At 40.8% G+C, this 71,665-nt stretch overlaps 3 protein-coding genes across 5 annotated transcripts in view; all 3 read left to right on the forward strand.

The window, feature by feature from the left end:
* Positions 1-212: 212 nt before the first annotated feature.
* SLC25A31 (solute carrier family 25 member 31) lies at positions 213-9,717 on the forward strand (the record flags this gene model as incomplete). The annotated part of the gene is given in 9 exon segments (XM_082315287.1): positions 213-758; positions 1,904-2,019; positions 2,021-2,032; positions 4,626-4,712; positions 4,716-4,743; positions 6,033-6,187; positions 6,448-6,490; positions 6,493-6,572; positions 9,538-9,717. Coding segments are annotated over 9 exon segments (912 nt in total). The 5' UTR covers positions 213-547.
* A 2,507-nt stretch (positions 9,718-12,224) lies between these two features.
* On the forward strand, positions 12,225-39,252 carry HSPA4L (heat shock protein family A (Hsp70) member 4 like). Of its 3 annotated transcripts, XM_082316495.1 has the most exons (20): positions 12,225-12,641; positions 16,972-17,029; positions 18,504-18,644; positions 20,208-20,330; positions 21,832-21,931; positions 23,753-23,886; positions 24,813-25,057; positions 25,144-25,220; positions 26,433-26,584; positions 27,119-27,225; positions 27,643-27,776; positions 28,991-29,193; positions 30,618-30,665; positions 31,827-31,928; positions 32,457-32,594; positions 33,453-33,578; positions 34,749-34,856; positions 35,950-36,069; positions 36,645-36,806; positions 37,245-39,252. In XM_082316495.1, the coding sequence occupies exons 1-20, from the start codon at positions 12,535-12,537 to the stop codon at positions 37,437-37,439; spliced, it is 2,580 nt and encodes an 859-aa protein (XP_082172621.1). In that variant the 5' UTR covers positions 12,225-12,534; the 3' UTR covers positions 37,440-39,252. The 3 variants fall into 3 exon arrangements, with proteins under 3 accessions (XP_082172621.1, XP_082172619.1, XP_082172620.1); XM_082316493.1 differs by lacking the exon at positions 30,618-30,665 and having other exon boundaries at positions 12,228-12,641; positions 37,245-39,250; XM_082316494.1 differs by lacking the exons at positions 12,225-12,641; positions 30,618-30,665 and adding an exon at positions 12,926-13,234 and having other exon boundaries at positions 37,245-39,251.
* Positions 39,253-68,259: 29,007 nt separating this feature from the next.
* The window catches only part of PLK4 (polo like kinase 4), a gene marked incomplete at both ends in the record, with an annotated part of 15,834 nt that continues 12,428 nt past the window's right edge, over positions 68,260-71,665 (forward strand). Inside the window, 5 exons of the mRNA XM_082315762.1 lie at positions 68,260-68,325; positions 68,473-68,568; positions 69,335-69,430; positions 69,525-69,639; positions 70,135-71,167. Of these exons, the coding sequence (XP_082171888.1) occupies positions 68,260-68,325; positions 68,473-68,568; positions 69,335-69,430; positions 69,525-69,639; positions 70,135-71,167 (1,406 nt within the window). The remainder of the gene's footprint in view (positions 68,326-68,472; positions 68,569-69,334; positions 69,431-69,524; positions 69,640-70,134; positions 71,168-71,665) is intronic.

Below are 71,665 nucleotides of genomic sequence, written 5' to 3' on the forward strand. Positions count from 1 at the left end.
TGCCTTCAGTAGACATAAAGTCAGGAGATGTACAGGAGGTAAAGCAATTTATAAAAACAAAAATGCTATCAGCAATCTAGAAGGAACTGGTACTTCTGACCTGCAGTGGAATGGGCGTAAGTAACATGACTAAAATTAATTTCCTTGTCATGTATGTTTATTAACTCGTAATTCAAAATGATCAACACCTAGCCTTTGTTACCTGTTTTTTTTATTCCCTAGTTCCTGGTGGGGGAAGAGGGGCCAGTTCCCACAGCTGACAGGAGCTTCTGGAAAGTTCCTGAGGCCTCTGGAAAGCTTGCTGCCTGCGGCTCGGGGAGGGTGGCACTCCCCGGAGGGCATCCATGTAGTAGAAGAAAATGGCGGGGGTTCTGGGCCCGGCCACAAGTAAAGGTGGAGGACAGAGGTAGCTCCGCTCCTGGGTTACCCTGACACCATCTACTTTTAACTTTTGAGGTAAAAGAAGCCAGTTAGGTGCCCGCCGGCCGCGTGCTTTTTGGGAAGAAGAGGAAATGGCAGGGGGGCGGCTGGGGCGGTGCCGTGTGCCATGGTGGCCCCGCAGGGCAAGGACCTCTACAAGCCCATCTCCTTTGGGAAGGACCTGCTGGCCGGCGGTGTGGTGGCCGCCATCTCCAAGATGGCGGTGGCGCCTGTGGAGCAGGTGTTGCTGCAGGTGCAGGCCTCGTCCCAGCAGATCCAGGCGGACCAGCAGTACAAGGGCACGGTGGACCGCTTCGTGCGCATCCCCAGGGAGCAAGGTAGGGACCCTGCGCTGCTCCCCCCTCCCCACGCCTTGCCCGCTTCCTCCCAAACCTTGTCAAAACAAAAGCTTTTAGAGACGCCTTTGAAGCGATGGTGATGGAGCACCCATCATGGGCCGCGGGCATTCAAAGGAGTACAGACACTGGCGGAGGAGGTGGTGAGGGGTTACATCCCTGCAGGATTTTTTGCTTTATTTGGTAGCAGCAAAGTCACACTTGTTGGTATTTGTGGACAGCATAAAATACCCTTAATGATTTCCTTGTGATAGTTTTAAAAAAGCAGCGCTTATTTGGCATCCTCACGTTAATGTATAGGAAAGCATGATCAAAATAAGAAATGAAAACCCAGTTTTGAGTTTTCTTTGTCTTTAAGGAGTCTTTGCCTTCATCCACGGTACCACAAGAAAGTTAAGAAGGCTGAATGAAGAGCATGGCTACACGTAGAGATCACTTTGTTGTCACTGCTTAGCAAAGTCGAACATGGCCAGCCAGTCCCATGGCTGTGAACATCCTCACATATGTTTCTTTTCTCATAATCCACTAAGATTTGCTCCTGCACTACCTCCTCAGCTCCGTTTAGCTTCTTGTGCATTTATCTCAGTGTCCAAAGGGATCCTTTCTTTAATTTAGAAGAAGAATGTAATTACAAAAGCGCTACCATGTTTCTGATGCCTGTATAAACCGTTTGTCATTGCTTTAATACAGAGTGTGAGCACCCCCTATGGAAGCAAAAATGCACAGGCAGGCTACTTCAGGAAAGCAATTTCTACACAGTTCTGTGAAATATTCTTCTATTCTGCAGTTTCCGGACTGCAGTTTCCATAGGTATCCCTAGTCTTAGAAATGTATGAAGTAAGGAAGTGGAAAACCTTACCTATTTCTCAGCATTATTGGTGTTCCACTTGCAGTTTTAGATTTTTCTTATGCTAACACCGAATGCCTACATCTGTTGGCAAGTGTCAGAATAAATCCAGATTTACAATCCCAAATGCCTGAAAAATAAAGGACCTGAAAAGGAACGTTTTTGGCCTTTGTTACAGCTCATACCAAAGTGGAAACAATAGAAGGAATATCGCATAACACACTTGGTGTAGTATAAACTTTGGAAATGTTATTTTAAAGATACATTTCTTTTTCCGTAGGATTTTTCAGCTTTTGTTGTGGCAATCTGGCAAATATTATATGGTATTTCCCAACACAGGCCCTAAACTTTGCTTTTAAGGACAAACACAAACATATTCTCTTGCCCAAAGTGGATTAAAGAAAAACAGGTAAATAATCTCTTGCATATTAGTTCGTTTAATAAACAAACTAGATCTGGTCAAGACCTGTGCAATTAACGGTTAACGGTTGGACTCGATGATCTTAAGGATCTTTTCCAACCTTGCCGATTCTATGATTCTATGAATTCTTTCTCTCAGCATGGTTGGTAATTAGTGGTGGTATAGTGATAAGATTTTTTTAATGAGCTTATTTTATAACAAGAGGAAGAGCGAGCACAGCTTACTGTGTAGCTTATTGTTGAAGGTAATGAAATCTGGTTTTTAATCTTTAATGATTAATGACTTTGTGAGGTGCATGTAAATAACCGCTTATAGCTGCAGTCAGAATTTTCAAAGTTTTGTTCTGGATGTAATTATTTTGGAGTTGATTCAAGTATTAAGATGGATATTAAAAATCTTGGCCTCAGACACCTATGTTTCTGGGCTTTGTCAAAAACCCCAGTAACATTCTCACAGTTAAGACTGCACTAACATGTACTCTAGTCTCAAAAACCTCACTCACGGGGAAATTACAGCTGCTTTTCTTCTAATGTGTGAAGTTCCTGGGTTGTGTCCCTCCAGCAGGAGTCTCTCATTTTAAATTTTTTCCACATTATTTTCTTGATAATCATTAGTATGTAAGTGTCAGAAAAACTTACAGACAGTAAAGTGTGTATTACTGCTGTAGATGAGTAAGGCTTCACACTGGAAACTGATTTCTTGCTATGTGTAAAGCTAGAAACATACTTATCAATAGTTAAAGCATTTTAAGAACTTAGTTTTGTACAGTACCCCAGAAAAGGCACAGCTTTAGGTTACAGCTCAAAAAGGCAATTAAACTTTCAGGCTATGCTGCTTTACCTTGCAATTCTGTGTACTTGCAAAAAGTCCCTTAACTTGGATGCACTCTTGATCGACACAGAGGTCTACACCCATGGAATTCATTACAAGAAATCTTGGTCTTGGAACGTGAAATGTTGATATTGGCATTTGACAAATTACATAAAATTCATTCATATCAGCAGAACGGAAAATAAGTGCTTCATATCTAATTTGTTTAATGTGAAAATAGCTGGAAAATCTGTTTTGTTTGTGTCTGTCTTAGGTTATCTGTTTTAGGATTTCTTTGGTTAGGTTTTGATAATTTAAACAAAAATCCAATGTTCTGTGCTTTCTTTTGTTGACAGCTTTTTACTGCAGTGCCAGAAACTTTTCTTGCCACAGGCTTTTCTGGTGGTGCTGACCAGGAGGAATGCTGTCAGTCAGTAAAGTATGATTAATCTCCTTGTATTGCATGCAAATTCTTAAGCAGTCCTTTTTCAATTACAGTCATTTTGTATGTAAAGAGTTTAAGGTTGCCGTTTTCTTTCTTTTCTTACAGTGGAAAAAATAAAACATGCAGGATGTAAATAACACAGTGTTTATAGTTCTTCAAATCTCCTTTCCGTCTCCTAGAAGTGTTTCCAGATGGCTTACATGTGTATGAGCTTGTGAGTCAAATTTTAGAAACATTCCATGAATAGCACTCAAGATTAATTTCTTTAGAAGTATAGTATTTAGCAAAGTAGCATATCCATTCTTGAAGCTCAGCGTCTTTGGATGCTTTCTTACATGTTTCGTGCAGGATAGGAAATGGGGAAGACAATATGGTTACATGCATTAGTTTTTGCTTCGCTGGAGTATCTTTAAAAAAAATAATACTTAGTAAAACCTTTAGAACGCGAAGCGCAAAGGAACTTAAAGAAGACAGGCCGTATCTAGGTGCCAGACACTTGGTATTGAAGCTAATATTGGCACAGTCAAGCATCTTCAGGTTGCAGCTGCCCCCTCTCACGCTTGCCACTACCACTAGCAACAGTTCATGCAGCAACATGAGCTGGGGCAGGCTGCAAAGCCTTCTGTACAACTAATAAAATATTAGGGCAGTTAAGCTATGCTGGACTCTGTACTACTACAGCTACAGTGTTGCTGTTACTGAACCAGCAAATAAAAAAAGTGATTTTTGCAGACTACATGGTCTGCATTTACCACACAAGATGTACCTGTGATGGCGTTTAAGTCAACAGAGCTATGTCAGATATCGCCAGCTAAACATGTTATGCAAAATGTTTCTTCCACTGCGATGAGCTTTTCCTTATTTGGTAAACAATATGGGCCACAGTGAAAGTAAGTACATAATTGATTTTTATGTTTCCCCGTTCCCCCATCACGGAGAGCTGATGCACAATTGTTGTATCAGGGAGATCCACAGGCCGATTGTTAGGGAGGACTGGATGGTTACAGAGGAGAAAGATGTTATCTGCTATCTGGGTCACAAGAGCACCATAGAATTCAGAAGTTGAAAAAGAAAATAGCTTTTAAACGTTTTTTAATAAATGTAAGAATAGCCGGGGAATCTTTGCAAGTGGAGATTTTGAAATACCCCAGGATAGGTCTTACTCTGAGACTGGCATGTTTCTTTATTATTTTGTAAATAAGACGTTTTAGATAGATCTTACTCTTCATGCTTTAAAGTTTCATTTAATATCTACAACCAAGGTCAGTATTATAGTATAGTAATGCTATATTTTCATAACTGCATACAGCAATTTTTGTGTTTCAGTTCTGGAAATGGTTTTCGGCAAACCTGGCTTCTGGCGGAGCAGGAGGAGCAACAGCCACGTGTGCAGTGTGCCCGGTAGACTTCGCATGAACTCATTTAGCGGCTGATATTGGGAAAGGTAGTGCGATCTCTTAAAAGGCAGTTCCAGTTTTATCTGATGTGCTTCAAGTTATTTATATTTACTTCATTTTAGAGGTAGACCAATATTCAACAGTATTAGAATTATTTCTGTTACTTAAAAATTTACCATTGCACAATTATAAACTTAAAAGTATTAAGAAATGCAAGATCTTTATTGAAAAGGACAGGATGAAGGAGAGTGAAAGAGCATTCTTTGGAAATAGTGCTAAAGCATAGCTCTCAAAGTTTCGCATTATTTTTGCATTCTGTATGGAAAAGCTTAACTGAATTTTGCCAACTTTGGATGTCAGAAACTAAAGGAATTTAATTTTTGCACACCTATGGTTTTATGGGGTGTCATTTAAAGAGCTAATGACCATCCTTCTTCTAGATCAAGAATATCAGCTGAAGATTTTCAACAAAGATGCTGGGTAGTGTATGTCTCTAGATGTATGTTTCATCCATTCAAACAGATAAAATTCATTTCCCAAAAGCAGCATCTGGAAGGCTTTGCAGCAGAGAGAAAGAAATCTCTGCTTTCTGTATCGTTGTTGGCTTCCCTGATTTGCCTGCAATGGGACAAGTTCACTGGAGTTACTGCCTGTGCTGTGCAGGGTTGTCCCAGGAATTGGCTGCTTGACTCTACCTATTGCTTTCTGTCTACTTGGCCCGAATTAATATTTTCGTGATACCTTCAGTATAAGAAGGTGCACAGCTTGAAGTTCTTCCTTCAGAGATTGGTTTATTGCTCGCTGTGTTTTCATCTGTGGAGAATCCTGAGAGCTGAGGTGTGGTTACCTGTGGGATGTGGAAACAGATGAAGAATCTACAGATATAAAAGGTGGGGTTTTTAACTTTGTCACAGCTTGTGGCTGGCGTTCCGCTATAGGGAAAAGCTGAAACAAGTAACGCTTCTGACAAATTTGAATGTGTGTGGAGGGAGTGAAAGCATGGTATTACGGAGAAAAAATTATTTTCAGAGAGAGGGTAAGAGAATTCATACATAAGCATTCTGCCAAATAGAGGACAAAGTTGGAATGGTAGTTATTTGACCCGAAAGTGTTTCGGCAACTGGATACCACTGTCTGTTTGAATGAACTGTCTTCATCCATCCATGTGTCCCAATTTCTTCTTTATGCTTCGTTCATAACGGGAGGAAACAATGATCTACTATGTTTTTCATATAACTTTGGTAATGTTAAATGTTTCAGTCATGCAGAGTAGTTTGTATTAAAGAGAAGGGCTTCTGTAGAGCATAATGACGTGCATAAATTTCTTTTATATCAGGTGCTGCTGAGCAACAGTTCCAGGGACTTGGTGACTGTATTATTAAAATTGCAAAGACAGATGGACTTCCTGGCCTGTACCGGGGTTTTGGTGTTTCAGATCAGGGAATCATCGGATACCCAGCCTCCTCTTTTGGATGTGGTGACACCATTAAGGTAGCTTTTACAAATAAGAATGCACACGTTTTAAACCTCTATCATGGTATTTTAAATATTTATTATGAACTAATGAGGCTGTTAGTTACAGCTTTTGTCTTTACAGTTATTTGTGCTCAATAGAGTATATTACTGAAAAGCCAAGTCATTTTACAGTAGGATTAACAACAGAAATGATCAAAATTATACTTGATATCTGCTGGATTTGACATACATTTTACAGAATTTGTACAAGCTTCCATTTTTGTTTTATTTTGCAGGGATTTTCGCCAAATCCAAAACAAACTCCATTCATTGTTTCCTTTTCATTGTTCAAGTTGTGACTACTTGCTCAGGAATGCTGTCTTATCCTTTTAACACTGTCAGGAGACGCATGATGATGCAGGTACGGTCTAGCTTGCAATCCTTTTCTGAAAATTGCTTACTAGATTTTTGAAGTTTGATGTGCTAATTGAAGCACTGTATAGCCGTACAGCAGGCGAGACTCTCTTCAGAAAAAAAGTGAAAACATCTCCAGAGAGACAGGAAGAAAAATTAAATAATAGTATTGTGGGAGTCTGGTAAAAGTATGTTCAGTTCACGGCTTGGTGAGAGCTTTTAGTAGAAAGACAGGATCTGTTTTCTTTTTCCTACTCGGAAGCCAGATATTTGGACTAAGGCAGGTTTGTGCGTAGAATAATATCCTTTATTAGCCCAGCTAATGCAGTTAGAAAAATAATCTTTGTGGCACACAGCTGTTCTTCAGGTGTGAGGCAGAATCAGTTCCAAAGGTCGGAACAAGCTGAGAATTATTTCCCAGTATGTGATGGGTATGATAGTGTTTTATTAGCAATTAATGTTGGATCTTGTTGCTAGCTATTAGGTAATTTTACTAGGTACTACAGTAGCATTTGAAGTACATTTAATAATACAAATTCTTACTATGAAGATCATCCTCAAACACGAAATAAAAAAACCGCAAAAATGCTCTCGAAAAACCAAGACCTTGTTGCCTGCATCCCTGAGGAAATTTTGCCATCTGATAATAGAAAGGAGTTGTTAGTTCCAAAGAAGTGTCTCTACGTTTCATTTCAGGAGTATCTTCTTTACTCTCAGTATTCCAGAAATGTTGGCATAGAACTTGGTTAGGTGCATTCAAAAAAACCCTAGGAGATACTTAGATTCTAACGTAATGCCTGCATACCTCTGGCAGTCTGTCCTAAATAACGGAAATCCTTGAAGCTTACAGCAGGCAAACGCCATTAGCACTACCGACTTCTTCCTTTCAGACTAAATATGATTTCACTGTCTTCAGATTCTGCTTTATCTGCTTAATCAGCAGTAGGCCTACAGTTAATGCTGTCTTTGTTTGTAAGTGCTGCGCTTCTTGAGGCTTTACCAAAAATTGCCTGTATTTCTGGTAATTAACTTACCACCAGGATAGAGAATAGTATCAAGATTATAAAAACCATAAATTATAATCGTATGAAATAAGGTAATGTGTTTACTAGCACAAAAAGAGGATGAGAATGAGAGGATATATATATGTTGTGGATGTACAAATATATTTCATGTGGTGTCCTTGTTTCATTCATGTAGTTTTGAAGCTTCAGGGACAAATAAAGCTGATTAGTATGATTTTTATCAATTTCTTATCATGATGCTTATTTTGATCCAAGAGGAAGCCCTGAATTAAATATAGCACCTTTTAATTCTTCAGTTAAATTATATTTGCCAGATGGAATTACTTTCTGAAATAATGAGCACAGTACAGTTACTGCTTTCAGCAAAGTTTATTACTGCTTAGCTGACAGAAATCACCATTACCAAATACCCTTTAATTTGCATATATGCACGTAGAGTGAAACCAAAATATTTTAAATGCTTTATAGCTATGTTACTATGCTTATTTATATTGATTTATGTGAATATTTATCATAGATGTATTTCCTGCATTTATTATGTTCAGAAAAGCTATAGTGATCTCATACCTTGATTCCTAACAGCAGATGTAACAAAATCTAACACTGTCTTCATTAAAATGTTCAAATTTTAATGAATTCAAAAATCAAATTCAAACGTCACTTCGCTAGCTGCAGAGTACATCACAAAGGCCTAAAGTAGGCAAGATTATCTTTCTGCCATGATGGAGTCTAGAACCTTACCTTGATATTGCAGGTGGATTTGACTTAAGATGTAGCTAATTTAAGTCAAATCTTCAACATTAAGTAAAAAAACCTAGTGTCTTCTTTCCAGTAGAATTTCATATAAAGATAGGGATTTTGGATTAATCTCTCCAAAGAAAGCGTACTTATTTTTTGCTAGTGAAGACAAAAACCAGTGTCAGTTCTTCATATAGTCCTCAAATCCTGAAGAGACTGCAGTTCCAAAACAGGAATTGTCTGACAGTTCACCAAGCATATCTACAAAAAACAGCTTTGTCAGAGCTGTGGCGTTACTCACGAGTATCTGAGAGATTTGCTGTCGTCATTATGCTGAGTTCCACAGTGGGCAAGAGTATTTCCCCAAGGGCTCTGCTGCGCAGAGAACGGCTACGCAACGTTCCTCTGGGCTGTCTCCGCTCCGCTGGTGAAATTTTCAAAACTTAAAGGAGTTGGCATGATTTTCAGTCATATTGCACTTGGAAAAAGCTGAAGGGAGAGTTCAGTACTTCAGCTCTGACTTGTACAGAAACGGTCGTATGCGCGCATGTGAACGTTCACTGCTTGTCATCCTTTCTTCCCTCACCTGTAAGCACTTGAAGCAGGCTTTACTGAACATGGTGCTGAGGTCTCTAACTAACAAATCCTCCTTTTTGCTTTGTTTTCATTTGTCTAGCAAATTAATGCTCAGAAACAAGGTGGGCTAGATGAAAACTGGACTGCGCTCCTTCTTAGCCCACCTGTGTTTGTACATTATCGTGCTAGTCAAGACCTTAACATTTTTTAGGGGACTCTATTGATTACTAATGAACTGAAATCTACTTGGTATAAAAAAGTTTCAGTGGTACTAAAGAAGGAAAAAAAAAAAAACGAGCTGTGGAAGTTTTAATAGCACTGAAACAATTCAGAGCACCCTTAGGACTGGAGTGACCTCATTTAATGCCTAAGCCTTCTACTTGCCCAGTAAAGCTTAAAAGAAGCATCAGAAGAAGGATCACTGCCTTTCTAAATTTAGCTATTGGAACCAGCTAAAAGAGCATTACATCAGATAAATATTTATTAGCTAAAAGATCACTCCTCTGCAGTAAGTGAAGCATTAGGAAAAAGCTCCTTGGTGTTCTTCACTAAAGAAAGATAAATCTTGCTGGGCAACCAAGTTTCTTTCTCAGTGCAGTGCCATAATGATTTGTCCTTGTTATTTGTGTGCAGAGCAGGGAGACTGAACATCCAGATAAAGGGACCGTTGACTGCTTTATGAAAATATACGAGCGAGAGGGGCTTAATGCTTTCTCCCGTGGAGCACTCTCCAACACCCTTCGTGGAACAGGAGGAGCCTTAGTGCTTGTTCTCTATCACAAAATTAAGGACATTTTTGATCTTGACGTTTGAGAGTTCAGGATGTGATTAAAATAGTGAGTGAACATCTATTTTGCTTGTACAGTGTTCGTGATAGAATTCTCATTGTTTGCTTAGCATATTTTTAGTTGAAATGTTATACAAACAGTACTTTTAAGAAATTATTTGGATGTTTTTGTGACTAAGCATGTATTAAATTAATTTGTTTTCAGGGAACTAAAGAGCACTGCTTTCATTTCATTCAAGAAATGAATCCAAGAGAATACTTGCCTCTTGTTTAAGATTCTCAACGTTTCAGTTTTAGTCATACTAAATGTTATACATCTTGAATTTTAAATTACAGGATGTATTTCAATATATTTCGGTAAGGGCAGTTTCCCTAGCCTGTCAGTAGAGCCCATTGTAAGTATAGGTATGTATCAGCCTGCTACAGCTTCTACGTGAACCACAGCAAAAAGAAAACTTCTTTCTAGCCTCTTGATGTGCTTTCATGGTATTTCAAAGCACAAGTTAAGACAACAAAGGAGTTTACTTTTTTTAAATTGTCATTAAGAAAGACAGCAATTCACTTTTCTCTCTGTCCCATCCCTCAAACAGCATTGAGAAGATTGTAGTCTGGCTGGCAGCATTTTAAGACAAAACATAGCCCAAAAATGTGGAGATCCAAGCACCTAGAGACTTAGAACACTTAATACATTACTTCTTGAGGAAATTTAAAATGGCTGAGGATTCTTTTCAGTGTTGAGAATGAATCTTACAGTGTACATAAACAAGGAGACTCTTATTTTTATTTCTGAGGTAATAATTTTCAATAGGGAAAGGCAAAAGAAACAAAACCTTGTGGAATATGGATAACTTAGGGACTCGGGAAAGCATTTAGCAGGCCTTTATTTAAATGCTTGGTTTCAAAGAAATTAAGGCTGGCAGCATTCCTGACACCTCTCCACAACCATTCCGTTTCACGCAAAACCCTTAGCTCCTCAATTAGTACAAATATTCTGCTAAAAAATCAGATGTGATCCACAGGCCAGGAGTTGGAAAGACTTGGACAACACCAATTCTGGGATTGCTACAGTGGTGGTAGATGACTGGGGCGAGGGGATACGCTCAGGCACGTTTGTGGCTAGTCTGACTTGAGTGAATTTTGTTCATCCTCACAGCGTGGGCAATCAGTATGACAGTGAAGCACACAAACAAGACTTTTATGAAATACGTTAAGAGTTTGGCTTATCCTGCTTACGATCTCATCTCCAACTCGTAATAGTCTTACTCTTGACAAGGCAAATAAAAAGTCCATCGGCGCTTTTCTTGTCGCCATCATGAATGTCTACGCACATCTGTGTTCCTTTCTGCAGCTTGAAACCAGCTGGCTTGGCTGCCAGAAACAACACTGCAGTGGCAGCACGAAGCTGCATGCAGGCTGATTTATCCTGCTGAGACGCGAGACATGCCAGCGCTTCTGCTGCGATGGCTTGTCCCCCTGCTGCAAGGTTGCACAATTTCTTCTGGGCCCGGCTCAGTAACGTTGCATAGCTGCACAAGAGTATTTGCATCTCATCTCTTGGCCTGAGGTTTCTTTTCAGTCAGGAGTTAGCCTCAGGTGGTGCTGCAGAAGCGGGATACTGCAATACCTTGAATCACCGAGAACTGGTTTTGTAACAGGGATTGAAAGAGCAGAGCAGAAACCTCAGTTGGGATTTGCCTCCCTGGCTGCTGCAGCTGGGACCGGACCCGCTTTGCTGTTCTGATCCTAATACTAGCAAAACGAATCAAAACTCCTGACAGGGATGTAAATCCAGTTGAGTGCTTTAGCGCTTATTTTTAGTCTCTCCAGTGGAACAACACTGCGCTGTGCAGCGTTGCGCGCTGTCTCAGAAAGATGTCCCATTGCCGTGTGAAACCGAGATGTCATTTTTAGAGGCAAATAAATACTTAAGGAGCTTTTCCAGCCTGTAGGTACGTTTTGTGGCGTTCCAGTCCTCCATACGTAACGTGACACCCATAAACAACGGGGTAACAGCAGGGGAGATACTCAGCTTTCCGGAATTTTTTCTTCTAGGAGAGAAAAGCGACGAAGATGCGGGCGCTGCGGGGAAGGCGTAGGCACAAACGCGGGACAGCGTTGGCGGCGGGAAGGAGAAAAAGGGGCCTTGAAAGTCCCGCGTCTCTGCCCGTCCCCGGCAGCGATCCCCGCCGCCGCTTCGGGCACCAGCGCCTGGGTTCCGCTGTCGATGCCCGACTTGGCTTCCCCGCAGCGGGAGGCCGAGGCCCCGCAGGCCGCCCTGGCCCCCGCCTCCTCGCCTCGCCCGGGGCCGGCAGGGCGGGGACCCCCGCCCGAGGGCCGGCCCCGCTCCCGCGGCTGACGCCCAACCGCCGAGGCCGATCGTATCAGTGGGCCCCACCGCCGCCCAGCAGCAATCGCGCGAGGTTGTCGCGATCACGTTAATCGCACGGTGTCGCAACCAGCTTCCCCATCAGCGCGGCTGGCGCGGCGCCGCCGGCCCCTTTAAGGCGGGCGTGGGCGTGCCCCGCCGCAGCGCTGACGCGGGCGCGGGCCGCCGCTCCAGATCGCGCCGTCTCCCTCCCTTTCCAGATCTTTCTCGAACGCGCGCCGCCCGCAGCCGGCGCAGCCCGAGCCCTTCCGGAAAGTGCCGAAGCCGTACCCGGCGCCTGGCGGGTTCCCCGCCGGCCGGCCCAGCGCGCCTGCGCAGAGGGCAGTAACTGCCGGTTGGTGGCCGGCGCTCCGCAGTGGGGGAGAGGCGGGCGAGGAGCCGGGTCCCGCAGCCCAGACGGTCGCCGCTGCCGCCGTAGTCGCAGGCCGGCGGGGAGCGGGAAGCAGCAGGCGCGGCCATGTCGGTGGTTGGCATTGACCTCGGCTTCCTCAACTGCTACATCGGCGTCGCGCGGAGCGGCGGCATCGAGACGATCGCCAACGAGTACAGCGACCGCTGCACCCCGTGAGTACCGGCGCTCCCGGGCCGCTGCCCCCCGCCCCGGCGCTTCTCCCCCCGGTCGCCGCGCCGGCCGCCCCCTTTCCCTCCTCCTCCCCCCCCCGGCGTGCTGGGTTCCCCGAGGCGGCCGGGCGCCGTGGGGCGGGCGGAGCCGCGGGTGTCCCCGTCGGGCCTTGTCCTCCCCGCGGCTTCTCCGGCTCCGGCGGCGGGGGAGGAGCGGGTCTCCGGCGGCCGGCGCCGCGATCGCTGGGGAGCCGTGCGCGGCCGGCGCTGCCGGGCGGGTGCCCGGCTCCGGGTAGCGCAGGGGTGTTTCCAGCGGGCGCGGGGCAGGAGGCTCTCCGAGAAACCCTCGCCTGCCCCCGGCTGCCGGCGGCCGTGTCCTTGCGGTCCCGCGATGTGCCGCGCCGCTCCGCGGGCACAATGGGGGCTTTTCTGTCCTTGTCGCGCTTTGGCTTGGCGTAGCAGAGATCTCGGGTAAGCGCATGTGTGCCCCCAACTCTACAACGCTTGCCCAGGGCTTGAAGCGCTTTCATTAACAATTTTGCGACGGAGAGCGGGGAGGAGGAGGTTGATTCACCAGGGAACAGGGAAGCGGCGCGGTGAGTCCTCTCTCCTTAAACCTGTTCTCACTTGCATCTGCCGGCCCGGGAATACCGAGGTCTTGCAAGCAAGGGGGGGGGCAGCGGGCAGCGTCCGTGATGATGGGATACGCAAGAGTAGGTGGAGATTGTTCTCTTCGGTTTCTATGGGATACGTCCAGGATTTTTAGAGCTCCATCTGTGCATAATTTTCAAGGAGGACGCAGGAATTCCTGTAATACTCATAAAAATCAGGTTTTGAATGGTGATTCCTTTTGTAAAAGGAATTTGTAGCCAACAGCAGAAAGCTGTTTCTGCGATGAGAGGCCGTAGCAACTTCAGCATTGCTGTCTTTCTCATCTCCAAGAAACATAGGTTTTGTTTTGCTTTCTAAAAAGTTTTTTTTAAAAGTACGGGAAGTTGAGCGCCAAAATGCATCCCGTCTGTATTAATGGGAATACTTTTTAAAATTCTTTTTACTACTTAGAAAAATATACTTCTCACATTAACTCTCAAGAAGGCGTTATCCTTGTGCACGTTTTATGAGAACTGAAATTCTAGGACCTTTCAGATTCTGTGCAAGGAGCCCCCTGACACTGTTGCCCAGAGAATCCTCAGGCAGCTGCAGTTTCCTTCCCCCTTATGAAGAAGAGCACTTCCAATTCTTAGCTCTTCTTGGAGTGCATTCTTGGCAGGTAGGCTTCACGTAGGTTTCCCTGTGTTTAACATTTTCCACATTAATGTCTGAGTAACTGTATTTTCAAGACATTTACGAAGTGATTATGAAAGGAGTTTAAAGTACAGTTAGCAAGATAGTGTCTGGAGTGCACAGATACCTAAAGGCATTAGTTATCTTGCTTAAAGTGACGTTTTTCCTGGCTTTCTTCTTCCTTTTCTCCAAAAAGTAATATAGGAGAAAGTGAGGAACTTCCTTCCTAATGCTATTGTTTTGAGGCAAACCAAAAAAGTAAATAGAAATTGAGCAGGTTTGTTACTGTTATGGAAGTTTATCATAGTAACTAAACCTTACTTCAAACAGAATTTGAGTGATGTAGGCAGATCTAACTCTTAAGTCATCAAAACTTTTCTGCTTATTACACACAGCAACACAGTAAATGAACTCTTTATTTATCTGTTCCTATAGAGATGCTTATGTCATTTAGATACTTGAAGTTAGCTAATGGTTAACGTGGATTGGATACGTCCCAAATACTTGGGACTTGCTCGCAGAAATACGAAGTGTTAATGTTTGTTGTGCCTGTACAACGTGGTATAAAAATACCTGAACTAGCTCTGGACAAGCTAGTACACTTTCAGGTGCAGTGTGTTGTTATTAAGCCATGTAAAGATACTGGGTTAGGTCCTAAAGATAGGACAGTCCTGGCTGTGCTCTACAGGGCTAATTGCTCTTTCTGGGCAAGGCTAATTAGCGCAGCCGGCTTCCAGTTTCAGAGCTGGTTCAGGTATCTGTGCAACACTGCTGTGAGCAGTACAGTGGTAGTGTAAGCATACGTCGGTGCTACAGGCAAAAGTAGCGTGGACTTATAGAAGATCTGTAGTATCGCAATTTAATACAGTACCCGTAACTGATTAAATCTAGTGTGGCAGTTGTTAAAACATGCATGTGATCCTTTATTGTTTGCCTAAAACCTACATCCTGTCATCTAAGGCACAGGATTGTTAGCGTTTGTAAAGTGTGTGTCATCTTTGAAGCTTTAGCACAAGTATTTTAGAAAGAAAGGAGAAAGATTCTGCCACGAAGCCGTCCATTTCAGTAGAACTTGTACTTTTTAAGGCAATTGGCCTTAACTTCTCTTTGGATGTTAGAACTGACACTTGGCTTTTTCTGAACTGGGCAAAGTCTGTTGTACGTGTTTCTAGTGCACTGGGCCTGTTAAACTCGTGACAAATGGCCCTTTCAAGTGCTGTGCCTCACCACTGTGGTTTTGTGGAAAAACAGTTGATTGTTGATAGCTCATAATTTTTTAGTAACTTTTTTCAGACTATGTGTAATTAGCATAATCACAAACTGTAATTAAAATGATGAGGTAGCATCTTCAAAACAATGCAGGGAGAGGATTGAATTGTCCTTCTGGTGAAGGGAGTTGCTACCTGTAGAAAAGTCTGTGTACTGCTGAAAAGCTGGCTTCAGAGCAGGCTGACGGTACTGGTGGGGGAGATGGTTCGGTTGTCGCACTAGTATCCGTGTGGTGGATGTGCTTCCTAAAGGACTGCCTTGGATACAGCTGAAGTGTTCGGAGCCAAAGAGAGCACGTTTTATTTTTTGACAGCTCTGCTTCCCAGCCAAGGGAGGGAGAAACCATCCATCCCCTTGTGCTGGAACTGAGTAATTGAAGCCAACCATGGCAGGAACCCTGGTGGGCTCAGTAGCTACCGACCCGATGCTTCGTGCTCTGCATAGGGGTATTTGCAAGTACTGCTCTCTGTCAACAGAGTCAAATTCCCACACTGAAGAGGTGTGATACAATAGCATTAGCATGTTATTACCCATAAAATAAATGCCTTGTAAACTATTTGCAGCCTTTCTAAATTGCTCTTTTATCTGACTTTTCTTAATAATTACAAAGTATAATTGGGAACCGTTGTGTTAAGCAATATTAAAAATTGTAAAAGCCATTTGCGAAAGCTGAACTACATATTTGAAAATGTAGGGCAATGCATTGTCTGTTTGCAGCAGTTAAATCTGGAGAAGGTTTTGCGTGTTCGGTGTGATGTTATAGCAGAAGAGGCTGCTAGCTAATACTATCAAATTACATACAGTGCCCTCATTGTGGTGATGGTGGAGAGGAGGCAGGAAGCGATCTACTATGCTGACCTTTATGCATTCATTAAACAATTAAATTTGAACCATGTGAAATCCATGTTGTATCTGTTATTTACTACTGAGCGGCTGTAGCCAGATGATCAGTTCCCTTTTGGGGAAAGAGTTCTACTTCAAATCTGTTGAGCGAAGGTGTGGCGATAGTAATTTGCAAAAAAAAGAAGTTTCCAAAGGCAGTAGCGAGGTGGCCAGGTGGTGGCTGGGGACCTGGCGCAGCCTTTGCTAGAGCCAGCGGCGAGGCCGAGAGGGCTGCTCGCTGGAACCCTGAGAAGAAGCAAGCTGCAAGGGGCTGTGGACTACTCTAGAGCTTCCCAAGCCCTCGGTGGCCGGGAGCTGTTCCCAGGCATCTCCCCTCTTGCCTGTTTGCGGTGTGTACCTGGTGGTCTTCCGTCACGGGAAGCGCTCAACAGTTTGTAGAACTGGGCTGTTCAGCTACCTTGGGCTTAGGTGGGGTTTTTTATTGTTGTCTTACGATTATTGTTGCTAATGGCTCTTACAGTGTGAATGTGGTACTGTCAGACTTCAGGGTTGCTGAGTCAAGAAAACCTGACTGGTAAAGTTGAGGTGTTTAAATTAAATGTCACAGGCTTCTTTGGTTACAAGCTGTGGCCCAAAAGCAGCTATTAATTCCTTACCTTCATGATAAGATCTGTAGAACACATAAGCTTTTAAAGAATTCCTTAAATGCAATTATAGTGAAAACAATTGTGGTTGCTTGCCGTTTCTAAACTAATTTGCAAAGAACAAAACAACTAAAATTCCACTGCGAGTTTTGTTGCTGCATGCAATAATGCTGTTAAATACCACATCCATATTCTGCTACTTTAATTTTTGTGGGTGTTTTAAAGTACCATGGAAATATTTTATGAAGTTTTCTTTTAAAGCTCAATTTCTTTTTCTTTCTGTTTTTACTTAGAGCATGTATATCTTTAGGATCCAAGACACGGGCCATTGGGAATGCAGCAAAGAGCCAGGTAAATGGATCAAAAACTCTGGTATTCCTTACCTGAGTTGTCTTCTGTTGACCTGTGGGAAGAAAAGTAACGAATAAACTTGATGTTCTTCTGGTTTAAAGTAAATTTTCTACAATAAGTGTACATTTCACAGTAATAGTTACTGCTTCAACAGTATATTCCCTGTATTAAAACTGAAACGGTATTTCTGCATTGTTTTGTCATTCAGAGTAAAAAATGGGAAGAAACAGAAAAGCTTGTTTCTTTCCCAGTAGAAGACTCTTTTTCTTGGTTGTTCATGACAGCAAGAATAGAGTTCATACTTAAATCTCCACTGGGGGTGGGGAGGAATACTGTGCTTAGGTTTTAGAAAAGTTGAAACTGAAGTTGAACAATGGAACTTTGTTATAGATACTGGCTGTTGCTTATAATGTGATATGAATACACCTTAGTAATTTACTGTCTAAATTTGGAACTTTGAACAGAAGTAAATTTTCTCTAATCCTCTGTAAATTCACTTGCAACCTAGGAAAATAACCTTCCTTTGGAAGGAAAATATGTAAAAATTCATAATAGCCAGTGTATCTACGAATTCAAAATGGATTTCTTTGCATCCATGCATCACGTTAGCATTCCTTCCCCTTAGTGTGGAGTGTAGGTAACTGGAAATTTGTCTGGCGTATATAAAGCTAAGAGAGCCCACCAGTAGTACCGTGAGCAGTCAGCGTATGCAGAGACTCTACCACTTTCTTTCTAAGCAACTTTATACTTTTTATCTGAGCTCAACCCCTGAACTTCACTGGTGAGAAGGTGTCCTGTCAGTACTCTTCCCAGCTATGAAGCTTGCTATTTAGACTGGTAAACGAGACTAGTTTATCTTGGAGAAGATCACCCTGGAGTAATTTCTTTTGATAGCTTAAATATTGTGTTTGCTGGGATTTGTTTGTTCTGGTCCTTTTTTTACTTAAAATTCTGTCCTTGAAGTAATTGGGTTGAAACACTGATGAGAGAATAGGTGTGGGGAGGCTTTATGTCCAGATGGGATCTGAATTAGGGGAGAACTTTAAAGGAAGTGAAATATGTTCATTTGTTAAAGCTTCGTTTACAGTTAATGTAGGTAATAATTTCATTTGTTCCTGCAGGCAGGCATTGCAACGATATGTAATATGATCTCAAATATTGTGTACTGTATCAGAAAGCTCCTCTAAAATAAAAAGTGCAGGGAAAATTGGTGGTAGCAAGCTAACGGATATTAAAGAGGGAACTAAATTTGCAGTTTTTTTTTTTAATGGAGACCATAGATTAAAAAATAGTTGCTTCTTTCTCCCCCCCCCCCCCCCCCCCCCCCCCCCCCTTGCTTTCCGGTAAACGTGTGGGGCTTGACAACGGGTCTTCAGTATGTGCATTAAGCCCAACGTAACAAGAGTTCCTTTCTGGATGGTCTTCTGTAGTCTGTATGTCATGGGTAATTAAAAATAAACTATTTTTTCCACAGATTGTCACAAATGTAAAAAATACAGTACATGGTTTCAAAAAACTGCATGGAAGAGCTTTTGAAGATCCTTACATACAAGCTGAAAGGGCCAAACTTCCCTATGAACTTCAGAAGATGCCGAACGGCTCCATAGGAGTAAAGGTGAGTTAGAGCTTTGTGCCGAATATCTCTAGTGCTGGAGATGAACACTTTGGACCTTAACTTAACTTGAACTTAACTTCCTACTTGAACTGACTTGTATTTTCCCTAAGAAAACTCTAAATAATTTTTATTCATTTTGAACAGAAATGCCAGGTGATACCAGGTACAGTAAGACCTTTTATTTTTCAAAGAGCCTGCCTTAGCATAGTTTTGCGATGTTTCTCATTTCTCCTTGTAACTCATTCACTTCTTTAAATGTTCAGGAAGATCTCGAATACTCGCTCTGTACGACATACTCGTGTCTTCTGGTAATACAGTAGTGTAAAAAAGGTATTGCAGTCTCTCACACAGGTGTGCTATAAAACCGTAATAGCTCTCACCCCAAAAAAGGTTAAGCTTGTTTCTTTCACCTTCATTAAAATTGACTGTAATAAATCCACTGTTACTAAGAGATGAAGAACGCTTTATTCCCTGCAGTAGCATCTGCTCAAGTCCTGTACTTTCTCAGAGACGTCTGTTGAGGTTTCTCATCAATTGTTAATACAATTTCTATAGTCACATTAGTAGCTTTTCACCTTACCGTACTAAATTTACCTTCAAATACATATAATTACGGTGTGTGATTGTAAGTCTCATATGAGTTTAGGTCTTACAGACATGCAGAGACCAGAGTTTCAGGGAAACAAGATAATGCTCTGAAGATGTAATCTGAGCAAGCTATTTTTAATTTGCTTCCAAACTAAATGGCTGGAAACTGCTGTTCTCAAAGTTCAGGCTTTCTGCCTTCAGTCTCTGAACGTGTCTTTCTTCTAGCATTTTAATTTGGATCAGGAGTGCATTTCTGAAGCAAATCTCCCAATTATCCTTCCAGTGCACTTTGGGTTGCTTTCTGGCGGGACTTTATACCAAAGAGAGTTCCTTTTGTTCTGTACCCCTGCTCGTATCATACTAATTGCCCGTGTAAATATAGCTGCTGCTCATCTTTCTGGGTTTCTCTGCACAGGAGTGTTTGGGATTACTAGGGAGACGGCAGCCTGTCAGGAATTCAGGATGTAGAACCTCACATGAAGGCTGAAGACTCAGATGTGTTTCCCAAGCAGGGCAGGACTGTTAGAACTGCCTCGTTTGCCCCTTCCCTGCCTTATGTGCTTGAGTGACCCTTGCAGGAAGCAAATGTTCCTTGGGTTTTCTCCAAAACTCTTGTTTTTAGCTCATGTTAGGACAAGTGTGATTCTATGTTCATTATGCATTTTCTGATTGTTTTTTTTTTTTTTATTAAAAACTTCCCAAACAAACAAAAGTCCTGTAGCTTTGTGAATAGCCCCTTGCGATAATGCAGCTGTTAAGGTTTCCCACAAAACAATTTTCAGCTAAACTGAACTGTTACAATTTGTTGTAGGTAGCACAAATCCATAGCATCAATTAATACGGAGAGTTATTTGTGTCCAGAGTCTGGTGTTAAACTTGGGTCTCATTGCTCAAAATTACAAAAAAATGTCGAAGTTGCACATCTTACAGAAAAGTTGAGACGATTTATTACAGAATTGCAATTCTCTGTTTCAGGTGAGATACCTAGATGAAGAGAGACTGTTTGCAATTGAACAGATTACAGGAATGTTATTGGCCAAACTTAAAGAGACTTCAGAAAGTGCTTTGAAGAAACCAGTGGCAGACTGCGTGATTTCAGTAAGTTGTAATATTATTGCAATTCTTTCTACAGATAACTTTATGTGAGCTAGTACCATTTATGCCATGGTGCAATGGTAGGAGATAGAAGTAGTGGATAGAAATCACATCCCCCCCAAAAATGGGCCTGTTATAGTTTTTTCCAAATGAGAATACTTTTGTAATCATGTGTGAGAAGATGGAAAATTTAATAAATCAAGAGTGTGTTTTCAGAAAGAACATACTACTTAAGCTGATCCAGACTGGCGAACTCCAAGTGCTGCATATAGTAGTCGTGATTACTGTAGTTCCTGTTATAAATGCTTACACATAAGTCAGTTCCCATATTTTCCTCAGTTCCAAAGAACCTTCCCACATTCATGTTGAATTTCTTTGTTGTTATATAGTTGAACGCGGTTGGGTTGTAGCATAGTTGAGAGTTGCCTGAATTTTATGGCTCTGAGGGTCACACTGGCAATTTGAGAAGCCCAAACTACCTGTATTTGTTTGCAAAGGTCTCTTTATTTGGCTGGCTTACTTGTGTTGGGGTTTTTTTTAGCTAGCGTCCTCACCCACAGCAGGGGAGTAGGGGGGAACTTGAAGACAAGAGGTTTTTGTTCCTGATACGAAGTCTTAAATGTCTGCTTTTCACATTGTGTTTGTTTACTGCTTCGCTTCTGGTGAGAAGCCTGGGCATGAAGTATTGGGGTTACCCCCTCTCTGTCAGACAGACATGGGAACTGGAAAGCTGTATACTTCAGCTGTTGGAAATCTGCTTTCATCTTTATCCTTGCTTCCTTATGGTATACAAAGACACTTACAGAGAATATCTGCCACACAAATAAGGATCCTTGGTAATACACCACAATGGTAGCTAACGAAATACACTATGAATGTAGTTCCGTGTCTTAAGCTTGACTGAAGATAACGGCAACTGATTGCAGCCAGTTTCTAAGTGGGCTCTGATTGTGCTTTAGGTATTTTTGGTGGAACTGAGTATTGTAGCGCACTGTAAGCTGGCACTGGGGTAGAGGTGATTAATAGCTGAAAAATGGATACGGACTCAGCTGTAACACAAAGTTTAGTTCAGCACTAAGTTTAGCTCTAGCACCACTGTAGTGCTTCTGCAGTAATTTACTTTAGGGCTATGTATGAATATTTATTGTGTTGACTTTGTGCTGCACAAATGTTTTCAGAAACTGGTAATGATTTTAAGATCAAAGACTCATCAGAAGAATCTGACAAAATGTTTTCAGGGTTTTTTTGGTGCTTAAATCTACTTTGTTTAAAACAACTCTGGATGTCCCTTCATTTTTGTCATATTTTGAAATTTTAGTTAAAATATGCACTGAAACGAATTACCTAGCTGTTTTATTCAGAGTGCCGTATTAATCTGAGGTTAGCTTAGAACAGTTTATTGTGGTATTGAAATTTATAGGGTTGCTTAATGGGTAAGTCTGACTTCTTAAAATTAAAAAGTCCATGTTTCATAATATCCTATGTAACTATTTTTTGGAAACAGGTACCCAGTTTCTTCACTGATGCTGAGAGAAGGTCTGTAATGGCAGCTGCACAGATCGCGGGATTAAATTGTCTGAAGCTGATGAATGAAACTACAGCAGGTAAAGGGCAGCAAACCTTTTTTTTTTTTTCTTCCCTTACCCACTCAAGCTATTGCATCTGCGAGGGTGATGACATACTCCTGTTACATAATTGGGAGCTCGGCGAAAAAGCTATCCGGGCCAGTACTGCCCAATCCAGCTTGGAAACTGGAAGCACAGCAACTGTTTTGGTGGGGTGGTGTTCAGCACTTAGGAGACATAATGAGAGCTTGGGTTTGCTAACTTGAATACAGTGCCACCTGAAAATAGCTGCTGTGCTTCAGAAATAAAGCTGCTATCTGTGCTCATCTCTCTGCTGTACTGTGGAGCGACGGCAGCTGTGTCAGGAAGGCCTGAGCTAGCTTTACAGTCTCTTAATGATCCAGCTGGGGTGTGCACCTGACCTAAATTCTCAATTGTTGTGTTAAGTAATAGTGCAGTACAGTATTATCAGATGTAACCTGCATCTGTCTGAAAGAATACAGCAAATAACCTTATTTAACATAGGTGTGTAGTGGGGTCTTCTAAATTTTCTTTCCAGCTTACTGGAAGATGGGTGTGCTGGAGTAAAAATAAATCTCATGGAAGTATTAGAGAAATACCTTTTTGTCATAAGCTAATATTTATTTCAAGTGAAATACGTTGAAGGGAAACTTTAAAATGTGTAATGCAAATATTTTTCATTTTTGACTACTTAATATGTATGCTTTAAAAGCTGCTTCTACACAAACTGCATTTTTATGGACCTTTTTCTGAAAGCACACTTGCTGGTCATGTTTAGAAACAACTTGAACTGTATGACTTTTCAAAATATGCAGGTCAAGTCGAGCATAAGTCTGTGGGATAATGACAGTTTAAACTTGTGGCAATCCTGTCCGTTGTAGCATTGGCACAACTGTTGTTTCTATAAAATAATTTGTTTACTGCTCTCCTCTGGTTTTGGTGAATTTAGGGCAGAGTATAGAAATGCGTTACGCTTCATGGGAACCAAAGTTGGAGTCATTTAAACCAGTGATTTTTTTTTTTTTTTTTTCTTGATTTAAATTCTCTTTGCTTTTAGAAGGTCTCGGCCAACTTTCCAAATGAGCGCTGGTGTTGGAATCTTAGATTCCTATAAACTAGTCTTCTAAAACATTTTTTATCTCTTGAGCATGCTTGAATTTTGCAAAGCTGAGCTGAAAAGTACTGAAAGTAAGGCATTTGAAAGGAGAGGTGTAGGCATGAGACTTAATCTGTGCAGTTTCACAAATTACAATGTTAATTTGGCTACAAGCAGAACTGAAAGAAAGGTCTTGCTTTAGTAGTGTTAAACCTTTACTTGACATCTGTTTCCTCTCTTGACAGTGAAAAATGTGTTTTAAACGTGTTAACTTTCTTTGTGATGAGCTGCTTTATATATGAACAGTAATTCTTAAACAGAAGCAAAAATAACCAATCTGATAAATCCTGGATCTAAAAATGTCAATTGATGATGCTACTGAGTTGAAGTTAGTGCTTTGATGGTGCACAGCATGCAGTTGCTGTTGAAAAGAGATGTTAGGTTATACAGAATACTTAAATGTCAATTATATGAATGAAGGTGAGGTAATTTACTAGGAAAACTGTAAATCATACAGTAAGGAATGAAAATAAAGAACATGGCAACTCATAACGGTCTAAAAGTTGTGACCCTTTTGACCCTTATGTTCTATTTGAGCTGAGTAATGGAGGTGTAAACGAGTAAAGAGTACTCTACTCTAAACAGTAAACATGGGTAGCGTCTGTCTTTTGGAATTGCTTTTAGTGCATGCTCTACAGTTGTATACAGCTTTCCCTTAACTTCTGCGGGTTGGTGTTTTTCAGTTGCATTAGCCTATGGAATATACAAGCAAGATCTGCCAGCCTTGGAAGAGAAGCCAAGAAATGTGGTCTTTGTAGATATGGGGCATTCTGCGTATCAGGTCTCAATCTGTGCTTTTAACAAGGGAAAACTGAAGGTAATCTTTTAAGTCATACAGTAAAATCCCACATTCCTGAAGTATTTAATTGAACAATACTCAAAATACTGTTCTGCGGGAAGATTTTTTTAATTTTTTTTTTAATTAAGTAAATGTCTATAGCAAATATTTTTGAAATGCTGAATGCAAAAACTTTTGTGTTATTTTTCTGGCTATTTCAGCAAATCAAGTTTTATAAAATGCAGAAATGAGGTATCCCAGAGTGTGTTTTGAAAAGTGCTTGACAATGAAGCATACTGCACGGGTTTTGTGCCATTTTATATCACTGAAATATTTGCATATTCTGGTAGTCTTACAAGCATTGTAGTTGTGCAACTGACTTATCTATGGGAAATTGTTGAACTTCCTGAATTGCTCTATGATCTTCCCCCCCGCCATCCATGACCGTTCAAAATCTAAATTCAGCAGGCCGTGAAGTAAAACTGAACAATCTTCACTTCCTGGTTTGGAGATTTCTGTCTGTCCACTACTGATGGCTGAATGTTTTTGTAAATTTGTCTTTGGTAGCAAAATGTAGTCATCTGAAGTCGTATGGAAGATGATAGCGAGTTTTTCTGTTTTGAGCAAATGAGACAGAACTAGTAATAACAGCGTGACAAAATAGCTTTCCTAGTCTGCCTTTTCTTTAGCAAGCTAGTAAACTGAGTAGGGGCTGCAGCGTGGTAGGTGTGACAGTATTTTATTTAGGGAGAGCAGACACTAAATAATTGACGAGTGATCTTTTTAAGTTGTTTTATCTGGCAACTGCATAGAAGATGGTGAGAAAACCGCAAAGAATTTTCCCCTATCAAACCTGTTTTTAAAGGTGTTAACTTAAAAAACTAGTGTCTGTATGAAAGCTATCCCTATATTTAAACAAACATCGTCTAATAATTTTTAATCTTTGTTCTTTCACTTCTGTGCAGGTCTTGGCTACTACCTTTGACCCTTTTGTAGGTGGTAGGAATTTTGATGAGGCTTTGGTAGATTACTTCTCTGAAGAATTTAGGACGAAATACAAACTGAATGTAAAAGAGAATCCCCGAGCGCTGCTACGATTGTATCAGGAATGTGAAAAGCTAAAGAAGCTTATGAGTGCAAATGCTTCTGATCTTCCACTCAATATTGAGTGCTTCATGAATGACCTTGATGTCTCCAGTAAGATGAACAGGTACTGTGCGTTATTTTCACTGAAGTGCAGTGAAGTGTGGTCTTTAGGCTGTCTGGTAATGCGAAACGCTCTCCCTGTTCCTGCAGAGCTCAGTTTGAGCAATTGTGTGCAGCCCTTCTGTCCAGAGTGGAACCTCCTCTAAGAGCAGCCATGGATCAAGCTAGTAAGTAGGAGTTAATTTAGGTACTACTTTTGGTTCAAGAAAGTAACTAGTAATCCAGTTATCCTAGATCTCTTTAATGATTATCTTTTTAATATATTTTTGTATTTATTAGAATTGCAAAGCTAAGTACTGAAAAGTTAAATGTAAGTTCCATTCATATGCTTGTCATATATGCATGATCCCATTCCTGCCTCATTTAGTGCACATATCACTCTGCAACCTTAGTTTATTGACCCTCATTCACCCTGTGTAATGGAAAAGGTTGGCGCTCTGAAAGATTATTTTTTTTAAAACCACAAAACAACCAAACCAAAACCACGATGGGAGAAACTATTATTCTTTACTGCAACTGTTTGGCCGGCCTGTTCCATATGTGATACATACATGTCCTCACTGACCTGAGAAATTGGCAGTATATTCTTGAAATAATTTATCTGAAGCATGTGCAAATAACTTTTTTTTTTTTTTTTTTTTTTTTTGCCTAATGTAGTATTATATCTGTTACGCAGGAAAAGGTTTTACCCCCAATTCCAGCATCTTTAACTAAAAGAAAGGGAAGAATTCTGCTTATCTTGTGACTCGGCTAGATAGCTAATACAGGAAGTAAGAACCTGAGTAACCGCTGAGCAGAGCTGTTCAAGGACTGACGGTTGTTTGAGATCACTTTATACCAGTATCTTGAATTCAAAATTAAAAAGTTACCCTGCAACCACAGTCTAACATTTATTATATATTTTTAGTTAAGTGTTTTGCTTTTCTTTTTTTGGCAACCAAAATTAAACCAAACATAAAAGGAGGTATATTTGGGTTTCATTTTGTTCTTGTTTGGGAGGGATGAGTGTTGTCCAGTAGTGCAGGGCTGCCAAAGAAAACCCAGTTACACACACTTGAGCTTGTGCAGACCAGAAAGGGGATGCACGTGGACGATGCATTTTAAAGAACAACTGTCCTTACTGATGCTGGGCTTCTGTGTTTTCCAGGATTATGCAACTAGAAAACGTTGTAGCCTGCAGGAGGGACAAAGAGTTTGAATAGGACACATCATAACAAATCTGGTTTTAAAGATCTTGTTGGCCGTTGAATATATTCAGTGCTTGTCACAGTGTCTAGATGATAAGAGAACTCTGTTTTTTTTGGTTTTTTTTTTGGCTGTCCAAAGACAGCTTTTTGATATCTTGGCGATAACTTAAGGCCATGCACTCTCTCTTCTAGAACTTCAGCGTGAAGATATCTACAGTATAGAAATAGTAGGTGGGGCTACTAGAATTCCAGCAGTGAAGGAACAGATCTCTAACTTTTTCTGTAAAGAGATAAGCACCACGCTAAATGCTGATGAAGCTGTTGCAAGAGGCTGTGCCTTGCAGGTATAGTTATTGAAATTAAACTTCAGTATTGCTTCTTTAACATCATGTACTAATGAAATACAACTAACCGAAAGCAAAAGGTACTATAGCTGAAACAAGATGTAGAGTCTTACTTGTTCTTTCAACAGTTGGTGACAGTGACCATGTCAGAAATGTATTGCATTCCAGTGTATTGCATTTGGTAACTTGCTGCTGTGTCATGTTAGAAGGATGGTCTTGTTAGAGACCCGTTAAATTTGATGGCCCAAATTGCACTGTTCAGTTCTGTGTAGTCAGTTGGAAGCTTTGCTGGGTGTCTTTACTGACAATCACTGGGGAAGCACCATCTGATACTATTACTTTAATTTAGTTAAGCCTTTCAGTTCAAATAACTTTCTGCAAAGCACGGGAAGTTTCTGTTAAAACTTCTGGGATAAGCAGGACCTCCATGTGACCTACATGAATTGTAGCCTTTTTGCACTTGGGTTTTAGTTATTGTACTTGCTGTTTATTTGACTACGTGGATATAATAAAATCTTGGTCTTTGTTTTCTAGTGTGCAATTCTTTCCCCAGCTTTTAAAGTGCGTGAATTTTCCATCACAGATGTTGTTCCTTATTCTGTAACATTAAGATGGAAATCATCTTATGAAGAAGGAACAGGGTAAGTTTTATGGTGTCTACCAAAATGTGTGTACTTGCGTATATAAAGAAAAACGTTGAGCTATGGGAAAGGCCAGGCTTCGGACTTTGAACCTGTCATCCACTCAGAACAGTTTCCATTTTCTTGTTTTGCATTATACCTCTTGATTTCTGATTACTGCTTAATAATAGGAAATAAGTTTAATTAAAAAAATGTTGGTGTGAAGTTGCTTAATTTTTGGGAAGTGTGACATAGAATGCATAGTCCAACTTTGAGACCTACAGGCCTTCAACCTGCAACTCTTGTCATAAACTGACTTAAACTACATTATTTAGCTGCTCGGTTAGCACAGCTGCTGATCATTAACATAGCTTGATTTTGATTACCCATTGTGTTATGCTCAGTGGTTTAACCTTAATTGATATTTTATGGTTTTAGGGAGTGTGAAGTCTTCAGTAAGAACCATGCTGCTCCATTCTCAAAAGTAATTACTTTTCACAAGAAAGAGCCTTTTGACCTGGAAGCTTACTATACCCATCCGCATGAAGTGCCTTATCCTGACTCCAGAATAGGTAAGGACACGTGAATAAAAACCCCATACCCAACTTGTTGATAACGGGGAAAGTGGTTCTCCTCCTTTTTAAGATACGTTACTTCCATATTTCCTAGGTTATAGAACAGCCTAGGTTCTTTAGAAAGGCTCAGCACAGTCGTCCTGGATGCAATGATCAAACAGTATTGACATTTTCTTTTGGCAGTCCTAAAAAAATCTACTTTCTTCATTCTGTCTGTCTTCACTGTTTCTGAATGCTTTAAAAAAAGTTGGTACAGAGAGTTTAGTGCTCTAGTGTCTGGTTCTTTCAACCTCTATAAAATGGATAAGGATCTTATGTGCCCGCCAGCCTGGATTTTTCAAAGAAATCAGATTGAAGGACCTGTGAGCACTAGATAGTTATCTGTCCAGACAGGTATCTGTCATGTCTCTTTGTGTTAATCTGAGAACATACAAAATAGGCAGTTCCTGAACTTAAGCATCTGTAGTAGAGTCTAAAGCATTAGATGGTACGAGTAATTTTCCTGGTAGCTAATACTACCTTACTTTAAGTTATTAGTAGACTCCTCAGGGTCTTTAAACTGAATCACAGTTTCCTTTACTGATTTATGAATCAGATATGAACTTGGTGCTACCTGTTTAGCTGTCTGTGCAAGAAATTTGTCATCTTTAGGGAAGAACATTTTCCCTTACACGTGCACAGCCTGCATCATTTACACTCAAACTTCCAGCAAGTTGCAAAATAAAGTATTGATGTCACTGCTTCCAGAAGCCTTGATAAGCACTGTTCATTCTCCAACATATGTAGTGCATCCATGTTACCAAATTCAAATAGAATCTTTTCTCTCTGTTAACATTTTATTTTTCAGGGGGAAGTTTGAGTTACGTGGATGAAAGAAACCATTCGAGATGAATCAGAGAAATTTCTCTAGTGTGATGGTTAGAGAAGGCAACAGAGACGTAGAACACCTAATAAAGTGTTATCTTGACTTTTTTATGAAATACAGATAAAGCAAAAACATCTTATCAATTATCAGTTAACTGACAGTAATTGGGGAACCAGGTTTTAGTTTATCTAGCTGCAGCTTACATTGTAGAATTGACAACTACTTAAATAAAGTTACATGAAGTTGCTTTTTAAATTAACACCCTTCAAGGAATGTATTTTACTTCTTTTTTTTCCTCTTTCACTATTTTTGGAACAATAATTAAAACCATCTCTGTTTTTTCAAGGGCGTTTCACTATTCAAAATGTTGGTCCCCAACACGATGGTGACAATTCCAAAGTGAAGGTTAAAGTGCGCGTCAATATTCACGGCCTTTTCAGCGTGGCTAATGCTTCTATAATAGAGAAGCAGAACGTAGAGGGAGATCACAATGACACGCCTATGGACACTGAATCATCAAGTAAGAACCAAGGCAGAGATGATGAGCTGGTAGGTAAACTTATAAATATCTACACTCCTTGTAATTCTGACAAGAGAGCCGATAATTAGAGATGGAATCATAGTGTATAGTTTTTGACAATTACTACTTCTCCACCCTTAAATTATTTCTTCAGTTATGTAACGCATTTCTTCATGTTTATTACTGAAGTACTGGTGACATGTGGCACTAAGAAAGCAAAAAAGAATGTAAAAGCAGATTCTAAAGAAAAAAATGATTTTTTCAGTGTTCTTTACCATCTCTCTACCAGTCTTAGCATTATCTAGTGTTGCTAGCAAACGGCAGCATATTTAATGAGATCTATTGACAAATGAATTCTAAAGGTTGGGTTTTTCTCAAGTACTACTTTTTCATTGGGTAAAAAAAATGTATGGTATTTCTTTATATATGGAAAACTTGTTCTTCATAAACATTCTTCCACTAAGAGCACTTCTTTATGTGCTTCAGTGTTGGTAGTTCTGACAAACTGGCTTGTAAGCCCATAGGGGAAAATTACTGGAAATAAATGTGCAACAGCTTTGTCATGAATACTGAGAAATTAACAAAATTATGTTCTCTCATCCCAGTGCAAGGAGGATCAACTTTCTTGATAGCGCACTGCATACTGAAAGTAGATCGCTGAGAGTAGTGAGGCGCAGCTATTACATTTGATGCTGTAGAGCTGAGGACTGGGTGCCAGGGAGCGCTTTGCAGCTGGGAACGACATGCCAGCGGTGGCCTTGGCAGCCTTTCTTTTTTGCTTGTGCCCTTCTATAGCTTGGGATCTTGGGATTTTGGTTATGTCACGGCTCACAGGGGAGAGAGATGATAGCGTAGAGAGAAAGAGGATAAAGCAGTGGGCATCTGCTGCTTCACACTGCTGCTGTCTTTCGGACGTTGCAGAGCGCTCAGCAGAGCAGCCGGTCTCGCAGGCTGTCAGGCATACTGAGAGAGGGCTTCCTTAGGGGCAGTAAGGTTGGACAGAAAGCAAACGCTTGGCAGCTTTATTTAGAGGAAGGGGTGAATGAATTTCCTGTCATTATCTTTTTAAAATTTGTCCTTAGCAGCTTTTGCCGCTTTAGTTGAATATACTACAGGAATTAAAGCAAGAGGTTACACAAGTAGCATTACATAATTGATGCAAGCAACTCCTTAAATATTATACTGCTTTCCAGGAATTTGAGCGTATTTGAAATGCCAAACACGATGCAGTTCCTTGTGGACAAGCGCACTGCATCTGATGTTTGTATACAAGTGAAAAACAGTTCAAAGTGACACAGCTGGCGTTTAGCGTAACGGGCGTACTGCACGCGGAGGTTACTGAGATGGGTACGCTGTGTTCAGTGCAAGAGCAACCACTTCCATCCTCAGGCTTTCAGTGTGTGGTACTTCCATTCATCTAACACATCTTCTGTTTTACAATGGTGCCTGTCAGCAATTACCTTTCATTATTGAGGATGATACCCTCGACTCTGAGGAGGAGGTTTGTGGTGTATCTATGTATTATTTCCCCCCTCTAGCTTTTCTGTGTAGGCAAAAGAGTTCCTTCCAGTTGTGGCCTTTTCTGTGTGAACAGTAAGAACAGTAAATGAGGATTTTTTTTTTTTTTTCCCTACTCTGAAGTGACAAAACTTAAATTTGGTAAAAGTAGCCTTCTTGTTTTCAACTGTTATCATTAAAAACTTGCTGAATCAATGAACAAAGCTAAACTGCAACATAAGCACTTGCGCTAGAGTTTGAAATCCTTAAATAACTTTTTCTTGTATTTCACAGAACTAACAGTAAACTATTTTACATGCATATGTAGTCTGTGAATGCACGAATCTTAGTTCCTTGTAATGGAAGTAATTTTGGACCTTTCAGACCTCTGCTACAGCTTGTTATTTATTGATGCTCTGGATGGCCGAGTATGGGAGTCATCCTGAAAACTTTAGACTTATCCATTACAATGTTATTAAAAGGTTTTTTGCAGTGATGACAGGGAATTGTATTACTTAAACTAAATCACGTGATCAGCACTAGTAATTAGTGATGTCTTTAAGATCCTTAAATTTAGAATAAGGCATTGGTGAACTACAGATAAATTTAAGTGAAACTTTCTTAATTTTGGGTGGCAGGGAGGGAAGACAGTTGCTCATGTGCTCCAAGAGGCTACTACAGAAACTTTAATTTTTATGGTCTGATGAGACATGCAGGTAACAATTACAATGACTAAATTACTTCTGCTTTGGATTACAAACCTCAAAGTTCAGGTGAAAAATGATACGAGGTCAAAGTTCTGGCTGTTCCATAGAGAACCTATTGTTATTGCCTGCGTTGGTGGTGTGTTTCTAGAATGTTCTTTGCGTATATTCTATGTGTATTTATTTCTAATTTAAAATGGAGTATTCACAGGGCTTAGTGTAATTCTTTAATAGGGGACAGACGGCACCTTCATAATTATTTCAGGGGGGACAGGCAGAATAGAATTTCCGTTTGAGAAAGATATGAATACAAGTACTATACGAAAATGCCTGTTTTAAACATGGTGAATCAAAAATTCTTGATTCTTAAGTCCTTATAGTATCTGTGATCTACTGTAATTGACGTCAGTCTTCAATTGTACAGCAAACCTTTGCATTCAGTTATGTAACTCTCTTTCTAGGATAAAATGCAGGTTGATCAAGACGAAGGTATTCAGAAAAGCCAAGCCGAACAACAGAACCAAGCAGATGAGGAAACTGAAAATGCAGGAACCGAAACAAAAGTTTGTATTCAGTATTGATAAGGAAATGTAATGTTGCTTCCCTTACACTTTTTTTGCCCGGTATTCTGAAAGTCATTAATCTTGCTGGCTGCAAACATGGGACTGCATTTAGAGGAGTACAGCTCTATTGAAATGGTTACGTTAGGAATCCTACCTTAGCACTTGCATTTTCAACACGGTATATGATTAAGACTTTGAAGAGAGTTTCTGTTAACACAGTTTTATAGTGAAGATGGAACCTAGGGAAACTTAGGAAACATTATGAAGAAGAACATGCGGTGCCTTCAGCTTTTGAACAGGTTTTCTCAGCAGCTCTTCACGTTATATTTAAAGAAATTAAATTCTACCAGTTTGGTTCAAAACTAAGGTAGTGGTGATTCTAATTAGTCCTCTGCTATTCAGGTGCTTTGTTTACATATGATTAATTTGTAGCTGTCATACTAGATTCATTTGTCTCTCTCTTTTGAGCATAAATGTAGTAATATTTCTACTCTTGAAAGTTTCTTAATAGTGCACATCTTTTAATAGGCTGCTTCTGGAGACAAGCAAGATCATCCAGCCCAGCCAAAGGCTAAAGCAAAAGTTAAGAGTATTGACCTACCTATACAGGCAAGCCTCTATAGACAACTGGGACAAGATCTTATCAACTGCTATATAGAAAATGAGGTAAGCAGCATAAGCAGATGACCACTCAAATTAATGTCACTGTAAATAATTATCCAGAGAGCATTTGCAACCATAAACTTATTATCTAATTCAGAATTCCTTGGGGGTTTGTCCTGAATTATAAGGGGTTTTGTTTTGGTTGGGTATTTTTGGAGAAGTTAATCAGTTTCACTAGACTTAACTACGCAGCTGTCTGAGTTTGACCTCTTAGCCTGTCATTGCACAAAATATCAATGCCGTTCTTAGGCAGGAAACGCCTAGGATTGATTGCCAGTGAAGGCTGCACAGGATGTTACAGGAATGTTAATTGTTATCGACTGACCTGATACTGGTCAGGAGTAGCATTTGCATGTTTTTTTGGTGCTTTACAGAAGCTATGTCCTTAGTTATATCCCATTTTTGCCCTTCAAGTCCTACGTCGGCAGGGAAGTATTACAACATGTAGAAAACCTGCCTTTCAGAGGATCCCACCAGCATAAGCTCCCCCCTGAAAGATGGTCAGCCTGATGAATAAAACACGAAATAATTTTTGTAGGGCAGAATGATTCCTAGTGACTTCCAAACAAGAGTCAAGGCTCGTCTTGCCTTCTAGTCCTGTCTGTGGTGGTCAGATCATAATTGATATCAGACCCATTTATGTTGAAGCACTTGCCAAACAGCTTCCAAATAGGAACTCATATTTTGCCCTGTTCCATTTCTGCCTGCAGTGAAGATGATTTGCACAAAGGTGAAAATTTTAATCCGTAATTGTGAATTAGCAAGCTTCTGCAAAGTTTTGTGGTACAGTTCAAAGAGAGTAATCATTAAGCTTGACACTTGAAATGCTTTTAGTTTTAAATAAGCTTTTCTCCGCCCTAGGGGAAGATGATGATGCAAGACAAGCTTGAGAAAGAAAGAAATGATGCTAAGAATGCAGTGGAAGAATATGTGTACGACTTCAGAGACAAACTGTGTGGAGTCTTTGAGAAATTCATCACTGAAGAAGTAAGACTTGCCTATGTGTTTCAACTGTTGGAAAAAAATTCCTTTGTATTTCTAAGTTTTGAGTGTGGGTTATGCGGAGGCTGCAGGGGTCGCTTGGATTTGTTTTGGAATATGAAATGGATCAACTTCACACAAGTTAAGTTCAAAAACTACGCTTACGCTTGACTATTTGACATGCAATCAGGCAGAATTTTTTGTCTTGAAGTTTCTCAGTGGCAAGGAAAGATTCTGGATGCAGGCGGAAAATAAAAATCCTATGGTGGGGGTAGGAAAGCAGGACAGATCACCGTGAGCTTCTACATGGCGCGAGTGGATAGGAATAAAATGAAAATGAGCAGAAATGGAGTGTCTGTAGCTCTGTGTTTTATTGTCGAATTTCATCAACTTATAAACATGATTCTTTCCCCACTTAAAAGTCCAAATAAGGGTGATGAAGAAAGCTGTGTACACTGGGCTTTTGCAAAAGCAGTATTGAAAGAACACTTGTCCTATAATCATTTCTCTGTAACAGCCATCTAAATAAAAGTGGCTGGTATACAAGCAACCAGTTGTTGAAATGACAAATGTCCAGCAGCAGTTTGAAGGTCTGCTCTCTGGATTACCTGGTCATCAACCCAGCACGCAGTGCAGACACCCTTCCAGTATAAACTCAAGGGTGTGAGGCTGTCTTTCCCATACCAGTTTCAAAACACTCTCTTACATAAGTTATGGGGATAGATAAGATCTTTATTTCTGAATAATTAAAAATCTTTGTTTATAGCCAATAGAGTCCAGTTACAACAATTTTAACTTCAACTGTATATATAGTTGTCCAAATTTGTCTGTTCTTCTTCCATCCTGCTGTCAGAGAACCTGAGAAGCAGAACTTCCCATGTAAAGATAATAGGCAAGACTGTGAAGAGATGCATGTACTTGCTTATAAAATCAATCCTGAAGCTTCCATAAACTTCACCTGCAAATCGGATTGCTAGGGCTGTCCTGCCTCTTACCATTCTGTAAAATCTTGGCTTTGAAGTCTGTTAACTGCTGTTTTCCTTCACTATCACTTTGAATATTTTAAACTGATGAAACAGTCTTTTTTGAGTAGGGGGGTTCTTTGTGTGCTGAGGGGGAGAAGTCTCATTTGTCGTGTTCCTTTCTGGACTAGAGTATCCCTAACTTGCTTCATAGGATTCTAACAAGCTGGCCCTGATGTTGGAGGACACAGAAAACTGGCTTTATGAAGATGGAGAGGACCAGCCAAAACAAGTATACATGGATAAGCTCCAGGAATTAAGAGTAAGGTTTTAAGTTACTTTCTAGAAAAACAGTGTGTGTGTGTTTGGAGGTGGGGGCATTTATGTAAATATAGATGCCTAAGTAAGCAAAGCTCTTTTAATGGGGGGGGTGTGTGCATACTCGTATGTGAGTTTTGTAAATCCATTAACTTTTAAGTATGGACATTCAGGTTGTATCTGGATGAAGTTTAGTTGTGAAATGAACATATTTACAACTAGAAATACAGCTTGTTTTAATGTCAGTTGTGCTCCTAATTTGAAAACAGTCAAAATGAAGCAGACTGTCACCAGTGACAATAAAACTAATTGCTATGGGAATTTTCTGTCAGTCTTGTTAGAATCTGAAAGAGGCTTTTGAGTAGTTTGACTGCTCTCCCAGGTATTTGGAATTACACTCCAGAATAGATGCTCTGGTTTTCCTGTTTTCAGTGGTCTTCTATAGCTCTATCATAAAACTGAATTTTTGGTCTAATATCCAATGCTAAAGGCTGACGTGTGCTTTAACAGTAGCTTCCACTGTATTATTTGATTAGTAATGACAAAGAAACCTTAAATGCTTCAGATTTTAATAATCTCATGGGAAAATGTGAATTCTCATGAATGACTAGCTACTCTGTTTGTAGGAAGTTTGTCTCTAGCTCTTGGGCTCCAACTGTTTTCTCTCAAGTCAGATTTCCTTTGGGGGAGGGATAACTGACAGAAACAGCAGTGTAGATCCTGGCAACTGCCGCCTTGCCTGGAGTACCAGTGTTGAAGAGAAGGGAAAAAACAGACAATGGATAAAATGTGATGTTTTCAGATGAGCTACTTTTTAAAATTAAACCATCCATGTAAATCCTGTCTTGTTTCTCTTCTGAATGCATTGTTCCAAATGCTCTTTTTGCTGAAAATAACTGCAAAATACTAAGCCTAATAAGGACAGGCACTACTCCTGTGTTTAAACTTCTGGGCTTTTTTTTGTTGTACTAAAGCAAAATGCAAAGATTACGCTCTTGAATGGGTGAGAAAAGGAGTTAAAGGCAGCCTTCCTTCCAATGCCATGTTTTATTCAGTAAACTTGTATTTTGTCAAGATCTTTGTGCTTCTGTTTCTAGAAATTTGGACAGCCTATTCAGGAAAGATACATGGAACACGAAGAGAGACCAAAAGTTTTAAATGAACTGGGAAAGAAGATTCAGCTCCTTATGAAAGCAGTAGAAGCATACAAAAATAAGGTAGAAGCCAATTATTTAGGGAATGAACTATTACGGGTGTTTGAGTTTGGCTGTAGAGTTTTTTGTGTTTAAAAAAAAATCCTATAGGATTACCTGTTAAGCAGCTTAAAATGGCTGTTGTGCTTCTGCTCCTGAGAACTTGTAAAACTGTTCTGGATTGCTGGCAAAAGGGGTTTCTTCATGAGAACACAAATTAAATGTGGTCACATTTTTTATGGTGACTTGTACCACTTGAAATGGGTATCTCAAGTTATGGCTGTTACCATTGTTTCTAATACTTACAAGACTATCTATTGGGGTTAGTTCATCAAACTACAGTAAATCTCAGGTTCTTTCTTTTTCTTGCAACTTCATTACTAACCTGCACTTCAGCAGTGTGCACTTAAGAGCAGAATTTCAAATGTCTAAAAATAACATCCTGTCTTGTTCTACAATCATTCTTCATACTAAATGCTTGTTAAAAACTGTTTCTATCAGGTTGTAGCAATGTTATCCTATTTTATTATGTGTCCATGAAATTCTTAATTGGGTGAGAAGCATATATTAATTGATGATACGAATATCTCTTTCCTTAGGATGAAAAATACGATCACCTAGATCCTGCCGAGATGGAAAAAGTTGAAAAATACATTAATGAGGCTATGAATTGGTTGAACAGCAAAATGAATGCCCAGAACAAACTAAGTCTAACTCAGGATCCAGTTGTCAAAGTGGCAGAAATACTGACAAAATCTAAGGTAAAAAAAAAAAAAAAAGTACCTGTTGCATTCTAGTAAGTGTTTCTTTAACAAGATTTTGGCCTCTGTGTTGAGCTAGAATACTACATCTGCAGAGATTTTAACGCCATGAAAAGATCCATACAGAGGGAGCAGCAGTTTTATCAGTCTTCAATTCTGGCTCTTGATCTACAGCAGTACCTCTGCATAAGCCATTCTATAACATATCCTGAGTTACAGCACCAGGCTTGCTAGAAAATGGATTACCATATAGGCTTTTAACAGATCGGAAGCTCTTTAGCTGGTGAAGGGTTTTATTTAAGTTTCTAGACTTGATAGAATTGAAACGTCTAGTCCTTGAAAATTAAATTCCAGGTCATTAAGACCCAGAAACAAATTTGAGACGTTCTAGTTTAATGCCACCAAATGAACTTGCTCTCTCCCTTCTGTTACAACTAGGAATTGGATAGCTTCTGTAATCCCATTATATACAAGCCCAAACCGAAGATAGAACCTCCCAATGACGGGCAGTCAAAAGCTAATGGTGAACACAATGGACCAGTGAACGGACAGAGCGGTACCGAAACGAAACCTGAACCAGCGAAGGACAATTCTCAGCAGACCAAACCACCTGGAGAAATGGAAGTGGACTAAATCTTGCATTTCTTTTACTGAATTAAAATAGTGCAAGTAACCACAGGGTCCATTCTTTTTGTCTGGTACACACCTCAGATGTTCAGTTATTCTTAGCCAACCTTCTGTCATTTGTTGCTGAGTAGTTTTGAAAGTGTTTTATATTAAGTACACCTCTGATGTTCGTTTTCACTGATGCTGCTTATGTGGAGCTTTAGCCAAATGTAGATTGTATAAGTCAGTTTAAGCTTTCCCAATATATTTTATATCAAACATACAGAATTGATATATAAATGGCAACAATCTACCTTATTTAAAGCTTTTATTGTGGATAAACCTCAGCTCCTTTATTCAGGAAAGGATACTGTATTGCACTACTGATGCTCAAGTGTAGATCTAATTGCATCTTTATTTTGGAAAAATATTGGAATTGAAGTGGCAGAAGTTGTCACTTGAAGCACTGACCTTTTCTAGTTATTGTATTGTTATAATTTAAATATTAAAATAGAGGTTAGTTGGCATACTAGTCCATCGTGTTGATGTACCATGAGAACTGTACGGGCTTTTTCATATAAACTGAATAATACAAGCTTAAACATTTTTTAGATTCCCATCCCATTAACAATCTTAGTTACCAAATGCTAGCATAATGGCTCTGCCATGTGCTGAAATTAAGTGAATGGTCTCAGTGCACATCGCTGTACATAACGTACTGTGCTTACGATAGGATGATGCTAATGAGAATAGTATGAAGGGGTAGAATAACAAGGACTGTTGCATAGTTTTCCCTTGAAAATGTCTTACTGCACATGTTGCTATTTCCACTTATTTTGTTTCGAATGAAATCTACATCTTGATCACATCTTGTGCTGGCAGGGAGAAACAACAGAAATTGCGCTGTGCGAGCTGGATATTAGCACCCTGATTTTGAGGTTGCTTAAAAGCTATTTGTTGCAAACTTGAAAGAAATACTGAGAGCTTACTAAAGCCTTGGTACTCAGCAGATAAACCTTTTGGTCAAGGAGATAAACAAAAGAGCTTACAAACTGGATATTATTACCCCAAAGATGGAATCTACTTGATGAACTTGCAGAGCTCGCCAATTATCTTTTGGTCATTTAGTTGATCTAATGAAAGTGTCTATAATGTATTACACAGTTGAGTCGCTGTTTTCTTTGATACATCTTGGACATTGTCAAGGTCCAGTGTACATTCATATATTCTGAATGTTTCTGTCGGTCACCAAGGTACTGTAGCACTTGTTAGAGCAAGTCACTTTTCTTCTGACTTCAAACAACTCTTCTATTACCAGAATAGGAATGGGCTACTCTTAACTACAAAAAGTGGTTTCTTAGTCAAGTCAGCATAAAAGAGACTGAGATTAGTTGCAGTGTAACACTTCACTGACTTGAACTCCATTGCAGAAATGCATTTAGGTGTGCTGGCATTAATTGGGTGTTCCTGCAGCAGTTCTCCTGTACAAGCTTGTTGCTATTGTAAAGAAGTGAAGGGTCATGGTCTTGTTTCTGGCTTTGGCAGCCATTTTATCTCCAACCATGCCCTTCGTGTTCCACCACTGTTCATGCTACAAAGAGTAGTCTGTGACCCAAGCTAGAGCTGGCAGAGGTGAACTACACTCTTGGATACCTTTGCAGAAGGCGGCGGTATCATTTACAGCTGTATATAAACCTGCTGAACTAGCTCAGAGTTGTATTGTGACTGATGCACGTACTTTGCTCTACTGTTCCTCCTCTACACAATCAGGTGTGGATGGTCTGGCACCTTGAATTTACATATTTAAAGCCCTTGAACAGAAACTGAGTGACCTTGAAGAGAGCTGCGGCTGCTCTGCAACCTCAGTGCCAGTTGTCCAAAGTTTACGTCAGTACACGACTGAGTACTTTGGTCCCGTAGGCTTTAACATCATGAATATCTTAGGGGCTTCACCACAGCAGTGTGATGAGTAGCATTCTTAAGTACTGGCTTCCTAAAACCCATATACACATTAATTTGTCTAGTAGACTTCCTGATAGTTGGCAGAAGAGCTTAACAGTGGAAATCTCCTGTGTAAGCTCTCCAATAGCTAAAAGGTCATGTGTAAGAACAGAAAGTCTTCTGCTCGTGGCCATCAGATGCTTAATATTACATTACAAATGTCTGAGGCAATTCTTATGCATAAAGGCTGGAATAATTCTACAGCTGCTTAACATGGCAAGCTTAAAAGCAGATATGGTTAAGGCAAGCAATTGTAGTAAGGTTTTCTTACTAGAATAGTTCTTTTTTGCCGTGCATCTGCTCTGTCTCTAGATCCCTGGTGAAGAGGAATGCTGCCCACAGACTGCCGATAGCAACTGGTTGCTGACGTACATCTTAAGAATCCCATTTGGAAGGGCAAAATTGTTCTTGCCATAGTGAGCTTCACATAAACATGTGAACATATGACTTGTTAATATGTAATCTGTTTTCTGTTACAAAAAGGAAATTTTACCAGGATGCAGATTTAAGGTTCTCAAGTACTTATATAAGCTATGCACAACTTGAAGATCAGGTTTTGTGCGTCGGACTCAACAAGCGAGTTACCCTGTGGCTACCCTGACAGCACCAGAATGAGTATCTTGCAACATAAAATAAAAAGTTGAAAATGTTCCCTCCACCCCACAAAAAGAAAAAACAGGAAGCAACACTATCTTTATAAAGGCAGTAGAGTTTTGGGTTTTTTTGAAAAAAAAAAAAAAAAACAAAAAACAAAAAACAAAAAGTTAATCACAGTCTACAACTTCATATAAAAGTTTAGTTATAAAATAGCGTAGATACTTTGTTTTATTTTACCAGTAACATCATCTTTCCTTTAAAGAGGACTGATTCTCTCCTGTTTTGAGCATTAATGGACTTGCTCAAGAAATGGCTTTAAAATTAATTTGCTTTACTAAAGTAAGTTGCTACTGGCTGTTTTACAACTGATTCATGGCTTCCTTTCCACATCTTTTATTACAGTAGTTTAAACTTTGAACTTCATACAGCTTCAATTCAGCTTGAACTTCAATCATAAACAGATTTTTAACAATCCCTTTAAGTTAAACTTTTATACTCTTCTTTCTTTCTTTCTTTCTTTCAACTGATAAGGGTGCCACATGATAAAATAATCCAGTACAGCTGCCTGCCTTGTTTGGTCTGAATTGGAATGCAGGTCTGAATTTGAATGAAGAATCCTCTCCCTCCTTTGCTTCTGGCAGTGTCCTTCCTTCACTGTTTAAATACTGCCTTTGGGGCATGCTTGCAAAACTTACCGTAGGCGGTTGGATCCGGAATCCTCCAACCCGGGTTCCCGCTGGGCTTCTGAAGACAGGGTGGCAGAATGAGGAGGAAGGTGCTCCTGTCTCTCAGTGGCGGGGAACCACGGTTAGTGCGGTGCTACTTGTGCAGCGTGCGGGCCCGCAGCTACAGCACTCTGTGCGCCTTGTGGGCAGCCGGGGGGTACCGCTGCTGTGGTGCGCAGTGTGACATGTTGGTTCTTCCACTTAAAAGTGAAGGCTGCTAATCTAAAGCACCCAATCTGTCTGTTTATAAGATTCCTTTGTATCTTCAGCATTCGAAATTAGTTAATATTTTTTTGAAACAGCCCAGTGCGCTGAACTCCAACCTCTGCTATAGGTTCTTCCTGTTACTGTTCTCAACTACTCCGTATTTAAGTGGAGGTTTTTCCCTGTAAGGATTACGTTTAAGTGTAATTTCAGGAAACAGGCAAGGAGCTGTCAGGAGAACTTTCTTCCTAAGTATTTTTTGACACTAGTGTGAGAACTTTACAGCCTTAACAAACCTTGGAATCTTTTCACATCTCAGTGCTCTCGTTATCCATGCCTTTCAGTTAACCGACACTAGCTTTCAAAAACATTAAACCATTTTACAAATATGCTGCATTTGCTGGTTCAAAGCACCCAGCCAGCTGCTCTAGGAAAAGCAGCTAAATTCAATTCCCATCGATTAGTGTCAGCATGAACCTCATTCGCCAAAACAGGGCTTTCATTTTTCTGTTACCACACTGTCATACTTCAATATGCTGACTTCTGTGAGCCCTTCTAAACTGAAGCCCAGATGCCCAAACTTCAGTTGTGGGTCAGTATAGCATCCACACGCTGTACGGATGCTTACATTAGCTACCACTAGCTGTGAGTTTTCTTTAACTGGATGGAAGAATATTATGTTGCCTCTTACACTTTTTTTGTCACGCTAAGTTTTCTAGCCTTTCAGGCACCAGAAGACAGAAGCTCTCTGTCAAAAGAGGTAGTAAAAAACATGTTGCTTAACAAAAGGCAGTTAATTCTGTGTAAATTTTCATTTCAACTCCCATGATAACATTTGGAGTATTAATACAAACTCTTACTACACTAGAGAAAGTGTATGGTAGCTGACTCTTAGCTGAATTCTTAATTCTCCACAGTTGAAATTTGAAGACTTCAACCACTTAATACACATGTAAATAACCGTGAAAACAACTGAATGTGACTATCAGCACTGCAGAATACTAAACCGGGAATGCGCTCATGTGACTTACCTCATACAGTTATTAAACCCTGTTTTCCATCTTCCCGGTCAGAAGGAAATACATCAAGCAATGAAAAGCAGGAATCACTGCAATGTGATCTGTGAAGAATAATTTTAAACACAAATGCAATTAAGAGCTACACCCACTGGCCACCTCTACAAAGTACTCGAATGGTTTAATTAAATTAATAAAGGTGGTAGTCCCTGAATGTTGCATAATTGGAAAAGTTGGTTTACATAGTCTAAACATATCTCCGCAGGATGGGGGAGGGAAGAGATGGGAGTGTTAGAATTTAAAGCAGTGTTTTAAGTATGCAAAATGTTTGCTATGTATGTAAATGGGATTCTTATTAGTGACAGATCATGTGCAAATCGACAATACTTCGATTTATTTTTGAATGGCAATATAGATTGTCCAGGTTGTGTATAATTATAATAAATATATAAACTGCTACTTGAACCATAAATGATCACCCAAGACCTCATTTTTACATTAGCGTTCTTAAAAGCAGCTTTGTCTGATGCCATGGATTGATACAATGTATGCTTGTCCAAAAGCCCACAGGTAAGAAATAGGCATTTTGGTGGCTCACCCTGTCCGGCTTGCGTAGGCAGGCGTGGTTTCTCTCATGCTTCTCGGTCGCAGTCCGCTGCAGACTCTCTTCTGCTGACAAACTCCACCAGGTGAGTTACCTGTGGATGCTGGGACTCCTCACTCCACCCACTGCAGCCCGAACATACATAGTACTGCTTTGCCTCGGGGGAACTGCAGTTGTTTTCACATCTGCGCTCACATTTGTGCATTTGGATGAGCATAAACTGCCAAATTTCAAGTAATTCATCTCTTGGGAATGACTTATTGCAACATACAAACAAGTTCAAAGTAGTTCTCCTGCGTCTTGAACCGCTTGGGGAAGTTGATGGCTTTGGGCATTGTTGGTTCTCTGAGAAGATCCTGAAGTGCAGCCGTAAAGCAGCAGTCCCTGGGCTTGCTCCAGGAGTTCTTTCATGTCTTAGCAGGGCAATGGGAATCCCTCCAGCCTCCACCAGTACCCAAGGACTGTAGAATATCTCCGTAACCTATACAAAGGTATCAAAACACAACATGACTCAACACATTTACATCCATCTTCCTTAACACACTTGAAAAGCGTCACAAAGTCTGCATTTCTTCCAGGCTTTCCACACTTGGATCTCAATAAATACAGTCTAATAAAATATTTCAATGATATCATTAATTTCACAGGCAAGGTTTGGGATTTAGGGGTGGGGAATGGTCCTTCCTATAAAAAAAAGTGTGTGTGTGTGTATACATATACACACACACACACACACACGTATGTAATGTATACACATGTAAAAATATATGATCTAAACATCAACTCCATGTGCTTAACAACAGTCAGTAAAGGGGAAAATATCGCCCTTAACCTGCTTTGCTGTCTGAGCATCTCAGACTACTACATCGGCTGGTTTACACTCCAGTATTTACCAGCTGTGCAAGGACGCTCGCCATCACGAAAAGCATTCCACCGTTACACTGCGAAAGAGGAACATCAACTATCCTAGCAAAATCAGGTGAATGTGAAAAGAAGCTTAAGGCAGCCAGCTGAAACTCAAGGAATTCAAGACATAGCCATGATGTCATGCTAATGGTATTTGCATCAAAATACTAAAATACATGGTGAGGACCTAGATTTCAAATTTCGTCTGAAAAATAGCTTCCCTGGCATTGTAATATCCTAACACTATCTCAAGAGACTGACTCGGTGCAGTTTCAGGGAGAAAAGAGCTGCTTACAGAACAAAACCCATTTATTCCCAGAGATTGTGTTTGTCACAGAGCTGCTGAAACAAGAGTGTCCCAGTGATCGTTACCATGACTGCACGTAAATATTATCCTTTACTTTCTCAGATTAACTCTGTCTTACCTTCCTTATTCCCCTACAAATATCAGTGTGCTCCTCCTTTTATAAGCAGGTAATTGCATTTTCAATAGTCCTGAAGCACTTTGAATCATGAAGAAGAAAAATGGCACTTTCTATCGCAAATACAACATTTAAAAACTCCTAGTCAAGAGTATTTTACTTGCAAATTTCTCCAGAAACTACCCGCATCCTCCAATACCCAAGAAGGAGACATAGCTGGTGGGAGACGAGTCAGCAGAGAAAGAAAATACTCCATTATCTGCTGGACACAATTAAAAGCTCCCCAAAACATCACGAAACAGATGCGAGCATTCTGAAAATCCTGATTTCTCTCTCTCACATATTTATTGCTGCAGCACCGAAGCTGGGTAACTCTTCAGTAGGAAAATATTCTCAGCCGAGACATCACAAACAGCAAAGGTAGGAAACCCCGCCTGCCCCACCGCACATCCCTGAAACTGCCTTCCGCATTTCTCCATTGCTCCTGTTGGTACCCGTGGGCAACAGGAGCACCCGGAATCACGTCACCACTGGTTTTGTCTCCCAAGGCTACTTTTCTACAAGCATCTTTCAAATCCAGCTGGGACATAAGAACAACACACCGCCTGACTACAAGGATTTTTAAAAGTACTAAATGATCAAAGCAGCTTCCCAAATAATAACTTTACAACTATGTGTCCTTTCTATTCCTGCATCTTGTCTGAGCACTAGCCAAACAACAGTTCCTTTGCCCTACTTTATCTGCTACAGCAATAACATTAAAACCAGAAGTTTAAAGAGGATGATTTTAAGTAATAAACCACACCAGCCTGACAATTTTCAGGACAACTGTCTAACCCCTCAGCAGTTTCATGCCTCTTCTTCCTTCAGAGGAATAGATTATGAGCAATTAAGCAGCCACAGAAAAGATAAAAATCCCTCAGCTATCAGAGGACTCAGCTTTTACAAGATTAGGCCTGTAAATATCCTGGTGCTTCCCACAGCATGGGTATCAGCAGCAGGACACCCAGGAACAAATGCTGCAGTGGAAGCTGATCCACAAGGGCCAGCAGTTCCCAAAGTTTGGCCTGTGCAAACATTTCATTTACACCCCAGAGCCTCACACGCTGAGGAGGACAAAGTAGGGCCATGACCTTTCTCCAAAAATCACCCACAAAAATAAAAAAGTCAGGGCACTGGTCTCAGTTTTATGAACACAAGTATTTTACGCTTCTGAGTCAGCAGCTATTCTGGCTATAATATAAACGCCAGTTTCTAAAGAAGGTGGTGGCAGGGATTTTTGTTTGCTCGTTTTCTTTTAACTTGCCTTGAAGACTTTCACCTTCAATGTAATTGTTAAATAAACCCAAGACCTGCAGAGGGATATCCAGTTGCGGTTGCTCTTCCTTCCCCACTCCCCTTGCTTCCATACCCTCCCAAACCACAACAGGTTCTGCAGGAACCTGTAGTTAACCTTTTCCTTCTAAACTGGAGGGCCACTACAGGAGAATTCAGTGTTCAGTGCTGAGCTGAAGGGCTGACTGAAACAGATCCCTTTTGCTTACCTACACCTCCAGCCAGATGCATTCTTCTGCTTTGGATGCTGCAAAGTATGAAACAGCAGGCATTGTCCACAGCACTATGTGCAATGAACCTCTTTACAGTAAAAGTCTACAGCCTTAGTAAAAATGTTAAAACTTATCAAAAATGAACAACAGTCCCTCAACTGGGTGATTTTCCAGATGAATTGCACAACAATTTAAAGTTTCTCAGTGGCTGCAAAGACGTATAGTCTAACAGTCCTGCAAATGCTGAGTACGCCCTGAAATGGTAACATCCTTATGTTGGGGTGTTTATCTGTGGCATGCACTATGCCCATTTTAGGGGGGCTCCAGAAATAACGCTGGACATTTTACAACCATTGCTCAGACGAAGGTAAATGTGCATTACTACTTTGCCTCCAAAGCAGAATAACGTTAACTGATTCCTTCAAGTCACACAACACCTATGACAAGGGCGAAACACGTGACATTCCCAGGACCACAGCTGTCCTCAGCACCAGGAAGGCAAGCCACCTGCATAAAAATCCTAGGCCAGAGCTTTAAGTTCCCTCAGTAGAGCATGGCAGCAGCCAGCACAAGAGCTACTCTTGGAAACTAAACGACAAAGCGAAACACAAAACATTTGTCTTGACAGTACTACAGGAAGATGCGGCCTAAGAAGTTTCCTTTCTCAACTAAAAATAACCTTTCCCACTTTACTTGCTCTTTCCACATAGTTCAAATGCTTCAGGACTTCGTTGCAATAAGTATTCCACACCTACTCCATCATCTACCTGCACTGCATTGTCTACAATACCAAGGCAGGTCAGAATATCCTTACGAAATTTTGTATGTCAATCTTAGCATAGAAAGTGGAGATGGACATGAGAGCTGAGAGGCAAAGGTCATCCTATTCATGACTGCTTTTCTAGACCTGTGCTTTGAAAAGTCACTGAAGAAATAAAAACCACACCAGCTCCATCCTGCAAGTTCTTATTAAGTAAGGATTAACAGCCTGCTCACCAGATATTTCAGAAAAGTCAGTGGCATTACCTTTGCTGCTTTTGAGTGGTAATTTACAAGGAATAAACAATCCAGCTTACCTACGGCTTGTGTGACCTATACTCATCTAACCCAATACATGATAAAAATAGCCTCCTGCCTGTATTAGAGGCTAATGCTCTTGGACAGCTCAGGCAGGTGACCACTCGAACAGCATGAGGGAGTAGAAAGCCAGTAGTTCCAGACATCTCCTACCCTACATCTATTGAATTTCTGTTTAAGTCTGGAGTCAGTCTTCTGTTAGAAGATCTGGGTATCCTAACACTGCGAAAACAAAATCTAAATGAAAATAAAAAAGAACCACACTCCCACCTGTAACAGTTATCCACAGGGACCAAAACAATATCTCTACTGCCACCCACAGCACCCAGTAAACTGTATGAGTAGATACATCCATACAGTAGCAACACCCAGTTTCACAGACACCTGGGGGTATTAACTCTGAACTGTCCATTTTCCTTAACATGTCCATGAACTATATTCCCTTTTTGCACATTTTTTTCTTTTCCCCCCATCTCCTAGTAATTTATTTTATAAACTGCATCTAAGTTCTTCAGTTCAAATCAAAATCTCTCCTTGACTGCTGCTTTTTCAAAAGCACTTCCCTGTAACAGCAAGCAGCTCACAAACACCTGATAAAACTTACCAGGCTGACATCTCTGGGCCTCAGCATTACAGTGGAGGAAGTATTCAGTGTCAAACAGAAGAAAGCAGAGCGCCCAAGGGAGAACACTGGTTTCTCATTGCTCCCTCTCCACAAAGCACTACAGTTCCTGTCCTGGCAACTCACCACATCCAGGCACATATGTAGTTACTCCTTTGCTTGCTGTTATGAAAAAACCCTGTTTTCCTCTAGAGAACTGTTTCCATAAAGAAACATAGGATTCTCTCACAGGTAACAAGGTATAGGACAAGAGGACACAGCCTCATGTTGCACCAGGGGGGTTTAGATTGCATATTAGGAAAAATTTCTTCACCAAAAGGGTTGTCAAGCACTGGACCAGGCTGCCCAGGGAAGTGGTTGAGTCCCCATCCCTGGAGGTATTTAAAAGATGGGTAGATGTGGTGCTCAGGGACGTGGTTTAGCGGTGGACTTGGCAGTGTTAGGTTTACAGCTGGGTTCGATGTTCTTAAGGGTTTTTTTCCAACCTAAATGATTCTATGATTCTGTGATTCTAAAACCAGGTCTTTTCTCTAAGGGAAGTACAAGAAAAGTAATGCAACACAGATGTAGTCAGAGTGATCAAAACTGCTCTCCCCAGCAAAGCGTACTCAGTGACTATCCCTCTGTACGTAAACAGAAAACTCAAGGTATTACTCACATACTCACAGCACATAAGGTGCTCAGCTACCCACTCCTTCAACCCTGGTACCTTGCCACACCATACCCCTGAGGGAGGAAGGACGAAATGCAATACCCACTAGGGAGAGAGGACTCAGGGCTCTACATTCAATCCTCCTTAGTCCTTTCCTCTCCTCGCATCTTCCCTGAAGCAAGGGCTCTGCTGGGCTGTGGGGAAACTGTCACCTCTGCGCTCCTAAAGCCGTCAGCCCCTTACAGTATACAAGTCGGGAAGAAATGTTTTTACTACTAGAACTGACAAAATAGCGGTGCGCAGAGACCTGGCTGCCTCACAGACCGTGGAATCCACAACAAAGGAAATAGTTTGTAAGGCTTCTTTTTTACTGTACATATCCATAATTCCCACAAATTATAAGATTCAAGGTTCCCCTAATCCCTTCTACCCTAATCCTTGTTTCCCAAACCTCCTCACCCCAGGCACCATGACATTCTCTACAGGAACAGGGAGGAGACTCCACTGTTTCTCTTGCACTGTACATTATCAGCTGGGCTTTATTTCCTCAGTAACAGCAGGAGTTTAAATCCAAGTAAAATCCGAACTCCCTCCTATTATGAAAGTGCTGTTCCTCAAGGAACATCTCATTTACATACGACCTTCAATGACTTCTCTCTCCAGCATTTTCATAATTCTACTTTTGACCAGCACTGTTGATCCAAGCAACCTTCAACTCCCCCGAAAAGACCCAGAGGCAAGAGGATATTATACTTACTTGACAGTCGAACACATGTTTTGGGAAAAAATTAAAACAAAAATCCCAAACAAAACCCCAAACCTCAAAGACAATTACTTAAAGAAGTAAAAGGTGGAGTAGGAAAATACAAAGTCCCAGCATTTACAAGCAGATAAATACCTAGAGACAAAAGTGCAGTACATTTTCCTTCCTTTTGAGTATACAAACAAAAAGGAGAGTAAATGCAAATTTTTATTTGTCTCAAACATTTTCAGTAAGTCAACAGGTACAATTTAATAAAACAATTCCATTTCTACTTATACTTTCCAGAACAGAATCACATGTTAAAATCAAGTAGAAGCCATGACCGAAGAGAGTCACAAGACTTCTGGACACACTCCGTACGGGTAGCCAAAACTACTGCAACCACCAGAGAAAAGGCTTTCAGAAAAAGTTTACAGATACTGCAGATATCCACGCCCATGCAGAATTAGGTAGGAGCAAAGAGGACTTTTCATAGCTCAGTATATTTTGCAAACAACTTTTTTATACACTGATTGAAATAAGAAAACACAGAAATACATTTTTCTAACTTCTTACTTAGCTAAGTCTTGTAGAGCTATCTCAGAGGGAGCTAACCTCTACTACTTCTTGTGATTTGCTTTCACCCCTTCCTAAACTCCTCTTGGCTTTCTCCCAGGAGGCAATGGCTTTACAAATGCATAAATAAAGGCTTAATGGAGCTCCTTACTATCCTTACAAATGAAAAACAAATAAACAAGCATGCAGTTTGACTCCCAAATCAATGAGGTTCTGTGTAGCCAACAATTGCAAAAGAATAACTTTGTAGTTATAAGGCATATAAAGTTGAAATGGAGGTCACTGACCAATTCTGCAAAGATTCACACAAATCCTTCCATGAACATGCTATGATTAATCCTACCGATGTCAACAGCGCTGCCTGCAATACCCAGAGTGGAGCACTGGTATGACTCTTCACCAGATTTGAGCCTAGGACTCCACTGAAGAGGTCTCAAGCAACTTGCTGCCATCGCTTTCCAGAACAGAACTGAATTTTAGGGCTTTGTAGGCTTCAGTCCAAACACAGCTTTTGGTCTTCAGTCCTGAGCCCCTTCTTAAGCATCTGTACTCTGCGCTCTCTTTTCAGATGTTAGGAACAAAGAGGTGTATGTGAAAATATGGATTCTGTCATTTCTTATGACTCACTCAAGTAACAGTTTGTCAAGTCCCAGCAGCGACTTCAAAAAGGGGCAGATATTAGTCACTCATCAGTTTAGCCACAGACACAAGAACTGCATCCGTTAATATTTCTGTTCTGCAGGCGGTCAGAGAAACAGCATTTGCTTTACGAATATGGCAGTCTTTGAACTCTTTTCACGTTTTAAAAGGGGAGTCATCATAATTAAAATACGTTAGAAGCAAAACACAGCACATTTTACTTAGGAAGCTTAGTCCCTCAAAAACCTTCAAGTGACACTGCATAGGAAATACAAGCCCCACCTTGCAATTTTTTCTCTTCCAGGCAGGCCTTTCCATCCATACAGGTGTTTTTTTAAAGGACAGTGAATGTTATTGGACTGGCTTTACCACCAAAAAGGCAAGTTGAAGCTGGCCATAAGGTAAAAAAAAAAAAGTTGTCAACTAAGAATTCCAAATTTGTGTACTGAAGCTTGTTTTCCATTCATGCAATGGAAGCACAGATTTCCTACCCTGCAAACCCAACTGGAGGGATGCTCTCCGTTGCAGCTCCCAGAGGACGGCACCCTCCACCCACACCTCAGCCATTCCGCAGGAGAAGTAGCAACTGCACTTAGTAAAGAGCAAAACCTTCTCAGCGTGCACTCCCGGTGGCCTACTGGATGGAGCCCTTCAGAGACACAGGCGGAGGCACACCTGGTTTTCTCCACTTGGTCTGCCTTCAGGCTTGAGCTAGCGATGGAGCTGCTCAAGCTCTCCTGGCCTGAGACAGTGTGAAGTATGAAATACATGTTTATAAACAGAATTTGACATGTAGAAATATAAAATGTATCTAAATTCACTAAGTTGCCAAGGCTATGGAAATTTTAAAAATAATTTTCCTACAACTTTAAATGACAGAAATACAGTATTTGCATTTGTCTTTGCTCTCAAGGAACTAAACAATCACAGTCCAATTTGCTAAATTACCATGACAAGTGCTTTTTCAAGACAAACTAAATGAGCTCAGACAACAGAAACTGATTTTTCAAGTAACTTCTTGCTACATCATCTTGGTGATATAACAAGCCATTAGAGAAGTATTTTGCCTTGCATTCCTTTAGTATCATGTCAGAAAAAACACCAGAACTACCTGTTTGCCACAAAAAGGGCACTGAGAAATGTCATTTGTCTTAATATGCTAAACTGCTGATCTAAATCCTTTGTAAACAAGTGGACAAATGCACAAATTACATCTTTATCCTCAGGTGACATTTTGTTTTCATGGATAATGTCAATAAACCAGTTTTCAAAGCCAAAGGGGCAGACACATGCCCTGATGGTGAAATATGAACTGGAAAAAAAAAAGGGAAAAAAAATATATTATTAGGCTATTTCTAATCCCTGATTGATTTCAATCAGGGATACTACAATGCAATTGATATTTTGTTGAGGAAGCTTTCAAATCTCATACTGCATCCTTCATTATGCTCTTCAAATCCACCTGAGCAACCTTAGCAGATATCACTACCCAAGAGATTCAGCTTCTTTGCAAATCCAGCTGCTTGCTTGGTAACTAAGTGCAAGTTACAACTAAAAACTTACAAAAATAGCTTCAAAAGAAGTCAATCAAAATTTCTGACATAATAGCCTAGGGAAATACTGAACAGATTTGTATTTAAATTGGTTATTAGCTCTCGGTATCCAAGTAGCAGTGTTGCTGCGCAGAAAAATCTGTCCTCTAGTTTTAAGTTTGTATGACTTTACAAGGCAGAACATCACTCGTAAGGGGACACAATGCAAGTGCTAACCCATAAGTATCTGCACTGATTTGAAACTCCTTCATCTGTGCCGTGATGATGTTATTTTCACTTTGGTGTGAGGAATTCTTTTAATTGATGTAAGTGAGGCTCGTGAAGATTGTGTGATGATTTTAATGATAATTCTAGACCAAGCTAGGTCTTCTTAAAAAACAGTTAAAATACTGAGACCACCCTTTCTCACAGAATTTATTTTGACTTGCAAAAGTTTCCTCTATTAGAAACTATCTCTTAGCGATTACAAGTGCTGTACAATCAAAAGAATCACAGAAAATGCACCTGGAAAGATATTTTGGAGGTTATCTAGTCCACATAAGTGCATCAAGACAAAATAGAAAGGTATACTTGTTCTAACAAACGTGTGTTTTGCTTTTCTTGAAAATGATGGACTTCATAATCTCAGGAGATAATCTGCTATAGTGAGAATATATTTGTGGGTGCCCAGAGAACAGACACGAAAAAAACCCAACCAAAAGCTTTTAAAGATGTTTTCTTGCTAAATGGATTTTATAGCTATTGTAAGGGATGGGGCATTAGCTATTACTGCCAACAGTGAGAACCAGCAATACAGCCCCCAGCTCTGCTACAAATTTCCAGTCTGACTATGAACAAGTCTCCTTTTTGGCAAGTCTATGCAGATCGGCTTCTGCAGGGAAAATACTCAATATGCATATGCAAAGCACTGAGCACTGTTGGATCTTGAACTCATCTAGAATCTTTGTTCTTTACTGTTGTACAGTTAAAGAATAGAAATGCTGTTTCATTTTCAAAAGATATGCAGATATGCATATAAGGCACTTGATTGCCATTGAGAAGTTCGATGAACAGGGAAGAAAGGACAAACACAACTACACTGTAAATCAAAACTAATAACGATTGCTTTTGCAATTGCATTTGCTCTACAGCAATGACACAAAGATCATTTCACAGTCAATGCATCTATCACATACTGATATCCACTGATGTACGGAGTTATAAAGAAGGTGGCAAACAAATAAGTACAGTCAAGAGTGGGGAAGTCAAATCAGGAAGCCATGACTTCCAAATACAGAAGGCTAACATACTGAGAGGCTGATTGAGCAACATACACTGAACTTCCAGAGGGGACAATAAGAAAGCTGCTTTCACAGTGAATCATGCCCTGCTTAAGAACACGGCACAATCTGGTACTATGTTCCATACAGCAACAAATACGGCAGACACTTACAACCAAGGCATCAGCTAAATGAGCAAAACATACCAATGACCTAATTGTTTCCATAACAATATAGGCATGATGTCAGCCTGGGTCCAGTGGTAAATCAGTGACTAATCTCACGCTTGGTATCTACAGAGACAGGAATCAACTATACCACACAAAGTTACAAATACAGTAACATCACTAAGACGTACAACGATATGAGGAAAAAAAAAGCTTATGTTGGTATAAACAGTGAAATTCCACTGAGTAGCATCACTGAACTACCAAATGCTGGCATTGTGGTCCAACACAATTAGCAAAAGCAGAATATCCACCTGGCTTTGACAGCATTTATATAAGCAACATAGTATTCCTGTAACATAGACTTGGGGACGTTGCTGCGAGGCCAGTCACTTGATAGGAGGGTTCAAAGTTGGAATGTCCATAAAAATGCATTAGTCATTGAAACAAAGCCTTATGACATACCAAGGATTTTACTCAAACCAGAATATATTTAATAACTAGTATTTCAGAAACCATCATTCTTTGCACAAACTATTTTTTATTTCACTTACATTACAAATAACTCCCCTCCACCCACGCTCCTCAGCTAAGGATGAAACATGTTGTCAGTTTTACAGATGAGTAAACCGAATCACATGGCTGACAAGTTTGACTTATTTCTTAAAGATACAGATTTAAATAAAAAATTCCTTCTCTGAAATAAATGGATTTTCAATAGCACAAAAGTATGGTAGGTGAGAAAAGAATGTTTTCTCCTATTTTTTCCTTGATCAGCACGGCAGTGGCAGGGTCAGTTACAGGATGAATAAGTTTTCAGTTCTTTTTTCTGTCTGAAACAGACATTCCCTCTGGAGAACTCGCCATCAGACAGACAAATGAGAATCACAGCCCTTTCCCGTGCGAGGCAAAGAATCAAAAATTACACAGGTCTCAAGATAATTGTTCAACTCCCAGTCTCTCACAACTCAAACACTCTGACATCTAAAATCACATATTTCCTCTGAGCATGCTTAAGAAAGAAATGTCATTCTCCTGAGCAGCTGCATGCGGAATCTGAAGTGGAGAAAGTTTTTAAAAAAAAAAAAAAAAAAGCTTGGTCTGCTGAAAGGAAAAACAGAGACTGTAATGCACTGTAGCAACGCTATTGTTTGTCATCCTTAAGCAACAAGGTACCATGGACATAACTATGCCACGGAAAGTTTTCACCGAAAACCAGTCTGGTCTCTTAGTGGTAAGAGAGAATGTCAGGGAGAACTATGAGCTCAATAATTAAAGCTGGGCATAGACTTCTGTTTACGAACGGAGTTTCAAAGCTAAACCTACTTACTGCTTCACGTACCTCCAAACTTCAGTCACATTGTAAAGATACCCCTGACAGTTTTAAACTGCCTTGTTCGAGTACTCGTGCAGCCACATAAGCACAAAGCTCAACACAGGCTTATTAATACTGAAACATAGGCCCAACCTCAGGCTTTAGTAAAAACCAGGCACGCATTGTTGTAAGAGAAGCGGCGCATATGCGACGCCATTAGGTCAAAGTATTCCTGAGATTGGAACACACAGGGAAAAAAACCCAACCTGACAGTATGTGAATTTTACTAGTGAAAGAAAACATTATTCTTATTTTTCCTCCTATTCGTTATGAGTAAGGCTGTTTACTATTGAGCTGGAAATGTCACAGAAGAAATGCAACTTCAGTTTTTGAAAATTTTAAACCTCAACCTGGGACTGAAATTGAACCTTTGTACAAAGCAATACAATTTCCATAATTTCAGTGGAACTACAGCTGCTTATGTTTAGAGCCGAAAATAGCCCACTACAGTTTCTGCCCTTGAAAGCGCTGTCCTATGGTTGCTTCAGAGGAGTTGCATGGTTTAAGCAGGCACTTCAAATTTATTTTCAGTCAAGACAGTGGAAAATAACCACATTCATTTAGTTAGCAATCAGTTCTATTGCTAAAACTGACAGAAATCTTACTCCCTTTTTTGCTAAGCCCCTTCCATTTTAGAGGAAGCTGAAGATGTTCTAGCTGGGCAAGCCTCTGCAGCTACATGAATGTCACAGGTTGCTTGGGATCCCAGGAATACAACGATGGTCACTTTAGATCATTTATTCACTCAGAGAACTTCTACGCTTCATGTGACAGAAGGTAATACTTGATGGCTCGGTGGATGATCATAAATGTTCATAGTACAAATAAATACACCTAATAATACCATGCCACATATGACAGGCACATATGTTTCCTCCTACAATTTAGTTAGCTTTACTGCTATCGTGAAGCATAAAGACGGGTAAATCCATTCATTCTCTTTTGACAGAAGAGCAAAGCAAACAGTACATTCTACAAAGACAGATTAACTCTTTTTTACCCACGACGTCTTCAAAGAATATCTATACTCAGTAAGATGTATTTTTTTAACTTTAAAAGACGGCTCAGATATGAACACTCCATTTATTTTCATATTTACTATGATCCTGTCTTCCTGCATGGAGGCATTAAAGCACAGTTCAAAATCCAGGTGTTTTCTATTTGGTGGTCTTTTTGCATTCTATGAAACAAATGCAAACTTCATCTGCTTACAGTAAGCTCCGTGTATAGGTAAGTGCAAAGATCTGAGTTCTGAAAACATATATAAGGACAAATGCTAATTAGAAAAAGCATTAAAAAAATGACATAAGACAGTAGCTACTCTCATGACTGTTGTGTAATTCCGTATGGCTTGGAAACATCATTAACAAAGGAATTGTGCCTAAGGGAGCAGTCTATGTTTGCAAATAAAACTAGCTGTCAACACTGGCAGTTACACCCACTGCTCGCAATTGAATATTCAATAAGGAATAGACCAAAGAAACCTCTAGTGAACATCTAAACAAACAAATATGGTAGGCAGTGTATCTGGAGGGGGGGAAATGATGCTGGCATCGGGCAAGGATAAAAACAAGAGACTAGTGAATCCTCAGATATCAAACCACCCTGAGCATATGCTTCAGCCAACGCATGTATCTGTGGAGTTGCAACCAGTGTACCAAGTCACGCAGCTCTCAAGAGAAAAGGTAAAGAAACACGAGATGAAAAGGTTTACAGAGTTGAAGACAAAACAGCTAATATTCCACCTGTGTATGAAAAGGTTTACAGAGTTGAAGACAAAACAGCTAATATTCCACCTGTGTATGAAAAGGTTTACAGAGTTGAAGACAAAACAGCTAATATTCCACCTGTGTATGAACTGGAGGCTAGTGTCACCTTTGGATATTGGGATGCTCAAGATGGAAAGAGAAAGAAATTGTAGACTGAAGCCTTTACATGAATAAAATGCATTTGCAATAAACTGATGCTGCGGTATTCCTCTCAAGGCATTTTGGCAGGCTGAATTAGGCATAGATAAAGTCTGAGGTGGAATACCCCTTGCATAAGCCAAAAATTAAGACTTTTTTGGTTTGTTTTTTTCCCCGCAGATTATCGTCTGAGTCATAGGAGAACACTGAATTTTTCTGACAGTTTATAACTTAGAAAACAAAAAAAATTTACAGACAGTGCAGGCGTGGATGATAGCCATAAGGAACAGGTCATGTGCTCCTACTTGAGCACAGTCAGAGCCAAAACTTTTAATGAGATTTGCTCCAAACTTCAGTATAATCAAGATACAGAGGTTTTGTTCTCACAAATTTTGGCATGGTGCCTTTTAAGATAAAGCATGTAAGTGGCAACTACAACTACTATATACCTAAAGGTATATAAACCTTTATACGCTCATCTGTAAGATGTACTTACTGCCATTATTACATTATTATGTTTAACACAAGAAGCACGATGTAAAGACTGCAGACCACTGTAAACAGCAAACATCCCACAAGGACGTTCCAAAATTAGTGATCAAACTGTTGAAATGCCAGACTGAAACAAGCGCCGAGTAATTAATTGTTACTGACAGAAACTTTGCTTTTCACCACTCAAGTTTTCATCAGATGATTCTAAATAACAAGAGCAAGGTTTCTCATCTCTGAAAGCAAAGCTCAGTTCTCTTACTGAAAGGTTAACTCTGAAGACATTTGTGTGGGTGGGCAGCGAAACAAAGAAAATTTTCATTTGATAAAATTTTATATTCCTTGTAGAAACACATAACTCTATTTAGTGAAAGAGAGGCATCCAAGCCTCCATGATCACGTGCTTTCCCTTGAATAAAATAAATGAATAAAAAATACACAACATTGCAAACATAAGCTGGATTTGATTCAATTTTATGTTTTGAGTAAATCAGTCCTTCCCTGCCCAATTTTTCTAGCATTACCATCCAGAATGAAGAATACGGGAGAAAACTGCCTCTGTGCTGTCACTGAGACAGTAACTGGAAGGGACTCTTCCTTCACAGGGCAGTCATGATAAATAGAAATACAAAATACACATTTCAGTGGTATTAGGCCAGGAAACAGCCCACTAAAGTTTTGTGACTGTATAATTACAAACTTCAGTTTTTAAAAATAAGTTGTTCTTCTTGACAGTTGTTGGACTTGGTTTCCAGTGAAGAAGTCTCACAGAATTGCATTTACTTTATCATGTTGCCAACGCACGCAGGCAGACTTGCAAGACAAACCCTAGTACACAGATTGCTTTGCTTGCCCGTCTTTGCTTCAACAGCTTGCAGTGCTGCTGAAATACACTCCCTGCACAAGTATGCTGCTGATGAGCTCACTCTCTGGCAGGTCACAGCAATCTCTTGTGCATCCGCCTGTGAAGCTAAGGCATAATTTATTCTAATATTTAGAATATAAAGTTAACACATCAAAGCAGATCCAGACAGGGATCCTTTCAACACCTTCCTGTGCCACACCTTAATTGTCTTAAGAGAGTGGATGAGGCATTATGTGGTTTATTTCCTTTCCTTCTTCCCTTCACCTGAGCTGAACATGTTATTTCTAGCATTCTTGCATATTAAAGCAGTCATAAGTGAGAGAAGTTACGTAAACTTAAAAAAGTTACATCTGAAGTAATGAAGAACCCATCAAACTCTGCCATGTCGTCTAAATGAGCTTCCTTCAAAAGCACAGCCATCTTCCCAGCTCTTCAGGGGATGAGGGAGGACAGGACTGAGTCATTCTCCAAACCATTTGTGCCTTCTTGGGTAAGAGAACACTACTTAGTACAATACTGTTAATAGGCAGCAAATCTCCACTAAATGCAAGGCGTCAGCTTGACCATCTCTGTATTACATCAGAAAAGCTACAGACTTTTAAAGTAATCTCATTCTAGAACAGTTGGCACTAAATAAATAAATACAGTAATAGGAACAGTTTCAACAGAGCACCACTCACTACTGTAGAGTGCAATGTTTCTTCGAAAAAAAAAGAGCTCTCCTGCAGTTTCTAATTGTTCTACTGATATGCTCTTCTTAGTCTGGGAAGCAAGACATCATAAAACAAAATTGACTTGTATATATTAATGCAAAATTGGACAGTTTTTAGGTTAACTCAAATCACAAACCAGATTAAAAAAAAAAAAAAAGTACTTTTTAAAATTTGCAAGCAACGTATTTGTCTCCCTGGGAAATATCTGTCCAGAGGACTGTATGGTTTTCATTTATTATTAAAACGAAACTGAGCATTTGTTTTGGCTCTAGACTTAAAGCAGAGCAAAATAAAGGACAAAGATTGGCACTTTTCTGAAGCAATAAAATGGAGAGGAAAAAAAATAATGAGAGGTTATTATCTAAATGACTCCACCTCTCCATTCTTTCAAATACAGAGTTTATTGAAGAGATTATCCAAGCTGCTGAAACTTGGAGAAGCCTCAGATTAACTACTAAAAATTTAATACTGTAATAATATTTTTAAAGGGCTACTGGACCTGACATATGGATGGATTAATCTGACATCAGTGCACACCAAAGTAGAAGAAGTGAAAGAGTTAAAGGGTATTAGCACCACAAATACCAGTCACACAATGTCACAGAAAAGGCACCAAACATAGCAGGTGTACTCCTTGATTCAGTCAGAAGTCCTATTACAAACCAAATACAACATCATACCCTTAGGCTTTTGAAAAGCACTGGACCTAGTACCACCTGACATTTTTGTTAAAACAGGATGACAGTAGCGATTTGTATTTTAGCAGAAAAGAAACACAAAGCTAAATGGCTTGAAGCCAAAGTTGGGTAAAGTCACTCTAGAATAAATGCATACATTTGAAGTGGGGGTAATTAGCCACTGAGACAACCTAGCTAAAGGCAAGGCAGAGTCATTGTCATTTGACATGTTTAATATGGAAATGAGATCCCTGAAGATGGAATTTCAGAGCTGTGGGCCTCTCAGGCAAACACACTACTAGTACTCTTCCTTCTCTTCTGTGTAGAAAACAACGTAGTTTGAGTATGTCTGCTTATGGCAGCTGCAGCAGAGTAACACGGAGAGACTTCTTTCCTTCTCCCTTGGTTTGAGCACATTTTACAGTAACATATGTCTGGCAAAACGTTGGTATAAACTTTGGATCCCAAAAGACAAATATCATTTAATAATTAATGCAGAAATCCTAACCCGATTATTTTTGTGTTGAGTCTGTACAACATGTTGATGATGTAAGTAGTACTATAAATAAAATAGGGTCAGATAACTAGGGGATTCCAAACTGAGATTCAGATACTCCACTGGGGTAGAGTAAAAAGCCCACAAGAAAGAGAATCAGATTTAGATAAGGCTAAAGTGTTCTTGTATGATTAGAAGGAGAAATATTACAGAGTATATTGTCAGCATGAGAAAACGATTCAACAGATCAAAGGAAACTGAAGCTCAGTCAAAGTCCTTGCCATATATACACCGAGCCAGATTGGGGTAACACTACTTGAAATCTGGACTGGCAACCAGCAAAACTACCATAAAAAAATGTTTATAGAAAATAATCACGGAACTATTGCTCATGTCTCAGTTCAGCAAAATTACAATTCTTTGATATAAAGATTTTGGAACCCAAGTATGGAGAAGGCTTAGAATTGTTTTTCATCAAAGATGTAAAATATTGAAAATTGAAAAGACCATCAATGGCCCTGTTATAAAAGCATGAGGGATACAAAAATAAGCTTTAATGATAACATAGAATTAGAAGCTGTCGTAAAAACAGAGGGCTGGGTATCATAGATGATGAATCAGATGACCCTCAGAATTTCAATAACAGAGGTGAAATGAAATCCAGTAACGCACAGTGAAGGGTCATGCATTTGTGGATTAATCAAAAATATTTATGCTATTAGAAGACGTTTCTACACTTGAAGAATGACAACAAAGGAAGGATTTGAATGCAATAGCTGACCTCATAAAGACTATAAACTGTCAGTATTAACAAGACTGAAAAAGTAAAATGTGACCTCCTTAAGTATCAGGAAAAGTATTTCTAGTAAAAGATTAGTATTACTAAGTGTTTGTTTAATACCAGCAACAGCCCTAACAACTCAAGTTGAGAAAAAGATGAATTCATTATATAGGAAGCGCAGAGAAAAGCTACAGATTGACCCGGGGAACAGAGAACATACCACACAAGAGGAGAGTAGAAAAGCTTGGCTTGTTTGTAGTGATAAAATAAAGACTTGAGGAGGTCATAAATGTTTTATTAGAGAAATGGACACTAGTGCCACGTACACTAGTAAACTAGACAGTTCCAAAGCATTAGCGTGACCATTGCCCTGCTGCTTAACTACCTGAGCAGTGTAAACACAGTTAATAAAAATCAGTGAATGGGAAGCGTCATTCTCATTTAAGAACTTTCATGATGCTCAAATCAAGTGAAGCAGCCTTAATACTAGTTTGCTTAGCTCAAGAAATCAAGTCTTGACAAGAGTATTGCAAGGGTGGTGACAGGCAGGGGCAGAGAGGAGGAATATATCTATGAAACCATTGGTTGCCTTAGTCAAACTTTTCCTTCTCCTCCTCAAGGAAGAAAGAAACCTTCGAAATATCACAACTTAATTTTTTAGAAGCTCTCCAACTACCTCTTGCTTTCAGTTTCTTTGACAGAAATGACCCATTGTAATTAAGATTTAGTGGGATACGGTTTGCTGAATCAATTTGCTGTACGAAACAATGACCCAGATTCAACTTGGAAATAACACCGGGGACAAATGCCCATCACGAAAGAAAAAATGTCAGTAAGAATTAATGTTTCACCACACCTGAGTGCCATTGAAGGAGAAAAACGTAAACCCAGGTGGATGTTTTTATTTAGTCCTAATTGTCAAATACAAGCCACAGCTGATGGATCATTACATGCTTACAACTCATCATTTACCCAGGATACAACAACAATATTTTTGAAAAGACTCAACTTTTGTTGTCTAGACTGGCACTACACTACCAGATACATCTGAGAACACTTCCCTGCATCTGTTAAAAGTAGCAATAAGAAATAAATATATACATGTGTTAAATATGTGAAACTACTAGTGTCGTGAACCTTGCTGCCAAGACACAAGTAAAGCTGTAGAACAACCAACGATGACAAATTAAGATTTGTAAACTGTAACTTTATGCCCTGTGGTCAAGCACCCTGAGAGTGTTCCCAGTGTCAGTGTGTAAACACATTTATCTTGAGAACACATACTCTTGCCTATATGAACCCCACAGGTGTATCCATATATTCTTTAATACAGCTTTACAAAGGCGCTGGCTGCTTCCAGGCTTTACAAGCAGTTGTTTCTTATTTAAGTGGCTTGTTAAAATTAAGAGTTACAACCAGAAAACCAAGAGGGTTTTTTTTTTTAATCAAGAAAAGTAAAATGAAAAAGGCCTGCTAAAATAAAAAGTTTGTTCTTGGTCTGACCCAGCAAAACTTTTTATATTCTTAATGTCAGAAATAAAAACAGGGTCAATTTGATCATCTTCACATTTTGACTATGAAATACTTCACCAGAAATTGTCTAATTAGTGGCTGCTTACAATCTCAGCTAACTCACAGAGAGACGACTGTATCACATACATACTACCAGTTATGCACGAGTACCGGAACCAGTGGTCAGAACAACATAATTAGCCTAGAACAAGGCAACCTTCAGATCATACTGTTTGCAGGACATAAGATGGTTTTTGCATATACCTGATCACATATCAGTGTAAAACAGATCAGGCCAAAGCCACAGGACCCTTAATCTTTTTTTTTTTTTTTTTTCATGACAATGAGGTAGCACAAAATAAGCCATCCAGAGACTGCATGTACAGAAGAACTGGTATCTGCAAGTTACAAGGCCGTACTAAGAATAATACTCTGCTTGTCAGCCTACAGAGCAACTGATACCAACCACAGGCAGCCCAAATGCATTGCAGTCTCACCTAACAATATACCCATGGAATTAATAAGTACTAGGCATGGCATGCCAAGTGGCCTCTATCACCCAAGCTTTCTACTAGCTTTTCTGACTTGGTGAGAATTTAAATTGAGGTAAATTCTGCCCTTTTTAATGAGAACAAATCAGGTATCAGGAGATGTTCTGAACAAGCAAGCTAATTAAAGACCTGAGCTCTACCCGCATGGACATTCCTGCAACCCACTGACACTGCACCTCTGCCATTTTGTTCAAGGACAAGTTGATTTGCATCATTTGTGATACACATAGATGGATTTCAATAGCAAAGACAATTATTCATGCTTATAAAATTAGCCAGTGCAGCCAAGAGACATCAGATTTAAGATAACCATTTTCACTGCCTAATACTGCGTCTAGGACACAATGCACCAACACACAGGCAGTACTCTGAACATAGGCTAAACCATCACCACTGCTGCAAGCTACAGCACTCTTGCCAGTTCTTGTTCACCTTCTACTGAAAAATCTGTTGTCAGTCCCGCTGGGGGAAGGCTGGAAGAGCTCCATCGGCTTTAGAAGGTTACAGTGACACCTGAGTGAAGCAAAATGGCAGGCATGGAGGATGACTTCCCCTCCTTCTCCCATTTCTGTGTTCTTGAGTACTCTAGTTTTGCTTTTCATCATCCTTCTTACTCAGTTCCTTTTTATTCTTGTTGCTAATCAGACTTCTCCACTGATGAAGGACCCTCAAAATCTTCACATTTTGTTTGTGCAACAAAGTTGAAAGAAGGCCTGCATGCCCTTTTTAAAGGGAGCCCTATTACTGTCTTAAAACTATTTTAAGAAGACTTTAAGCTAGCGTTTCCCTCAACACTTAAGCATGGAGAACAAGATTAGATATGTATTCAGTCTGATAAAAAGAGTTAGCAGGGGATTTATTACATCGCTAGTTTGTCTCGCAAGCTCTGCTTACAGCAGATGCTGACCCCTGTAGTCATAAACTCCCCAAAACAGAATAGTGATTCAATTTTCTTTTTAATCAGACAGAGGAAAGTATCATTTCACTGACATGTTGCTGGCTTGACAATTACTGGAGGAGCAGTTACCCAGTTGCTGAAAGTCCAAAGACTCTCTGGCTCCCCTTTTAATGAGGATTATGTGACATGAAAGAAAAAGAAGCCAAACTAAACAATGACATCTACCTCCCAATCTTATGCAAGAAACACGATCATCTTCAGAGGACTTCCTATTTGTAAGCTCCTAACTACCACGCAACCCCAAATATGCAACACACTATGCAACAGAACCAGGGCCTGTGCCCTAAAGCACGTACGCTTTTCCAACTGCAGTGGCTAATATAAAAAGATATTACCTCTACCGACAAATTTTGTCTTCTGTATAGTCACGCAGCATATTTCATATGCTGTTAGCTATTTAGTTTGTCCCCAACATCAATATGTATCAATCATACTTCTGGCACATGAATTCACTCACACCACTTTTCTCATCAGTGTTCAGGTTAAAAATCTAGCCTTGAAATTAAACCAAAAGTCTCATTTTTGCTAATCTTCCACACTAATTAGTCAAACCTGTGATGACAATGTTGCACAGCTCCACAAACCAGATCTACTTAATGAGTCACACAGCTTCCGTTTTACATTTATGGGTTCTCAACAGTTGACACATACGCTTATCCACAATCCATGTTACGCCCATTAAGGAGTGGATGACTGCATGTAACTTGCCGAGAGCCTCCTTCTCCGAAGGGGAAAGTGCAGCCTGACTACAAGCCACCTCTGTATTTTATTCCAGCAGTGAAAGCTGGCAGGCAGTGGGGGAATTGTTTAAGTTTATGGTCACGAGCTTGCAAACATTGGAGAAGGTGAAGTGCTAAATCGGTGCACCTCCTTGCATCCTGGATGCTAGCCTGCCCCAGCCAGAGTAATTCTTTGGGAGCACTCCCCTGGTACAGCAGTAGCCAGCAAGCTGTTTATGAGGTAGAGTGATTCAGAGGGCAGACTAATCAAAAAAACAACAAAAAAAATCTTTTTCCCAGCCAAAACCAATTCCTTGATCTGGTTCACTGTGTAGCCAGATGAACAGTCCTGCCACACAACAGAGGAAGAAACAGAGGGTGGAAACAAATAGCCACATCTGCTTCAGCCAGCTTAAACAGTACTGCATTTGGATGTCAAGCAAGAAATAAACAAACAACTGAACTACCAGTTGAAAAATAAGAAATGGAAAAGCAAATACCTTCTCCAAAATTAGGGAAAAATTATTCTGTGCCAGGGACCTGCACCAGTTCACTATACTGGTTGAGTCCAAATATTGTTTGAGGGCATACTTGCCCAAAGATTAATTTAATTTTTAATAGGCTAGCTAGGAATAGAAAACCGCATGAGAATGTAAACAAAGTGGTAAGGTAACGGAGCTTGAAGATGTTCCCTCACATTTTAAATTCACCTTAACTACAGAAATGAAATTCATCAATGATGCCTGGCATCAGATGAAGGCAGCTAGCCCATAAAAACAAATGTGTTACAACAGTGTTGCTGTGTTTCACATTAGACATGAAGTGCTGTTGACCAGGTCTAATTGCTACTTTGACATAATGAACAAAAGCTAAATGAAGGAGCTGAAGAAGACAGGCAATGTGAGAAACTCTCTACATAGCTAGAGGATTTTATTTTATCATATATTCTACATAAAACACAACACAAAAAGGTCACTCAGGAGTTTTAAAGTCACATATGGAAACAGCAGACTCATCAGCCAGCTCTACAGTATAATGCAAGGGAAAGAATATAGGGTACTCTCCTCCCTGCTTAGCCTCATCTCACTGCTTTCTACCTACGGGTGGAATTCCACAGCAACATCAGCCCATCCACGAGAGAGCTGCTGCTGTCCCACCCTCCCTCTTGCTCCCGTTTTGCAGAATTGCAATATCTTTGAAAGAGGTTAAAGACCCAAGAGGAATTTGGTTGCAAAAGCATGGCTTGCAGCTGAAAGCAGCACCGAGACATCAGAAACGCAGCTGAGAACAAGGGTGCTGGTAGAATAGTTGTGGAATGTCTGAACCATCCCAGATCCACTTCAAGCATTTTAGTCAAAGTTAAAACAAACCAAAACATGAGCAGAACCTCACGGCAAGGAAAACAACTAAATTTAAATAATGGAATTATATACAACAGGTCTGCTCTCCCTTTTGTGCCATTCCCTTTCCAAATGAATGGTTCAAAAAAATCTGACTACTCCCCTATAGCTTAGATTCTACTCCATTAAAGGCAATGTAAAATCTTTCTGGCTCTACTTTCAAAACCACTTGACTTTGATAATTTTTTAACTAAACTGTAACCCAACAAGAATGTTAACTTTGTCTACGCAAATGAGGATGTGTAATGAGCAGAGAGAAACATTTTATCACACTTACAAGAAACAAACATGTTATTCCAGTTACATATACATCATAAAAGCAAAGGCCAGAAAAACAATAAGGTCTTTGGAGGGATGATGCTACAGACAATTAAAGTAAAGGGATATGCCTCTTAAAGGACATCATAAAAAGCTGACAAAACCTGCTGCTTTAAAGGAAGCAGTCACTTATTAATGACAAAGCATTAAGATCAATGCAAGTAGGAGAATGTTCACCTGGTCCCTGAATAGAAAAGCTTGTCTCAGAAAGAGTTCTTAGTGCTAAACGTTTCACTGTGCAAGATCATTACAGTGCCAAGTACCCTTTTTCCACTCCTAGATCGTGAGAAAAGAACACTTCGTTAATTCCTGTGAAGAGCGAAAAGAGGAATTCTCTCCTGGTTGGAAAATTTACGCGTCCCTACCGAGTCCCTTCTTCTTTGCCTGGTGTGCTGGCAGCTCCCCCTTCTGTTCCAATCGACCTTAACCATCTTTCAGCGCATACATGTACTTGCCACTAGCAAGAAAATGCTATATCTGCTAAGAAAGGACAATCTATAGTATGGCCCTTGCCCCTTAATATGTGCAGGTCAAAATACCACACCCACATTTTATAAGAGAAATACAACCTGATGATGAACATCACAAACCATAATCCATTCCCAGAAGCACTATTTCTTCTCTTGAAAGCCCTTTCAATTACAGCAGCTTAGTAGCATTTCGATACAAAAAAATACTTCCTCTGTCCTAATTAACGTTCGTATTTAAGTCTGCATTGAAAAACTTCTTTATTTCATGTGAAACAGTAGAGAAAGAATCCAGAAAGTAGGTATTAGACACAAAAAAATCACCACTCTCAGCTCAGTGCTCCATAGCGCACTTGGTGATAAAATTAGTTATCATCTTGCACTGTGTTTATGTTGAAGCTATGCTGCTATCCCAGTACGTTACTTAGTTTGGCATCACAGCCGCAAAATCAGAGTACCCTCCAACGGGTTCCTCAAGCAGAAAAGTGAATTCAGTCCAAGCCTTGCAGTGGCTCAGCATGTGCCCCAGTAGTCTGTTACACACAATACCACCATCAGCTGGCAAAACCTCACTGGCCTAAGCTTTTTCAGATATTTGGAGAAAAAATACAGCTATGTACCTTCAAGAAAAGACTGGGAATTGAGGATTTAAAGCTTCAGCTTGCACCTCTTCCTTCAGTGGACTGAACACCTGGGAGAGGGGGATTTGGTACAAACACCAGCTGACAGCTCTTCCTCTCAGCTAGCTGTGGGCATGTCTCCTGGGCAGCTGCAGGTTCCTCAGGGTGCCAGGTGGTGGCAGCTGCTGCTCCCCGTGGGTATCCCATAGAGGGCTGGGCACCCAGCCCAGGCCAGGCCCAGCAGCCTTGCACCTAAGCCCACTGCTGTTTCTAGCTTATACATCTGAGACAAACACCCTGCGTCTCCATTACTAGACCTTGTATTGGAGAAGGTAAAAAGGAAGAACGGCACTTTGTGCTTAAGGCAGCACACCGAAGGAAAGCCCTTCAACTCTGTAAGAGTTCATCCCAGAATTTAGCCCAGCTTTTTAAAAATAATAACCAAGGAGTAACAAAACCTCTCTCTTGAGTGCGAGGGAGATGATACCCACAGCAGGGTAGCCCTGTTCCTTTTATCAGGAGAGTTCACGTTCAGTCACCATCAACCCGGAGCTGACGCTGCCAGCTCGGTTCGGCCCCTCTCCCGGGCCTGAGGGCTTCCACCACGACGCCCGGGGTAAACACGGCAACGCCAGGGAGCCCGGCCTCCCTAGGCCGCGGGCAGCGTGGAGACTCTCCCTCCTCTGAGGGGAGATACCTGGCGCCGCGCAGGGCTGTCAGGGGGCGGTGATTTTCCAGCCGCCGGGCCGAGGAAACGCGCCGGCCCGCCAAGGCCTCCGCCACCGCCGGAACCCCGGCTGCGCACGCGCCGTAACGGCTGCCGAGGGAACGGGCGCGCACGCGCGCTATCTCCTAGCCCGCCCGCGAGCGCCACGGGCGCCTTCTGCGCGACGCGATTGCGTCAGACGCAGCCTCGACCTGGGGCGGGGCGGGGCTGGGGGGGTAACGGCGCGATTTTTCAAAATGGAGGCGCCGGGGGAGGGGAGCGGCCGCCGGGCCCGGGAGCGAGCGGGCCTGGGCCGAGGCGGGCGGCGGAGGGCGCCGTGATGGGGAGCCGCGGCCGACGTCCTGAGGAGAGCCCATAGCGGGACCCGGGGAGAGCGGCCGGCGCCATGGCGACCTGCATCGGCGAGAAAATAGAGGTGCGGAACCCGGCCCCTCCCGCTGGCCGGGGCCGCCCCGCCATTTGCCGGGGGCGCGGGGTCGGTGGCGGGGAGAGGCCAGGCGGGGGCTCGTCCCCCTCCGGGCGGCTTGTTTGTGGGAGGCGGCCGGCGGGGCGCCGAGGGCGGCTCCTCCCAGGCCGGCCCGCGCCTTCGCCCCCTTCCCCCCGGAACGCGGCCCGGCGGGCTGTGGCGGGGCGGGCCCGACGGGCGCCTCCCCGCCCGGGCCGCTGCTGGGGCCCGCCCCCGGGCCGGGCCGTGAAGCCACGGGGGGCCCCGGCCCGGGCGATGACGGGGGAGCTGAGCCCCGCGGCGGTTTATGGAGCCGGGCCGTCGAAAGCCCCAGGCGCTCTGTGTTTGCGGGGCGGGCGGCGGTCGCTCCCCAGCCGCTGCCATAGCAGCGGGAGCCGGGGGCGGGCGTCTCTCGTCCCCCCCGCCAGCGGCGGGAGAGGCGGCGGGAAGGCGGCTGCGCCGCCTCGCCCCGGGCAGCGCCGGTGCCAGTGCAAGCCGGCCGCCGGGCGGGGAGGACGATGCCGCGGGAGGTGCTGCGCGGCCCCGCCGGGGACCGCCGCCGCGCCCCGGAGAGCTGCGTCCAGGTACCGCCCGGGGGTGCCTGAGGGTTTGCCCCGGTACCGGGGCTGTGGGGTCCCCCATCTCTTGGGTGGGGGGACACACCTCTGTGTCGGGAGACAGGCTTCAAAGGCTGGTCTGGGGCTGACGGCGGCGATTTGTTCATGTTGCAGGATTTCAAGGTGGGGAACCTCCTGGGGAAGGGCTCCTTCGCAGGGGTCTACAGAGCAGTATCCCTGAAAACCGGTCTGGAAGTGGCTATCAAAATGGTAAGGCAGCCAGCCAAGGAAGTCTCCGTCCTGCAAGAGACGGAACAAGGGCAAGTTGCAACAGGTTGGGGTTATGCAGTTGGGCATTCACGCCTGGATTGCTTGTTGGTGTGTAACGGATATTTAGATCAGGATTCAACCCTGAAAGATGCAGTCTGACCAAATAGACCATACCGATAATTAATGGAAATGCTTACAGTGCTATTAAAAGAACTTAAGCTCAAATATTCAACCTTGGGTAGACAATCAGCCCTATAATGCTAATTCAGAAATTTGTGACCACAAAACCTTCATTTAGAATCCATGTGGCCGGAAAGGTCCTGGAAAAAATGCCTTGAAAAACTTCCCTCACTGCCAGGACAAACTTTGTGAAGGAAACTCGCATATCGCAGGTGTTTTGCCAGATTTGCTTATCTGTAATATTTTTATTTAGCCACCTTTTTAGTATTAACTATATTGAGCATATCCACGTGGCAAAATCAGAATTAGGTTTCTCTGCTTAAGTATTTCAGAAAATTTTCCAATTGGTGTTAGTATTGAAAATGTTAAACTTGTCTACTTTCGGACAGTTGTGTGTTCCTCCGCTTACCGACGATACTTGTTCATTAAAAGAGTATAGTAGATTAAACTATGTGAAAATGTGCTTATATTTAGAAGCTTTCAGGCAAACGTGCATCGAACATCTAAAATGTCAAGTGAACTTGACACTAACCTGTATGTAATCAGTGTTGCAGTGCTTCAAAAATACTCTGTGATCCATTTACAGATAGATAAAAAAGCCATGCACAAGGTTGGAATGGTACAGAGGGTTCAAAATGAGGTGAAAATACATTGTCAGCTAAAGCATCCATCTATACTTGAGGTAAGAATCATGTTTTTGTAGAGAGGACTGTATATGTGACTTGCTGTATAGTCTACAAAATGTATTTTAAAATTTTCATTGTTTTATGTTCTAGCTTTATAACTATTTTGAAGATAGCAACTACGTATACTTGATACTTGAGATGTGTCACAATGGTGAAATGAGCAGATACATAAAGAACAGAAAGAAACCCTTTTCAGAAGAAGAAGGTGAGATTTTTTTTTTTCTGTGCAGCTCTCTTTGCATTAATATTTTGGCTTATTCAATAAATATTTAATTCTAGTGAAAGGCTATTTAAAACTGCCATCATTCTGAACCAGTTTGAATAGCTTAAAATCTTGTGATAAGTGATATGTAAAGATTAATTACTATTACACATGTTCACTTGAATTTCTGTATACTTTTGTTTCTGTTTATGCCATTTCACAGTAGCTTGTGCTATTTGGGTTTAAAAAAAAAAAAAAAAAACAACACAGTGAACTTAGAAGGTAGAGGTATATAGATGGTAGAGCTTACCTTTATACATAAAATTATGTTGAAGTATAGGTCAAGCCTGGGAGGTTCCACAGAGGAAAACTGGCAACTTCACATCCACAGATTTGCTTTCTTTGTGTTGCACCTCTTCACCTAAGAAAAAAAGTTGTTATTTTCACAGCTATGACTTCCATTATATGACTAAAACATCTGGTTTTGTGTTTTGACAGCCCGACACTTCTTGCATCAAATTATCACGGGTATGCTGTATCTTCATTCTCATGGAATACTGCACCGGGACCTCACCCTTTCTAATATCTTACTCACCAATAATATGAATGTCAAGATTGCTGATTTTGGACTAGCAACTCAGCTGAAAATGCCCCATGAAAAGCATTACACCATGTGTGGAACTCCAAATTACATTTCTCCAGAGATAGCCACAAGGAGTCCGCATGGACTTGAATCTGACGTGTGGTCTTTGGGCTGTATGTTTTACACTCTTCTTATTGGAAAGCCACCTTTTGACACTGACACAGTCAAGAACACGCTGAATAAAGTAGTGTTAGCGGATTATGAAATGCCAGCCTTTTTATCAAGAGAGGCGCAAGACCTTATACACAGGTTACTTCGCAAAAATCCAGCAGATCGTTTGAGTCTTTCCTCAGTGTTGGATCATCCTTTTATGTCCAGGTGTAGCTCTGCACGGAGTAAAGATTCGGGAACTTCAGAAGATTCTATGGACAGTGGAAATGCTACCATCTCTACAACCTTCACAGGCTCTTCCAGCATCAGTACCAGTGGTTGCTTGAAGGAAAAGAAGAAGCTGTTAGTTGGACAGCCGCTCCCAAATAAAATGACTTTTTTTCCTAAAACCAAGAATTCCAGTAATACTTCATCCGTAGATGGAAGCGGTTCTTTTCATCAGTGGGGAATTCAGGGAAAAGAAATTGGCGTAACTGGCAGGGGAAGAACCATGCAACTTGCTGAAGAGAGACCACATTCACGCTACCTCCGAAGAGCCCACTCTTCAGATAGGTCTGGCACATCCCATAGCCAGACACAAGGCATATCGAATATTGTTGAGAGATGCCATTCTATGGAACTGCTTTCTAAACCTAAAGTAGGAACAAGGGAAAATACAGAATGCTTTTCACCTGCAAACAGCTATACTGATATAGGAGAAATATTTAAGGAGAAGACTTCTGGTAGTTCTGGTTCTTTTGAAGGGCAGATATCTCCACCTGTAAAAGATCAACCACAGTAAGAATCGGTTTTTATTAAGACGAAATTTAGAGCTGCCTTGTATGTTAAATGCATGATTTTTCCTGTAACTAAGCTGTAGTAAGTGCCCAAAGTCTCTACGCTTGTAACTTGAATACCAAATAGGAGAGGGTGATAGTTGACGCTGTTGCTATGTAGAGGTTTACCTCCCCACCACCCCTATCTTAAAGTTCATAGATGCAGCGCATCAGCTAGCTGGATTGTAGCTTTTATTTATCCTGGTAATAATAATAAAGGAAATGGTAATAATTAAGGAAGAAAACCAAATTAAGTACAAGATTGGAAAGGAAAGGAAAATAACACTGAAAAATAACTATCTGAAACTTAGTTCTGTCCTTAGTTGTAGTTTCTGGGTGAAAATCCTGGCTGCTTTCCACACATTGATGGACTTCCCCAGTTGATACAAACCAACTCCAGTGTCAAATCTACAAGTGATGCTGGGATGTTTTCTGTGGTGTTGGAGGCCTCATCTTTGCC

The sequence above is a fragment of the Platalea leucorodia genome, assembly GCF_965183815.1.
Source record: "Platalea leucorodia genome assembly, chromosome: 6".
Taxonomy (NCBI): Eukaryota; Metazoa; Chordata; class Aves; order Pelecaniformes; family Threskiornithidae; genus Platalea; species Platalea leucorodia.

Coding starts and splice junctions, on each gene's coding strand:
- HSPA4L (XM_082316495.1), top strand. CDS start 12,535: ATGTCGGTGGTTGGCATTGACCTCGGCTTCCTCAACTGCTACATCGGC. Junction 17,030..18,503: donor GGAATGCAGCAAAGAGCCAG/GTAAATGGATCA, acceptor TTTTTTCCACAG/ATTGTCACAAATGTAAAAAA. Junction 36,070..36,644: donor TAGAAGCATACAAAAATAAG/GTAGAAGCCAAT, acceptor CTCTTTCCTTAG/GATGAAAAATACGATCACCT.